Source organism: Papaver somniferum, chromosome 1, assembly GCF_003573695.1.
Source record: "Papaver somniferum cultivar HN1 chromosome 1, ASM357369v1, whole genome shotgun sequence".
NCBI classification, from domain to species: Eukaryota; Viridiplantae; Streptophyta; class Magnoliopsida; order Ranunculales; family Papaveraceae; genus Papaver; species Papaver somniferum.
Genome location: NC_039358.1, coordinates 242,254,800 through 242,326,888, shown reverse-complemented (window position 1 = coordinate 242,326,888; position 72,089 = coordinate 242,254,800). Strand labels below are relative to the sequence as shown.

At 37.1% G+C, this 72,089-nt stretch overlaps 4 protein-coding genes and 1 long non-coding RNA gene across 6 annotated transcripts; 4 read left to right on the top strand and 1 right to left on the bottom strand.

Annotated features, from left to right (window-relative positions):
• Window positions 1-5,334: 5,334 nt before the first annotated feature.
• Window positions 5,335-8,260, bottom strand: LOC113322013 (putative pentatricopeptide repeat-containing protein At1g12700, mitochondrial). 2 transcript variants are annotated; one of them, XM_026570021.1, is made up of 3 exons: window positions 6,395-8,260; window positions 6,053-6,247; window positions 5,335-5,884 (listed from the first exon to the last, which is right to left on the bottom strand). In XM_026570021.1, the coding sequence occupies exon 1, from the start codon at window positions 8,243-8,245 to the stop codon at window positions 6,473-6,475; it is 1,773 nt and encodes a 590-aa protein (XP_026425806.1). In that variant the 5' UTR covers window positions 8,246-8,260; the 3' UTR covers window positions 5,335-5,884; window positions 6,053-6,247; window positions 6,395-6,472. The 2 variants fall into 2 exon arrangements, with proteins under 2 accessions (XP_026425806.1, XP_026425798.1); XM_026570013.1 differs by having other exon boundaries at window positions 6,444-8,260.
• A 13,269-nt stretch (window positions 8,261-21,529) lies between these two features.
• LOC113339551 lies at window positions 21,530-22,217 on the top strand. Its single transcript, XR_003355093.1, has 2 exons — window positions 21,530-21,645; window positions 21,795-22,217. It is a non-coding gene; the product is annotated as an uncharacterized LOC113339551 (long non-coding RNA).
• A 13,263-nt stretch (window positions 22,218-35,480) lies between these two features.
• Window positions 35,481-38,337, top strand: LOC113274849 (WAT1-related protein At5g45370-like). The gene is made up of 8 exons (XM_026524257.1): window positions 35,481-35,528; window positions 35,827-35,959; window positions 36,071-36,451; window positions 36,726-36,954; window positions 37,061-37,177; window positions 37,269-37,566; window positions 38,088-38,204; window positions 38,302-38,337. The coding sequence occupies exons 1-8, from the start codon at window positions 35,481-35,483 to the stop codon at window positions 38,335-38,337; spliced, it is 1,359 nt and encodes a 452-aa protein (XP_026380042.1).
• An 8,995-nt stretch (window positions 38,338-47,332) lies between these two features.
• On the top strand, window positions 47,333-50,147 carry LOC113274843. Its single transcript, XM_026524244.1, has 3 exons — window positions 47,333-47,810; window positions 47,904-48,935; window positions 49,309-50,147. Exons 1-3 carry the CDS (start codon window positions 47,333-47,335, stop codon window positions 50,145-50,147), a joined length of 2,349 nt encoding a protein of 782 aa, XP_026380029.1.
• A 14,277-nt stretch (window positions 50,148-64,424) lies between these two features.
• LOC113274832 (F-box protein At3g07870-like) lies at window positions 64,425-65,627 on the top strand. Its single transcript, XM_026524235.1, has one exon. It carries the CDS (start codon window positions 64,425-64,427, stop codon window positions 65,625-65,627), a length of 1,203 nt encoding a protein of 400 aa, XP_026380020.1.
• Window positions 65,628-72,089: the final 6,462 nt, after the last annotated feature.

The window sequence follows — 72,089 nt, the reverse complement described above, 5'->3', positions numbered from 1 at the left end:
CCCTGTGATCCTCGGTCCCTGGCCGTCAGATCTGCTGACCGTTGACATTTTCTGATGAGATGCTCCTCTAGGTTATGACTGCTTGTTATCATGTTTTGATATCTCGCTTTGCATGCCTTCCACGTGTCTCTTACTGTACACGTGGTGGATGATGAAATGTGTACATACAATTTGCCCCTCTTCTTCTGACTTGGGTGAATTTTCCAATTTAGGAGAAGAAAGGTCGCCATACACGTTTTATCTCTCCTGATATAACTTCCCCTATAAATACGGGCACGTTTCCCACTTTTGCATTAACTTTCCCCATAACTGCTCCTTGGTACGAGGGACATTTATTGTCTTCTCTAGCTTTATAAATATGAAAGAGAATGTAAAAAAAATATTTTATCCTCTTCTTGTCAGTGTTCATCCTCTTCTTTGTTTTCTATTCTTGTTCTTTAGTCATTTATTATCGTCGTTCTTGTGAGGAAGATAATAGCATTCAATTTTATGACTCTTTCGCTCTCGACTGCTGCTGCCCCTGTATCAAAGATAACTTGCTTTTGATATCTCTGATCCTTCTATCTTCGACTGTGGCTGGTGCTTGTCGTCCTCTTTTATACAGGTATGGGGTTTTTATTAGCTTCTCATTATTGATCTATCTATTTTCTGTTGTTATATCTACCCGTTTTGTCTTCTGCTGCTGTATTTTTGGCTTTGTGATGAAGAACAAATATGTCGAAGCATATATGCTTGCCCCTGTTCTTTGTTACAAAGTTTGTGAGTCTGTATCTAAGTATTATCTTTGGAGTCTAATGGGGTATTTCTGGTTGTTTTCAGTTTTTAGGGTTTTTGATGTTAATCCGAATGAACCATCAGTTATGGGTTTTTTGATCTTTAGTGATCTCCTCGTATTCTTCTCTAAACTGTTTTTTTGTGTTCCCTTGTAGATATGTCTGATCGTCCGCGGATTCCTTACCAAACCCCGTCGTCTAGTCCGCCAAGATCCTCTCCGCGTAGAGATTCTGACAGATCTCCACTTGGGGAAGGTTCTTATAAATCTTCGCAATCAGATCCTCGGGGTCATAGGGTTTCATCTTCCTCTGGTGCGAAGGCTTTTCCTACTAAGAAAGGGGATTTGTCGAAGGGTCCTTCTGGGTCTAGGTATGCTGTTAACCGTGCCACTTCTCGTCCTCGTGAAGATTCTAGGAGTACGCAGGCTCCTCCTCGTGATGAGTCTAGGAGTACGCGGGCTCCTCCTCCTCGTAATGAAACATTGGATGTTCCGCCCCTTCGTTCAATGGATCCTCCTTCAGTGCCTCTGCTGAAATCTTTGTCGCCTTCTCCAACGGTTTATTTCAAAGGGAAGTACTCCAAGGGTACTATGTCGAGAGCTGATCCGTCTAAAAATCTTTCTAAAAGGAAAGCTTCGGAATTGAGTCCTACTTCAGATTCCGCAGACGAAGAAGAAACTGCCCCCGTGATACGCAGCGTTTCGGTTGGTAAGAAGAAGGTCACTTTCAAGCATATTGATCTTGAGATGTTCAAGGAAAAACATGAGCTTCAATCTTTTGAGGTTCGCTTCTATACCCCTGACGATGATATCACTTACGAGCTCCTTGTTAAGTATCAGTTTGATGAGTTCCATCTGTTGACTACGGTTGGAGCCTTCGAGGCGGGTCTCATGTTGCCCCTGTCTAAGTCGGGTGATTTCTTATATTATGACGTGCTGGCTAGTCGTGAAGGCTCTTCCACAAACGCTCATAATCGTTCTGTGTCACAACTGTCTAGGAATTATCTTCCTGCACTGAAGGAATGTTACCTGCGAAGCAAGGGGGAGACTATGTTAACCTGCTACATTCCAAATCCTGCTGAGAGAGAGTGGTACACTCCTCAGAATTTTAACAATTCCTTTGGGTATTATGTCAACAGTAGGAACCGTAAGCCGTGGAATGTTAGTCTTCGTAACATTGCTGCTCCTCGTGGTGAAATTCGTCTTTTGAGTGAGGTGAATGATGCCAAGCTGAAGTATGTTCCTGGTACTGAGGGATCTGCTAAATGGAAACTCTTTTCTTCTCGTGAAAGGATTAAGCGTGATCATGATTATGAATGGCATGCTACTTTCATTGAAATAGTTGGTCCTTGGGCTTATGGTTGGATTCCTGGTCCGCGCAGTTGGCGTCCTTCTGAAAACAGCAAGCCTCGTGAAACTCCTCCTGCTCGTTATGGAGATTTCTGTCCTTGGCGTCCGAATTTCGCGGGCATGAATTTTCCTTACGCTCTTGATGTCGTTGATGGAGATGAGGAGGAGGGTTCTGGTGCTACCCATCCACCGAAGAGTGCTGCTGCTGCCAAGTTATAGTTTATTCTTATATTCTCTATTCTATTTGCCCCTTTTTCCTTGCTTGAAATAATTTTCATTTTTGAAGTGAGGGAAAAAATGAGCCTTTGTTGGGATGTGTACTGGTTTGTAGGTGTCGAAGAAGAAGAAACTTGGACCCAAACAATCTTCTACTGTGGTGACCGGTGAGGCTGAGGTTTATGAGGAGGTTACGAGTCCTGTAAACGAAGGGTATGCTGAGGATGAAGAAATGTCCGATGGAGAAGCGTACTGATACTTCTCATCCTGATGACGAAGGTGGTAATGGTGAAGAAGAAGTTGTGCGGGTGGTGATGGTGAAGAAAATTGCCGCGGGTGGTGATGGTGAGTCTGAGGGTAATATTACCGTTGTGGTGGTGGGGGGGTGGATCTGCCCCTGTTGGCGATAATATTGTGGTGTGGGTACTCTGCCCGTTATTTCCCCTGAATTTTCTTTTGGTAGGATATATTCCGCGGGGGAATCCTTTGATGTGAACGCTGCCATGGGTCTTGCCGAAGACTTCTCATTGCTTTCCCCAAATGATGATTGGGATGTGCTTGGGAATCTGGTAAAGAAGGTGCTACTGGTCAGCAGGCTGAAAACGCAGGTGGTCATGCTGAGGCTGGTGATGTCGAGACTTGCGCGGTGAGAAACAGCCAAGGGAAGTCTGCGGTTGAATCTCCTTCAGAGGATTTCCCTTACTCGCTAATGCCTGAAGGCGAAGATGCCATTTTGGCTTGGCTTAAGAAGAAAATCTGATGTTCGTCCCAACCCTGCCCCAGTGGTCCCTGGTGAGAAGAATTACGACGCTTATACTCTTCAGATGATGCAATTGTCTTCTGAAGCCCGCGTTGCTGAGATGTGGGAGAAGAATCTGAGAGCTTCGGAAGCTAACCTAGTGGTTGACCCTCCTTCCTATGTTGCTGATATGATGGCCATAGATGATGGGTACCAATACGGTTTTCCCCAGCAGCGTGTCTTAGAGGTAAATCCTTGTATTTATTCCTTCATGATATCTGAACATTGTATTCTTCGTGATATCCGATCCCTTGGGTAAAATAATGTTTGTTGTTTGTGACATAGATGATGAGGAGAGAACATTGTAACCATGTTCTATACCAATTCTTTAAAGCAAAGTCTTTAAAGTTTGAGGCTAAGCTTCGTCATAGAGAAGAGGAACTATCTGCGGCTGAAATGGAAATAAGTGAACTGAGGGGCCGCCTGAAGGAAAAGGAACGACTGGTAACGCTGAGGAGAGTCTCCGTTCGGAACTTGCTATGGTCCGCAACAAATTGGACCAGACTCGTAGAAATGTATCGTCCCTCACAGGTTCGTATTTTACCGATCTTTCATTCCTCGTGATTCCCTATTTGTACTTTGGTGTTCTATCTGAGTCTCCCCACCCTATCTTCAGTGGGTGGAGTCCCCTAGCTGATATGGCTTCGGAAAGAAAGGGAACGACAGAAATCCCGCATTGCAGAGTTGGTGGGTAAGTTGAAAAGCGAAGCCGTAAAGTGGAACGCTCGTGCTGATGAGCACAACGCCTTAGCAGATGAGTGGCGTGAAAAGCGAGCACTGATGGTTGATATGCAAAATAAGTACAATCATGACCGTCATCTGTTTAATGGTACGCTGCTATGGACACGTGATAACCTGCGTGAAGCTCGAGGACATGCTTCGGACTTAGAGGCTAGAGTGCGCCTTTTGGAAATAGAATTACAACAGGCTCGTTCTTTCTTAGGCCCGGGGGTTAGGGATAGTATGCTGCATCTTACCGAGGAAAGAGATAATGCTAGGGATGAGGTTAGCGCTCTTAGTAAAGCCCTAGCAGCGTCTCGAGCTGATGTTGCCCGCCAAGTGGAGTCTTAGAGAGATCTTGAAGTGAATGTGTATCGATTCCATAAAAGGATGGGGGAGATGAATGATGAAGTCAACCATCTTCGTCACTTGGATTCAATGAAGCAGGTAGACTTAGACGCGAGTCAATTTGCTCTTACGAACCTTCATACGGATTATAAGAAACTACCCGATGAATATGACTTTCTTGATGAGGCACGGGACGCAGTTGTTAATGAGTATGAAGAGGCTTCGGCTAATGTCGAAGGTATAACCTCGTTTTATCGAGTGTGATTCTATTATTTCTTTTTTTTAACCCCTTGGTATTTCTTGTTTTCAGCACTCGAGGGACAGCTTCAGGCAGCAAATGATGAGCTTAAAAAAGCTCAATCTGCCTTAGTGCAGCAGGAAGGACAAACCAACTATTTCAAAGGGTTGGCCACGTCTCGTGAGGAAGCAGCAGATATCGCCTCCAAAGAGGCGGAACGCCTATCTGCATTGTTGTCTCAGGCCCACCAGCGGACCGCTGTTATCACATATAAAGATCGATGTCAGTTGGCTGAGGAAACTAACAAAGTACTAGACACGATTGAACTTGATCTTAAAGTCGAACATGGTCTTGTCAAAAATTATCCGCGTCGTCCCCTATCCGCGCCCTTGCCTGGTTCTTCTGGGCCTTCTTCAGGTGGTAGCGTACCTTCATCTCACAAAGCCAACCCTGCTGATGGAGCTGTCGTCCAAGTAGATTCAAATCCTTACATGTCGATACCGTACACGTGTACTCTAATATCTTTCTTAGTAAGTCTTCTATTGCTAGCCGTACACATGTACCTTACAGTTGTGATTATTTAGGCACCCACTACTTTGTTGCCTTCAGGGCAATCCGATTGTATCGCGTCATGTTGTATGGTGATCCCGACGTTCCTGATGGCGTCATGTTGTATGGTGACCCCGACGTTCCTGATGGCGGCTTCGGCTCGCGTCCGCGGCTCCCGTTACCGCCTTTGGGTCTTGACCAAAATCGTGTATTTACAATGTTATTTTTTTTCTTGTATTAGTTCTTGAGCAAACTTTATCTGCCACTGTTATCTTTGTATCTGTAAGTTGCTACATATGTAGCAGTAGTGCACCCACTTCAAAATTCAAAACTCAAGTATACAGATGCAAAAGGCCATGCTTTGATAGTTTGATTAAACCAATTTGTAAGTTTTTCACGGGTACAAATTGCTTAAAAGATCAAGCTATTGAATATCACAGTAATTAAGACGGTATTGATGCCGGAGACAGCTCCTGTTCCATGAATGGGAGCAGGTGACTTTCTGTGTGTCACAACCCTTCCTTTGAGCAAAGCTGTTAGGATTCTCTGTGCTTGATCTACCAGAAGATTAACCTCATGTTCCATGAATGCCTTGTACTCTGAAAATCAGCGGATATTGTCCACTAGGAAAAAAAAATTACTGGAACAATTGGGATATGAGTTTACTAGTGGGATGAGAAAGGGGTGACTGTATGAAAAGCAAAAGCATGGCAAGTCTTCGGTTGTTCCCACCACACCCTTCTTCTATGCATCGCAGAAACAAGGGGCACTTTAGAGATCAAATCTAGGAGGCATAGGAAGTAAAGTTTCAACTTCCAAGGTGTGCTGTTATTATAACTTTACCATCAGAGCTGTTAGTGTTGCTAGCCCAAGTGCATACAGGCTATATGACCTGAAAAAAAAAAAAAAGGGAATTATGTGTCAGCTGGAACCTAAGAAACTAGGGAAGTATTTAAGAGCATATTCCATTTTAAAAAAATGTTTTTAAAATTTATAATAATTTGAAAATTAATTGTTCATAAGAATATCAAAATGTATAGGCATAAGCCTATATGAGTACCTTTTCAAGCATCTCTTGCTGCATGAAAACCCAATCTGTTATATGTACATATCAAATCGCTACAACAGCCTGGAACCTTGCAGTTGTCACCTTAAACAATATTTACATGAATGCGAAAGGGAAGCATATGACCCCAAGAGAACAGAATATAAAACCGATGCTATGTTGCTTTTTCACAAAGGTACACCTGCAATGCTAGTTTTGTGATAGGAAATCAGTCAGGGATGATGTCTTCTACTTACGAACTAAACAACAGCAGCATAGGAATAAAGAGAATATTTAATTGTGCTCTACTGATTTTTGAATCAGAAGGTAAAAAAGAGGCAGGTAAAGAAACCATACTTTCATTGAAATGTATAAACTTGATAGAGATTTAAATTTGCATTGATACCTCATCGATTATGAGGTTTCGCAATGAAACTATAGATCCTTAAGCTCATCTGCCGGAAGAGTGCTCATTAGCAAAGAAACAACAGAATCACTCGGTACAAAATGTCTTGCGCGCATCTTCTGAAGAAATTCCAATGCCTTGTCATTCTCCTGTCCTTCAAGAAAACCCGTTATGATGGTATCATATGTTCTCGCGTTTGGTAAGCAACCATTCTCTTCCATTTCAACGATTAACTTGTTGGCCTCCAATGACATCCTGTTATGAAAGAGCCCTTCCAACATTGTGGTATATGTTAGTGCATCAGGTATTAATCCTTTGTTTGGGATTTCACTAAACATTTTCCTTGCATCTTCCAATTTCCCAGTAAGACACAAACCTCGAATTAGCATAGTGTACATGTCAATGTTGGCTTTCAAACCAGTGCTCTCCATGGATTCAAATACTTCAATTGCTTTTTCAAGATGCCCATTCTTGCAGAGGCCATCCAAGATTGTTCCGTATGTAATTTCGTCCGGATTATGGCCAAAGGATTTCATCTCATTAAACAGGTTTTGTGCAGCCCTAACTCTTCCATCTCGGTATAATCCCGCTAATAGTGCACTGTAAGTAACTAATGTTGGTTGCAATCCATTCTCTTTCATCTTCTTGAAGAGCGCCATAGCATTATCCAATTTGTAATTCTTGCAATACCCATGGATGAGCATATTGCAAGTGATAACATTCGGTTGAAGGTCCCTATCCACCATCGAATCAAACAGCTTCACGGCCTCTTGCAGTTGCCCTGTCAAACACAGACCATCAATCATTGAATTATAAGTAATCCGATCAGGCTTTATGTCAAACTTTTTCATTTTTGCAAATAACCCCCAAGCATTTAGCGTCATCCCTTCTTTACACAGAGAATCTATCAATATATTGAAAGTTACTGTATCAGGCAAAACCCCTCGATTCACCATTTCATCAAAATACCTCTTCACTTCTTTCCATTCGCTACGCAGACAATTCCCATGAATGATACAATTATAGGTCCCCACATCCCCAAACACTCCTTTCCTATTCATCTCATCAAACACTCTCTTTGCGTCACTTAACCGCCCCGCATTACAAAGACCATTAATCAGCGTACTATAAACCACAACATTCGGAGTAACATTTTTATCCTTCATCATCTCACCAAACACAACCAAAGCTTCATCAACCAAACCCCCTTTGCAAAGACTATCAATAATAACTGAATACGAAACAATATTAGGCTGAATACCCAAGTCAGTCATTTTATCAAACACCTCAAAGGCTTCATGGATCTCACCCTTCCCGCACAACCCTTTAACCAATGTACCATAAGTAACTGCATCAGGCACATTACCCTTCTTAATCATCACACCAAGCAAACAAAACCCATAATCTACTCTTCCCAATAGACAACAGCAATTAATCAAAATGTTATAAGTATAAACATCTGGTTTCACTCTGTGTAAATTCATCTTCTTATACACGTTCATAACATCTGAATAACATCTGATTTTTGATAAAGAACCTAATACATGATTAAATGCAATGATAGATGGTAATGGGTTTGCTGAAATCAATTGATTAAAGAATCCTAAACCATCATCAAGCTTTTTTATCTTACCCGATTTGCACTCATCTTTCACAAAGTCCTCAAGCTGTGATTTTCTATGGTAATAACCATAGTTTCTCACAAAGATATCACTTTTATGGAGAAGACATAATGAATGATTACCATGGGAATAACTGGAAATTAGTCTAGGATTAACTAGTAACCTTTGACACAAATTCATTGTTTGTTTGGAAAGAGGCTGATGGTTGGGTCTCTTGGTCAAAACTCTGCTTCTATATGCATCTTTAAATTGACTATAATGCCCTTATTCTTGTAATTAATATTTTGGTCCACGACTTGACTCAATTGAGAGTTTCAAACCCTTCCGGACTCGGGTTAGGCAAATCAACCGTGAAAATCTTTTTTTTCTCTAAAAGACGAGTGAAAATTGAAAGAAACTCACTAATTATCCTGTTATGATCACCCATATGACCGGGGTGGAGCCAGAAATTTTCTTACTGGGAGGCAATTCAGAAGAAACCTATTTTGAGGCATACTCATTTTTTTTGAGGCATACTCATTCATTATATTATCTAGGGTGGGTTCATAAGGGGTGTCTAAAGATAATGTAATTACCTATATATCCCTAAATAATTTCAGTTTGTCATAGTTCCCTTATCCTCAAAAACTTAAAATTAAAAATCAAAATAAACTTTAAACTTAAACATCTAGGACTCCAATTCAATAAAGAAATTAATCAAACAAATGAAACAAGAATCGAAGTGAGCGATGTTGGAATGCGAAATCCAAATCTCAATTGCTCTTAAATGTATTTTAGAATGTATGCGTAACAAACCCATCTTGTTTTTGATTGATTTTATTTTGTTTGATCGGTAGAATATGATTTCAAAGATGAAATTAGGGTTTCCAGAAGATCAGTTCGGCTGATCTTGCAGTATCAATTTTGAGCCGAACTTAGTGTATGATTTAGAGAAACACTATGTTCGGCTAATGCGACTTTACAATATTTTCAGCCGAACCTCAGTTTTCCAGCCGAACCTCAATTTTCCAGCCGAACTTCAATTTTTCAAGCCGAACCTAGTGGATGGTTCAGTTTCTGAGTGAAGTTCGGCTGATAACTTTTGAGCCGAACCTCTATTTTTTGAAATTATGCCTAGGTTCGGCTGACAAGTTATCAGTCGAACCTAGGTATAATTTCAAACAAACAGAGGTTCGGCTCAAAAGTCATCAGCCGAACTGTTCATCTGGTCAGCAAATCTGGGTTTCAAAAATTGAATTTTTTGGCAGATTCAACTTATAAAAGGAAATTAAACCTCGATAAAAGTTTACCTCTGATTTGAATCACACATTTTGGTCACTTCTAATCACTAAAATCTCAAAAGTCAAAACCCAAGCTTTTTTTCTTCACTTCTTCTTCTTCCGCTCAAAAATCCCAACTCTCTCATATAAATTTGATTTTTCTACTAATTCACCACTAATAAGTTAATGTTTAATCAAGCCTTAAAATTCATAATTAATCAATTCTAATCATAATCATTTACACTAATTATATAAGAGTAGTTATGCCATTATCAAAAATGATGGATGAGGGGTGATGTTTTTTATTTAGTGACCCTATTTTGGCATTATCTAGTATGCCTCAAAAAAATCTTGTATGCCTCAAAATAGGTTTCTTTTCGAAATATGATAGCAAAAAAGAGTCTCTAGATAGAAAAAATGGGCCTTAGAACAGCCCAACGGAGTAAGCAACTGCCTACCATTGCCACCTACCGCCGCCTACTTGGTAGGGATGTGCAACGGACGGACGGTTGCGGATTAGGAGTCACCCGTATCCAATCCGTCAAAGTTGCGGATTTGGAAAATCCAACCGTATCCGTTCCAATCACCCGTGGGATGGATTTCACATCTGCGAATAATACGGGACGGATGTGGATTAACCGCGGATTTAATTTAAAAAAAAAAAAAAAAAAGGTATACTGTATGGGAATTATGGTAAGTTGCTGGTGATGTCTAAGTGAATGTATGCCTTGACAACATAGCAAGGTTGAAATTTTCACTCGGCTGCGAAATCTTCCAATTACTGAAAATACAGAATATGACAACTACAATTAAAAAGATAACATACAGAAGTCTTGAACCAGGATTTACCCTAAAACCAAAGCACAGTTCATCTAACCTCTATTTCCCTTAAACAGCTCAATGGTCTATCAGTTGCAGTTTGGTTACAAAATAACTACACAAACTCTCCCTTCGGAACCTTTGAAATTTGACCCTTACATGTAAAAAAAAATGAACCATCAATGGCATCAAAGCATATTGCCCTCAACCTGAGTCAGCAACGGTATCCCTTACTACTCCTAAACCATGTCAACCACCTCTCCATCTCCTTCATCTACCAGATGAAGTAAAACCAAGGAACGACCCCAACTAAATCAATTTTTCTTTTCCAACCATGCCAGGAAGTGCGTGTCTATTTGATAAAGCTAAACAGCCTATACTACGTCCTTACTGAATGGACCAAAAAAATGAATCCTATGTGAAGGGAAGTGATAATTGAGTGCACCTTCTAGAAAAACAAATGATACTGATATTCAAACTCGCACATCACTTCTAATTTGTTTCTCTAGTGGATGCAACTAGAAGGTACGCTGAAAGTACCAGTGAGATAGCAAGTGGCCTTATTAGCACTAATAATTCACTACTTCTTAACTAGACTCTAACAACTTATGCAAGATATGTCAAGGTAACATTTGCAAACAATAACGAGTTAGCCGTTCATTATAAAACCTTACTGCCCTACGGTGCGGGTAAATCCGCGGATTGCAAAGTCCAACCGCAACCAAAACGTATAACCGACCCATAACTCTTACGGATTGGGTTTCACCCGCAATTTTACGGACGAATACGGGTGAAATCCGCGGTTCCGATTTTTTTTGCACATCCCTACTATTTTTTTTCTGATCTGTCAAATATAAATTTCATTGAAGAAAGGCACTTAAGGGGGTACCTTAACCCAAAGAATACAACCTAACAAAAAAAGGGGAACCGAAAGAGGATTCGGCTACCCAAGTAAAAAAAACAAAAAATTATGGAGATTGGTATAATGAATCCCATAGAGAAATCACCGTATTTGCTGTAAGTCCTAACATTCTTGTATTCGATTCCGCCCAAAAGAACGCTTGTAATTTGATATCTCTAATGAGGCTTGCCAAAGTTTTCTTTTTGTTATCGAAGGTTCTTGCATTTCGCTCTTTCCATATACACCACCATATAGCAACCGGGATATTATTCCATATTCGACTAAGTCTTTCATCTCCCCAATTAAACTTCCAATCCTTGATAGATTTAATGATATTAGGGTCGTATGACCATCCAAAGCGGCACCCTTCAACAAAGTAATCCCATATTCTCCGGATTCTCCAACAACCATAAAACAAGTGCGAACTCGATTCATCATCTTCCTCACAAAAATGACATGCACTAGAAACATCCATACCTCTTCTTAAAATTTTATCCGCCGTCATTATCTGATCATGAGAAAGGAGCCAAAGAAAGAAATTGATTTTGTGAGGGTGCTCATTACTCCAAACAACATCGATTAGATAATCTGTCTCACCTTGATCGCGGTTGTCTTTAATTCTATCCTTAACCGTATATTGATCATGATCACTACCAATCCAAACTCGAGTATCCATAACCCCTTCTTGTATAAAGAAGGTTTGATATAGATAACACTTCACTTGTAATGGTTTTAGAGTATCTTTTCCTAGACATAAATGCCCACCTTACACCACCTTCCCTAACTTCATACATACTAGAACTCCTCGGTCCTTGAAGCTTCATAAGCCAAAGGAAACATATCACATAATCTTCCTTCACCAAGCCAAGAATCTTCCCAAAATCTAGTTTCCTTACCCTCTCCAATCTTGAATCTAATATTCTTGTTGAAGTCTTCAAGCTCTTTATAGATATTAAACCACAAGCTACCACCTTTCGATCCTTTGGGTTGGAGAGTTTCCCAACCGGTAAATGTTACGCCAAATTTTTCAACTACGATTTTCCTCCACAACGCATTTTTCTCTACACCAAAGCGCCACCACCATTTTTTTTAGCAAAACCAAGTTCACTTGCTTAGTTCTTCTGATACCAAGACCACCTTTTTCTTTTGGTTTTGAAGATAATTTCCAACCAATATTGTGAATTCATTTCATATTTTCATCATTCCATAAGAAATTTCTCACAACTCTATCAATTTTCTTAATTGGTATCAAGGTTTTTCGGTTACTGCGAATTTAGTTTGTTCTTTTCTTTCAGCCCATTTTACTATGGCTGTCAATGGGTCCGGGTCCTTCCGGGTATCACCAGATCCAGACCCTACTTAAAAAGGTTGGGTATGGTTCCTAGCGGTTCCCGGCCCGGTTCCTAAATTTGTGGATCTATAACTAGACCCGTTTATAATTCCGGGTACCCAAGTAAACTATAAAAAAAAACCTCAAAAATATAATATCTTTCTCTCTTTGGCTTGGATCTAAATTATTTTTATAATAATTTGTTATTATTTCCTTATTAATGTACTAAATAAAGATTAAATGTAAGAAAAAAATGAAAAAGAAATCAAAGCGGAAACTAGCAAAATACTTGTAATTTTGTTAAATACATGAATAAAAGAGTGAATAACCGGGTACCCGATACCCGCCGGGTTTTAAGTTGTTAACGGGTGCAAATTTAGGATCCGGAACCGAACTCGAATCTACCAGTTCCGGGTAATGGATATCCATTGACAACCACACCTTTTACTATATATGTATATATCAATTTTCTTCGACTATATATCTAGATTTTAGAGTCGAATTTCCCTACAGTAAATTTAGTTTTCCTAGTAGAGATTATTATAAAATGCTCGCAAAGTCGTTCTGAGATATTACCGATATAAAATTATCGCAAGGTTCAAAAATGCTTACATTGTTTGAGCTATAAAAAAAACAATAAAAATATGAACAGTAAAACCTTTATATATTGATACTCCATATATTAATAACCTCTATATATTAATAGAAAAACATGTTCCCAAGTTAAGCCAGTTATAAATAGTAATAACCTAGAAACGCAAGACTTCGTTTTTCTTTATCTATGCTCGACAGCTATCGTGTCCCCAGTACTCCTTTCAAAAGCATGTACAATTACGTGCACATTGACGAAAGGTGGTTTTATCTAGCAAGGGAGTCGGAGAGTAAGCGTTTCGCCACCAAAGTGATGTTTTTATATGTTGTTGTCCGTCATAGGTTGGATGAAGGGTTTTCAGGAAAAATAGGAATTTTTCCTTTCATTGTCGAAGAGATGGAAAAAGGCGATGCCAAAGCAATTTTACATGTTAATGAGGTTGTCATCCGGTCATGTCTGATAAACAAAGTTTTGCCAGCAATCCGGAGCGCCTGGCCACGTAGTAGGAAGACATAGACTATATTCATTCAACAGGATAATGCGAGACCACATATTTGCCCGAATGACCAAGATTTTCTTGAAGCTGCTTCGAAAGATGGAGTCGATATTCACCTATCTTTCCAACAATCGAACAATCCAGATTTTAATGTTTTTAATCTTGGTTATTTCCGAGCTGTTCAATCTCTACAATATCAATATGATATTCTTTCTCATATTCATACAATGATATTCGTTTAGTATAAAAAGACATGCGATGTATTACTACTATATTATGGTACTACAAAAATTGGGTAAACATTTTCTGATGTCTCGTTGGCGCCTTAATTGCAGAACCACATTTGAGCTAAATGATGGCAATTACGATTTCACGTCAATGAACTTATGTGGAAGACCATTAAGTAATGATATAAAATTTTATGTCGCTAAAATCGGAGGAATTCTTAAAGAGGAACTTAAGATGGAGATTGTGTTTTATGAAAATGCCTGAGCTAATCGTCCAATACGGATGTAGTTAACCTGCTCAGGATGATTGTTTTTGTATATGGAGTGGCGGGATCATCCATCTTCTGGTTTAATACTTCGTTGAATCCGTGTATAGAGTATCAAATTTTCACCTTTATGTCCATGAGGTATGTTTGTTCTCTGAATTAATACATTGTCTTGGAGGTTTTGAGTATACCCTTTGTAAAGACCCTCAAGCTCGTCAACGCTATTAAATCGGTCAAGTGTCGATTAGCCGATAATAACTCGATTAATTTAACGCGAACTATAACTATTAGGAATTAATCTAACAACGATTTAAATACGAAACTAGTACCACCGTTTAAATCTCGAAAAGTTATGTGAAATGGGCTACTCAATCGATGTTGGGATTTCTGAGATGGAACCGAAGATTAGGGTTCATGAAACCAATCGATGTTGATGTAATCAAGAAGTTAGAAGATGAGTTTTTTCTTAATTGACGTTTGTTTGAAGCTGCAGTGTTGTTTGAGGATTGAATCAGAAAGATAGGGTTTGAGTTGGGTTTCATGCATGGAAGAATTGAGCTGTATATTGATGATTAAAAGTGGGTTTAGTCTCAATTAGGTTATGAGAGTGGTGGACTGTTGTTAGTCTGAGGACGGGTTGATGAATTGAGTCAGGTGAAGAAGAACTTGAATTCGATTGCCTGAGTGTTACTAAATTGAGGTAATTGTTCTACTCTTTAATTTAATAAGTAAATTATTAAAATGGTTATGGGAATATGTAATGGAATTGCAAATTGTAGGTTTAGTTTATGTATTGAATTTTAGTCAAGAATGAATATTGAAGTGTTGTTGATTGAATTAAGTTTTTGCTGAGCCAGGGATGAATGTGATATTATGGTGGTGATGAGATTGATGTTACAGGGGAGGAGTTGCGTATTGGTGGAGGAGTTTTGTATTGGTGGTGGTTCTGTAATTGTTATCTTAATTCTGTATTGAAGGATGGTCTTGTGGATGTTGATAATTCTAGGATGTTTAGATGATAAATGAACTGAGTTTGGTTGTGGTCAAGAGTGGTGGTGGAGATGTTGGAAATACAGGGAAGTGTAACTAAAGATTATTGGTGGTATGTTGGTTTGTATCTAACCATTGCAGGTGGAGATGTCATGGCTGAGATGAGGATGCGTATGAATCTGGATTTTTGTTATGTGTAGAGGTGGTGATGGAACTGTTGGTTATGGAGTCACAGAGGTATCAATAGTGTTGTGATGAAGTATAATGGAATATAATTGTAGTGTATGAGCTAAACTTTAAGTGGATATTGCAAGTGGTTTGGTGTACTGAATGATAAGAGTTGCTTGAATTGGAGTTGTTGGTGTTGTGTTTACAAGGAAGATATGAACTGAAAATGAAGTAGAGGTTGAGAAGAGAATGTTGTTGATCTGTGATAGGTGAGAGATTAGTGGTAATGTTTATGCAATGAGTTGATATAAGGGAGATATGTCAGAGTGATGATTGTATATTGTAGGTAGTGACCTGTATGGAAGATTTCAACTGCTACCTAAAGGTAAGCTTTGTTGTTTTTGTAATTCAATTTTGAGTTTATAATTTGAAATGAATGTTTTGTTGTAATGAAGTAGAGTGAGGTTGAACTAATGTTAGAATTCTACATGAGCAAGAACTGTCTGACTGAAATTAGTCAGTCTGACTCGTTTTCTTTTAGCTGACTTAGTTATCTGACTGAGTCGGGTTAACCCTGTTTACCTGAGTCAATCAGTTTGACTCAGTGACCAGACCAGACTACTAGACCGTTGACTTTGACCTGGACTTAGACGTTGACTGTTAGATTGACCGTCATTGACCGCTGGTTGACTCAGATGGACCCAGGCCTTAGATTAATGGGCTGGAGTAGTAGATTTGGGCTTAGGGCCAGTTTTCTTAATTAGACTTTTTGGACCTCTTGTGGTCTGAATTAGCCTTAGGTTCCTTCTACAAAGTTGTAGATATTCAGACTTATCTAATGGACTATCGAACCAACCCAATTCAATTAGTAAACCTTAGCTATGCTAAAGATAGATAAATAAAAGGTGTAGAACCTTAAATGGGCCTAGAATCATTAGAAAGACGTGTATGATTCTTGTGTGAGCCTTTTGGCTATATCCTTAGACTTCTTGTGTGATTAACAGTTAGTCTATATTAACAACAATCGATTCAAAGGATGAACCAGCGGATCGTGGATCTCGAGGTAGGCGTGGCTTGTCATCAAAAGAGGTGAGAATACATTTGACTCTTTTGTAACTATTATTGTTGATTTTACAAAAGTTTATGCTTAACAAACTTATGCATTGTCTGTCCGTGCATCCCATGCTTTCTTTAAATTGCATTATGATAATTTTGTTGATTTTGTGAATCTTTCCACGATTTGGAAATGACTTGTAATGTTTTGTTTGTCATTATGAATTGTTATGGGAAATGAGAATTTCCACTTGTGGTATATAGGATACGCTCCTTCACTATTATATCTACATGAATTCTGTTTTTATGCTTAGAGTGGGTCATCATGGTCTTGGTGAGATCAATAGATAATGAGTGTGGTTAGCACGAATATTATACATTGTTTGAAGAAGGAGTTTGTCCATATACATATTGTTTATTTTAGTGACTTGGTCACTATTTATTGTTTGGGAAAAACATTATTGTTTTCCAACTCTTATTATGATTACTTGAAAGTTAAATGTTATTCCTGTTGGGCACCCCTTTTAGGGATGATGTGCTCACCCATTCCCACTTTCAATTTCAGAGACAGGTCAGAGTTGCGCAGCGAAAGCTTCAAACGTCTAGTTCGTTAGTTAGTTTACTTCTGTTATGTTTATTATGTTATATATTCTTTTGTAAACCGAATGACTATTTTAAACGTATCATTCGAGAGGAGTTTTTGTATATATGTATATTTTAGATCGGGGATAGTTTTTGGGTTAAGTTTTGTAGTAGATTTCTTAATTGAATGCTTAAGTAAATGATTTAGATTGTCAATGCCTCTTTATTTAGTTAATTTTTTGGATTAGTCACCTGCTAGATTTGGAGGCGCTACACCCTTCATGGTTATGTTGAGAATGGCATGTCGTGTAAGCTTAACCAGAAAATTTGTGTTATGTTGAGAATGGCATGTCGTGTAAGGTTAACCAGAAAATTGGTGTGCAAGTTGGATGGAACGTAGACGAAAGAACCTACTCTGGCATCTACGTATTTTTTGGTTCTATAAACACTGTATCTCTCGTTCTTCCATAAGAAATTCCAAACAAGTTAATATGCCCACAAACCAACGGACCATATTTATTTTATACATTCATTTTATTGTTTCCTAATTTATTATATACGAGACTTTTACAGTTTACCTAATTTATTTTATCGGATAGTACTGGAAATTACACAGTTTATTAGGTACTAGGAGTATATGTTTCATCCCATACTTGGACATCATGTTTGAAAAAATATTATGTTATCACCAATATTGTGTTATCTGGACAGATGAATGTACAAATGTAACAGCTTATCAGCAAATTTGGCGGTTCTTGTAAAAGTATAATTATTAAAGCAGTACGATATTCCAAGGTTGTGTGTCTAAATATGTGAAGCATCACACAACTAATTCTTGAGGTTTTCTTTTGACTTCTACAAGAAAGTTAAGAAACTTTGTCAGTAGGTATCGACTTTCCTCAGTGTGACCAATTTATTGTCAGTATTGACCAATTTAGTGTCAGTATTGATACCCGTTCAAACTAGGGCTGTCAATGAGTACCCATTATCCGGAACCGGATTCGGTAGACTTGGGTCCGGTTCCGGGTCCTAAAGTTGGACCCATTAGCAACTTAGGACCCGACGGGTAATTACCCGATTTGACCCGAATCTAAACGGGTCCAAACGGGTAATACCCGTTGTGTACCCGCGGATATCGGGTACCCGTTTATTCATACTTTTATTTATGTTTTTGCTAGTTTTAGCTTTGATATTTTACTCGTTTTAAATTTTTCTCTTAAATTTAATCTTTATTTAGTATATTAATAAGAAATAATAATAAATTTTATAAAAGTTATTTAAATCCAAGCCAAAAAGAGACAAATATTAAGTTTTTGAGGTTTTTTTAATAGTTTTCTTAAGATCCAATGGGTATCCGGGACCGGCGGGTACCCGGGTATTTAAACGGGTCCGGTTCTAGGTCCACAAGTGTAGACCGGACCCGAAACCGTTAGGAACCGGATCCGACCTTTATAAGTAGGGTCCGGGTCTAGTGATATCCGGAAGGACCCGGACCCGTTGACACCCCTAGTTTAAACTGTAATCTTTACTATGAAGATGCCATCTTTTCCTTTTCATCGCAATATCAGGATTAAAGAGCTTTATGTACATACATATTACTGATTTAGGCACGCGTACTGCAAACACAATTTCATCACCTCCTAAGTCTATTAAGTTGGAGTACATATACACCCGAAGTGCAAACCTATTCCACTTGAACTTAAAGCAATTTACCAAAAAAAATTTATATTACAGAATGGTTTGGGTACCTGGTCAAATTTATAATACCCTAAAAGTGAGTTACCCATCAGAATATATAGTACATTGAAAAATAAGGTACTCATTGAAATTTATACGACCATGTTATCAAGGTACCCAATTTATTTTATTGGACCATCTGAAAGATGAGCAACACAAAGAGAACAAACGGGATTAGACATGTTACCAAACTGAATGCTTTCTGTAATTTGGAATCCGGGTTTGAGTACAGACAGGATCATACATGTTAATAGTTTGAATATTTTATGTAATTTGGAATCCTCTTTGGAGTAGTAAGGGCCTCACGTCATTAAGAGAAAATAGCAACACAAAGAGAACAAACGGGATTAGACATGTTAGCAAATTGAATGTTTTCTGTAATTTGGAATCCTGGTTTGAGTACAGGATCATACATGTTAATAGATTGAATATTTTATGTAATTTGGAATCCTCTTTGGAGTTGTAAGCGCCTCACGTCATTAAGAGAAAATAACAGAGGGATCTTTGGAGTCCAGCGCAAAGGAGCCTCTGTAACAATCAAAAGAACAAAAGTCAATCATAAATTCCTTGAGAAACATATCAAAACAAAACAAAACAAAAAACATTAGATTACGTTACAAAGAAGAATTAATCATTGATTTTCTTGATGAATAAGAAGAGATCATTATGGCTGTAAAGTTTTTTTTTTTTTTTGGCTGCATATTTTCTACCAAAAATCTAAAGCTGGATTCCATGCTAAGTGAGTAAATATCTTTGTATTACGATACATAAGACATGGTTGACGGAAGATGCAATTTCCAAGGAAGTATAAAAAGCATGCATAACCACACAACTGAAATTAAAATTTCAAGTATTTTGTATAGTCTATTCTAAAGCATCTCAAATGTAAAATCTGAACCGATAGATAACAGAATCGCCACTATTATAGAGTTCTAAATTCCTAATGACTACTTAACAAAGGAAGGTTAGCATGTATGTAAAATCTTCCAGGTAATGTCTAGCAGTTGCATATTGAAAACGTTAAGAAAAAAATAGCAGATTGTACCTCATTCTGTGCTAAGAAATTGAACCACTTCAAGAACGTAAAAATGATTCTTAACTGTTCCATATAGTCTACATTATAGCTGAAATTTCAGAATTGCATAGACTCCCAAGAATTCCACATAACCAAGTGTGTTTACACTCTTGCTTGGCCAAGTCATAATTGGAGGTTTATCATCGAACTCTTCATTCTCCTGCATCCAATTGCTTGGCATCGTCGTTGAATGTTAGAATTTACACCTACACGATTAGTAATAACATAATATTTTTTCAAACATGATGTTCAAGTATGGCATGAAACATACACTCCCGTACCTAATAAAATAATTAAACTACGTAGTTTCCGGTGCCATCCGATAAAATAAAATAGGTAAACTGTAAAAGTCTCGTATATAATAAATTGGGTAACTATAAAATGAATGCATGAAATAAATATAGTCTTTTGGTTCGTGAGCATATTAACTTGTTTGGATTTTCTTATGGCAGATGAGAGATACATTGTTTATAAAACCAAAAAAGTACATAGATGCCAGAGTAAGTTCTTTCGTCTACATTCCATCCAACTTGCACACCAATTTTCTTGTTAACCTTACACGACATGCAATTTTCAATATAACCATGAAGGGTATGCTCAAAACCTCCAAGATACTATAGTAAGTTAGAAAAAAAAACATACCTCATGGACATAAAGGTGAAAATACGAAACTCTATACACAGATTCATCGAAGTATTAGAACAGAAAGTTGGATGATCCCGCCACTCCATATACAAAAACAATCATCGTGACCAGGTTCACTGCATCCGTATTGGACTATTGGCTCAGGCATATTCATAAAACACTATCTCTATCGTAAGTTTCCCTTTAAGAATTCCTCCAATTTTAGCGACATCAAAATTCACATCATTACTCTATGGTCTCCCACATAAGTTCATTGACGTGAGACCGTAATTGCCATCATTTATCTCAAAAAAGGTTTTGCAATTAAGGCGCCGACGAGACATCAGAAAATGTCTACCCAGTTCTTGATGTACCGTAATATAGCAGTAGTACTTCGCATGCTTTTATATACTAAACGAATATCATTGTATGAATATGAGAAAGAGTAAATCCTAGAACTAACATAACATAATTCTCTTATGACTAAATGTGAATTCTCAACATAATGGATCAATTTCTCTTTCAGTCTCCAAAATATACATAAAAAACACCGATAAACCCAATAAAGAAGGAAAAATTAATTCCGTTGGATTCCCTCAACATCAACTATTATGAGGATACTGAAATCTAAAGAAGAAGCATGTGTATTAGGGATTTAAACAGTAACAAGAGGATTAGGGTTTCAAACAGGAAAGAATTGCTATTACAATCACCTTTCTATGAAAAATTAAATATAAGTACATACCTGTATCATTTGGATTTGATGAATTCATATTCACTGGTCTCTGACTCTGAAAACTTTCATATGAAGATGAAAATGGTGAAACAGAAAATCAAGATGATAGACACACTGAAACTAAAATTGGAATTTGAGAATAGAGATACGACATATAACCTAACCTATTTTTATTCTCTCAAAACCTGACCAGTATAACCTAACCTAACCAGAGTATATCAATTCACTCGACCAGGGGGTAGGTTAGAGATTAACTGGCTTTGGCAACTCACTGAATCAAGATGAGTCGATCTCGCATATGGTTGTTACCTTGTTGAAGAGTTCGACTGTGACCGCACCTTTTCAAGGAATAATAAATTTCCTTGCGCTTTCCTCTTAATAGAGTATGTAAGAGAATCCGGTTATTTTTTAGAGGATAGTTAGGAAAAATAAAATAAACAATTAATTGGGACAATAATTCTTATTGTGAAAAAAATTTAAAATATTTTTTCGCCAATTAGTCGTAGGGTCAAACAAAAGAGAAATAATAAAAAATGAAAAATGTAGGTGCTAGGAAAATTTCATCGAGCCAGAGGCTTATAAATTAAAACTATGAATCTATAAAATGTACAAGAAAAAACTCATCCAATCAATTGAAATTAACAAATTATGGCCAAAGTTCATCATCTAAGTCTGTCTACTTTTCTCCTCGGATTTCTCTTGGTTATGATTGTTTCCGACTTCGGGTAAGTAGTTAGCCTTAATATTTCGTTTGTTCTTGGTTTAGCTGTTAAACAAGATTTGAAAAAGCTTCGATTATAATCTCTTTTAAAGAGACATCTACTTTTATAATTTTATTACGAATGTAAATGCTAATATCTTTCATTACATGCAGATAAGTCCATGGACAATCATGTTATGCAGTGGATGTCTTTGAACTTAATATCGACTACTGTGAAAAAAATTACTGTGAATGGGGATGTATGCACAAACAGTTAGATCAACTAACTGGAAGATTTGATTCCGTGGCGAACTAATTTAATCACAGGTGTTCCCCTTTGCTACTGTTGCATCAATGGATAATCCAACAGCTCTGGTTCCATCGACCACTGTCTTTCCTTTTTCCTTATCAATTGGAATAAGTTTCATATGATGAAACAAGTTCTTGGCAGATTGTCATCAGTTTGATCATATCCTTAATTTCCTGATCAATTAATTGTTTGATCACTATGTTCTTTTGTTTTCTTTGCACGTACCAGTTCTTGTATCAACCAGTGTTGCTTGTTTGTATTGAAAAATGTTTTCGTTATCGTCAAAATAGGATGAGATTGTTGCGTTGAATTACGTGTTGTTAACTACTTAACTCGAATACTCGAATGGGACTCCGATTTCACTACCCTGTATGTCGATAACCAATTAATGGGAAATTGCTGCATAATGTACTAGTGGTTAACCCATTTCAAAAGTCAAAAACTGAACAATACACCGCTAACATCTGGTCAAATTCACCCTGTTTTGATTAAACCTATAGCTACCACAACCTTTGCACTGGTAATGATTACCCAGACACACCTAACATCTTGTCATAATTTTGGGAGTAATGCTACTTTGACCGCAGTTATCACCGTGACAAATTCCGTGATGGGAGCAGGGGGTGGGGGCCATTCTTTTCTCTCTCTCACTCGGTGATAGCTACGGTATCCCCTCACGGTACACCAAGCATTGTCGTAATGTTAGTGCCAAATTTAGGCCAATTTATCAACGGTACACTAACATAATTCTGTTTGTCTCTACCTTCTCATCACAATCGTATATTCAAACAAAAAATGTCAGAAAAAGAAAGTAGGTGTTATTTATTCTACTAATTTCTTTTATTATTAACTTTTAAATTATTAAATGTTTAATGTATTTTAACTTTCATAAAAAATATTTTTTTTTTTTAATTATCTTTTCTCTTTTACTTTTTATTTTTTTGAGTTGAACTTTTTTTTTTTAACTAGGACGCTTTTGTAAATATAAAAGTTTTAGCAATACTAAACTTTTTAAAGAAAGAATCAATTGAAATATTCTAAAAAATTCTAGTTTTCTTTTTTAATATAAAATAATAAAATGATAAGAGCGTTTCTGTAATTATAAACAATATAACGAATAAGGCTTGTTGGTTTTACTCCCAATTGCATCTATTTTGTCTTTATTAAGTATGAGGGAGGATCCATGAACACTCTTGGATGGATTAAATCGGACGTCTTGCGATTGGGATCCTCCCTCATACTTAACGAATAAGGCTTGTTGGTTTTACTCCCAATTGCATCTATTTTATTTTGCCGTTAATTTTGAACGGCTGATATTCAAAGGGGTAGATGGTGGTTTTATACATCTCGAATTGTGCTCATTTTTTGTAGGAATGTACAGTATTATAAGAAGAATATACCATCAAAATAGTAGATATAAATTCATCATCGTTTGGGTTTTGATGACAAAATGGCGCAAATCTTGTCCGACCTTGTCCATCTAAGAGTGTCCATGGATCCTCCCTCGTTAAGTATACCTTAAATTTTTTGAGTATGCCTGGAAACAGTCTTTATGTTCATGATCTTGCTTTTCCTAATGTTCAAAGAACCTGCATCCTTAGATTTTGTTATAGTGTCCCATCTTATCAGATTTACATCTATACCATTACAGAGGGCCGAAACTACACTATGACTAAGCTACCCCCAACATGACAAAAAGCCATTTTTCATAGCATATATTGAGTAGAGCCACAATATATGTGTGAATTTTATATATGAACCAGCTTTTCAAGCCCACCTCGTAACCAATGTCTAGTTCCACCGTTGTATTTTTTTTTTAATTATTTTTTACAAAACCTTCTCATTCATAGCATCTAAACTGGAGAAATCGTAAATTTTTTCTGAAAACCTTCCTAAAGTTTATGGCTGATCTAGATTGGGAATACCCAACCTTCAGAAACAAGGATGAGATTTGTCCACAACATTCCCTTCACAAATATCCCAAGTCTCAATTTGATCTAGAATTATTGGTGCAATAATCCGATAGAATTTGGAGATCTGACATATCATTTCACTGTTGAGGAGTTGAGGTGTATTTATGCATCGACCCCACTCTTTGGTATCCCATCCCACAGGTAAGCATCCTCACATTATTGACATCCTGTAGTTTGTTACATATCACTCTTAATAATTTTGTGCAATTGTTGATCCAATTACACTATGATAGTATAACTAGAAGACTCACTTCAAAATACCCTGCTGTTTCCTACTTTTGGAAATTCTTCACCTCCTTGGCTTGGAATTGCCAAGAATTAGGCACAAGAAATGCTAAGAGATACCTTAATGACATGCTTAATAAGATAAATCCTGACATCATATTTCTGTCTGAAACTAGACAAAAGTATGATAAACTTAAGAAAACTATGCATGATTTTGGAGTCAATAATTTTTGGTATGTTAATCCAGGAGGGGCAAGTGGCATAGCTGGTGGGCTAGCATTGATATGGAAAAGCAATCTAAAACTGGAAATATTAGATTGGTCCAAAAACCATATAATGCTGCTATCAGCAGTGCCAATAATCCTACTTGGCTATTCACATGCTATTATGGCAATCCCTATGAAACTAAAGCCAAGTTAAATTCTTGGACCTCTATTGAGAATACTGCTACTTCTCATAAGCTTCCCTGGTTGGTCATTGGGGACTTGAACTTCATCCTGCATAACTCTGAAAAGTTCAGTTCAGTTCCCATTGATACTAATGAAGCTTCTTTATTCAATGCAAAGATACAATCTTTAGACCTCATTGATCTTGGCTTCACTGGTTACCCTTTCACTTAGTCAAACAAGAGAAAAGGTCATGCCCTTACTGAGCAAAGACTGGATAGGGGTATAGCTAATGACAGTTGGCTGGACATCTACCCAAACACCACTATCACAAATATGCTAGAAATTGGTTCTGATCACCACCCTATTCTATTAAATTCTAATCCCCACTGGAAGAATGGTAACATCCCCTTCAAATTTTTTGGTCCTTGGTTAGATCATGCTGACTGCAGGAAAATCATAGCTGAATGCGGGAAAAAGTCTATCCCAGGTTCAAGTGCATTCTCAATTGCCAGAAAGCTCAAAGATATCAAGCTGAAAATCAGAGTCTGGAACAAGGAGGTGCATGGAAACATCAAAACCAAAATTGAAGAGTGCAAGCAACATTTAACTTGGTTACACACTCATTATTTCATAGCTGACAGAGGACAAGCTCTTTTTGATGCCAGAAAACAGCTTAAAAAATTGTATGACATAGAAGAGAAATTCTGGAAAACTAAGAGCAGGGATCAACTCATTAAGCTGGGAGATCAAAACAAAAGTTATTTCCACAGAGCCACAAAGAGCAGAACAAGAAGGAACAAGATAGAAACTATTCAAACTGAAGAAGGAAGTTGGATTACTGAACAACAAGAGATTAAAGACTCCTTCACCAACCATTTCTCTCATATGGCTACAGCTCAAACAACACAACCCTCTACTAAAATCATCAATCTCATACCCTAAACCATAACTAGTGAAGACAATCTCAACCTCAACAGAAAACCTAAGCTTGCTGAAATCAAAGCCATCTTATTCAGTATGGTAAATGACAAAGCACCAGGACCAGATGGTTTCCCACCAAATTTTTTCAAACTCAACTGGGATATAATTGGAAAGGACATTGTCTCCCTGGTCCAACATTTCTTCTTATCTGGTCATCTGTTAAAAGATATGAATGCCACATTCATAGCACTCATACCCAAAATTGATAACCTTACTTCCCCAAGCCATCTCTGACCTATCAGCCTTTGTAACTGTAGGATCAGAATCTCGTAACGATAATGTCTCAGCGAAATTATCAACAACACAACACAACATCGTCGCAGAATAATTTCAAAAATGATACGATAAACAACGTCAACTAGAATCACGAGAAAGATGTGATAGTCATGCGAAAATTAGAGAGCTTGCGAGATTGACATTTGTAAGGCTGTGAGAATGTCGCAGACCATATCCTAAAATAAAGGACAGATTAGCTGTCATCCACTATGTATTTCCCTATAAATAGTCGTTCAAGTTGTAAAGAAAAGGAGGAGATCTTTTTTGAGTAAGAAAGAAGTAAATAGGAGAGAGAAAGTCTAGAGCAGAAGTCATTCTTGATTCTTTTATCTTTTCTTGTAAGAACATTCAAAGATTGATAAATAAAATTAAGAGTGTAAATCTAAAAATGAGTTGAGTAATAATGAAATCATATGAGGGGTGTGGTGGAGGATTTCATGCAACTACATAATGGCGCTAAAAACAGGGACGTATTGAAGATTATTCTAGAAAAAATTGAAGATTAGATTTGTGAAGATTTAGAGTGATTGATTAAGAATTATACATAATTTCTTGCAATTTGTTAACATTAAAGAAACGGATAGAAGAAAAAATACATCCGAACAACCGATTACAATTAGAAGAAGCAAGAGAATTGCTGGAAGAGAAAGAAGTGAAATGGGAGAATCTACTAGAATGAGAAGTAATAGAGAAAATAAAATTCAACCACCAATTCAACAAACACTAGTACAAGGGAGGAATACATATTATGATAGGGTGAGTATACATACTTGGCGATCAAATTCGGCAGAAGAAGTAGAAGAAGAACAACAAATCAGAAACCATAGACAGGTAGAGAGAAATCAAGAAGCAGTTGAAGAAATAATTCATGGAGATGAGGAAATTTGAGCATTAGAAACCATGAGACAAAGAATACATGAAGAAAGAAGAGCTGAGGCAGAAGAACGTGCGAATCTAACAAGGCAAAATCACGAATTGAGGATGGAAAATATAAGACTACATAGTAGAAGATCGAGAAGTATTACAAAATAATATTCAAGATCGACTAGAAGAGAAATGAGGCGAAACTCACTCACAATTAATGCTGGAAACAATATTCAAGAAGAAATATCAAATCCTAATGAAGAATATCGTGAAAATAAAGAAAGAATTGATGATCGTTACGTTCCACAGAATGAAACTTTTGATGATGGGAAAATGGTAGAAATCAATAGAACGGACAACGTCAGGGACTAAATGACCAAGATGGCGAAGGAAATCGAGAGGAAGGAAGAAGAATTTTACATGAAAGAGAAACTCAAAGAAATCAACAGACAATTGAAGAAGAAATTGAAAGACATTATGCTGAACAAGCACGTTTAATTTGCGAACGTAAAAGATTGAGAACGGAAATGGAAGAACAAGAGCTTCAGTAGACAATTCGCCAGAACAATCATGACAATCGAGAAAGAAGGCGTACACAAAACCGGAATAACGGTAATCTCAATGAAGAGTATGATAGAGTACAGAGAATCGCTGAAAGACAGCGAATGAAATTGATAAGAAATGAACAAAATCATGGGGGGGGGGGGGAAATGAAAGGCATCATCATATGCAAATTCAAGATAGAGATGAGGAAGAGAATCGCAGAAGAAGACGAGATGAGGATAAGGAAGAAGAATACAAAATTTCACGAGAGAAGAAAGACATGAACGCAGAAGAAGAGAGGCGAAATTAAAATGACCAATGGATCAAAATTCAGGTGTAAATAAACAAATATTGAAAGAATTAGAAGAAATGAGAGGAATGCTAAATAATAGAGGATAAGTAGGCAGAAGACAATTGGATGAAGCAATAGAAGAAGCTGCGAAAACTCCATTTACAAGGGAAGTACAATTAGGAGGAATACCACCGAAATGCAATTTTCCCGCATTAACCAGCATTTTTGATGGAACAACTTGTGCAATTCAACACATTAAAGCCTACGTGAGGTGCGTGGTGCAATGGGAAAATCATGATGCCGTATTGTGCAAATATTTCGCATCCATCTTAACAGGAGAGGCGTTAAAATGGTTTGAAGGTCTATCAAAGAATACAATAACATCCTTCAATCATTTGCATACTACATTCTTAGGGGCATATATAAGTAATAATTCTTCGCGACCTGGTATAGAAGATGTGTTTGGATTAAAACAGAGGATTGGAGAAAGCTTGAAGCACCTTACTAAAAGATGGAGAACTATGTGTAGCGAAATGGCTGGCCGTGTAGATGAGAGATATCTTATATTATCATTTATCAATGCTATGTTTTCAACAAACCTGTTGTATGTCCAAATTTTCAGAGTCAAGAATACGATCACAATGACTGAATTGCGAGAACTTCAAGAAGAATACATTTCTCTAGAGGAAAGGCAAAATGAAATGGAATCATATACAGTTGCGAACACAGCTCACAAACAGCGAATGCAAGCTTATTACCCAAGCTAATAAACACAGTAGCGAATACTTCGCAAGTACAACAAGGGAAGGTGACGGGTAACAATCAACAGAAACTGGTGGCTATGGGAGCCGAGATCAAGAGGAGTATGAAAGAGAAAGAAATTTCTACAATCGTGGCGGAAATAAAAAAATTCAAAGACTCGATCAACCACAAGAAACTTATGGAGGTCAAAGACAAAACTATAATAGAGGACAAGGAGGTCACAAGGTAGTATGGGAAAAAATCAAGATGCCACCTCTAAACGCAAGTATGGAGAAAATATGGGAAGCTATAATTTTGATGGAGAATATACCAACACCATGGAATATGGGAACGGAACCACCTCCAAACCACAGAAGCCACGAGTTTTGTTCTTATCATCATTTTCATGGACATACAACAAATGATTGCAGAAATGTAAAAAGAATTATTTTGAGAATCATAGATCAAGGAAAATTAAACCACTTTTTGGTAGGGCATCCACAATCTCAACCATTGCCACCACCACCAGAGCATCACAAAGCAAACGCCATGAAAAAGAAGGAAACATTCTTCATAGAAGTTGGTGCAAAAGCAAAGAATCTATTATGTCACTCTATCGTACATTCATATAAGACAATCGAAGATTTTCATGAAAATGTTTTGAGTAGAGTGTTCGCAAGAGATAATGATGGAAGAGAAATTATGAATATTGCGAACATCTCGCCACTGGAGGAATGGCAGAAACAGATCATTTCTTTTACCGCAGAAGAAATTCCCGAAGGAGAAGAGGTGCATGATAATCCATTGGTGGTAAAATTATAAATTAATCCAAAACCGAAAGAAGATGAGGATGATGAAGCTGGAGATTCATGGGCAATTAATAGAATTCTAATCGATACTGGAAGCTCTGTGAACATCTTATTTTATCATACTTATAAAACTATGGGAGGAAGAGATGATGATCTTATACCATCAACATATAATATATATGGTTTTAATGGTACTGCTAACAAGCCTAAAGTGGAGGTTACTATGTGAATTCCATTGAAGGGAATATCTTCCGAAATCTTATTTTGTGTCGTTGATATAGAATCACCCTACAATGCGTTAATTTGTCGACCTTGGATACATGGGATTCTAGGTGTAGCTTCAACTTTCCACCAGTGCATCAAATTCCCTCGCCCCAGTGGTGTAGGAATCATAAAGGGAGATTGGGTTGAAGGAAAGAGGTGTTACGAAACTGAGATAGAATCTTGCGAAGGAAGAGCAAACAAGAAGAAAAATTGGCGACACAAAATCAAAGATACACAGAGAAGTGAGAGGTTGATGGTGGATGCAATCGAAAGAAAAGGAGAAAAGATGTTGTGAAACTAATGCTAGCTCAGAATAAAAATGATGAACATACTGCTACCAAGGAAGCAATAGCAGAAAATAATAAAGAAGCATAGGATGGCAAAGGTAATAAAAACAAGAAATGTATGAATGATTAAGTTGTTGCGACACTCTCGCAATAAGTAAAATTCTCAAAAATACATTTGATTGAATGAGAAAATTGAGATTGCGAAATCCAAATACAATATGATGATGTGCGAGAATCTCGCAGAGATAATGAATTTTACAGAAAATAATCAGAGAAAAATGACAAAAGAGAAAGAGGCGAACCTTTATGGCGTACACCCTAGTTCGTGAATACAATTTCACAAGAGGAAAATGTAAGACCTAAAGTACATCATATAAGGGGGTACCTGTTGCATGGCTCAGGGAAAGGCTACACCGCCACCGGAGCCTGAGTCATGGAGATTTAGAGTCAATAAACCCCATCCGCGAGAGGCACCTTGGATTCTTAGCTTAAGCATATGACTTAGGTTGGGCGACTAAGTTAATAAGGACTCTCCCAAGGAGTGCAGATCTGATCAAGGCGCAGAGGTACACGGTTGAGTCAAGAGTGCCAGGGACGTTTGAAGCGTACTTTTCCATTTTTGACAAGTCTTGGCTTATACTGCACTCGACCTGAAGAAAACCCCACTTAGGGTGCAGTCCCGTAACCATAAGCCCTATAGGTAAAAGGGATAAGAGGCTGCGAAAAAAACTGGTTATTGTTAAGACAGGATGGGAGGAGCTAACCTTTTATGGTAGAAGTACGCCTCCTTGAAGGGGCAACCAGGGGGGAGATAAGGGAGGCACCCTCCATTAGGGAGTTGATAAGTTTCTTAAGACGCAAATGTCATGAGGCTTTTTATTCGCAAGGGTATTAAGGATTGTCATACTTGTGCAACAATCCTGAAGAGACAATAATACAAAAGAAAAAGATAAGACGCGATCAATGGGTTTTCGCATGAAAGTGCGAAGACGTCTTGCGATTTCGTCGTAAGACGACAATGTCATGGGGCTTTATTTTCGCAAGAATATTTAGACCTGTCATATTGTCGCAACATTCCTGAAGAGGCCATAATACAATAGAAAAAGTTAAGGCAAGATCAATGGGTTTTTGCATGAAAGTGCAAGGACGTCCTGCGATTTTGTCGCAATGACAAGAGGTGGCATAATAAGACCTTTAATTAAGAAGGAAATATAAGACCACACAGGAATGATATTTTGGAAAGAATCAAAATTCACTTCGCATAAGATTGCGAAATTATACATAAATAACTGCGAAATTGAGGCACAAAATAAGAAAAATCTGCAAAATCTCTCATTTTGATACAAATAACAGAGGCAGGTATGGGAATGAATGAAATTAGAAAATGTTATTTGTCTCCATATGATAGATTTACACAAAAATTCAAAAATTAATGATTATATTGATTAACTGTATTGCAAGGAAGAATTGTTTTAATGAATGCGGGTCAAAATGAAATAAACTCATATATTAAGGAATATGGAGAACCAAAAGAATTCACAAATATACAGAAAGAAGGAATAAATGTACAAGTATTACAGAAGATCAAAGAAAGAAACAAAGACTACTTCTTAGTTGATCCTTCATCATCTTCATCAGACTTGTTCCCTTCTTCGTCTGCGTCAGAACTTTCACCTCCATCAGAATCTTCATCACCATCAGATTCTTCATCATCAGCTTCGCTATCAGAAATAATCAGACTGGGAATATTCTTTGGGATCTCCTCCAAGAGACAAGGATAATCAGAATGAGGAATACTATGGTCATCACAAACTATTTGGATAGTTTGATTGCGAAAATGCATAGCATCATTCTTAAAGTTCGCAACAGTGATCTTGATTTGATTCTTTAATGTAGAATACTTGTCGTTGCGAGAAGAAAGATTCTTTGCGAGTTCCTCTTTTTCAGCTTCAAGTTCCTCAATCTTTTCGCGATATCTACTTTCAGAATCTGCGAGCAAAAGGCAATCAATTAATAACTTGATGAAAATACATAAGAAATAAAAATATTAGTAAAGAAGAACAGTTAATAACCTTCTCTGTCAGAAATCATATCTCTAATCAAGGCTGCATGCTCAACTTGGAGACTAACATTTACACCTAAATCTTTTCTGGCATCGTCTAATATTTTCGCAGCCCAAGCAAATTCATCCTCATTACTTATAAGAAGACGAGAACGAAGAAGAATTAATTAGCTTGCTGAAGACTAGAGATTTTGTTCTTATACGAAGAAGAATCAATTTCTAGTTGTTTGTTCTTCTCGCGAATACATTTGACTTCAGCTTCCAGTTCCTCAGTCTTTGTACGAAATTGAAGATTCTTCTTTTCCAGAATTTCGCGTCTCCTCTCCAGATCTGAGGTAACAGCAAAAGAAGCTTTTCCAGCCTGCGAGAAAATATAAAAAGTATTAAAATAAAAAAAGATTTTGAGTTACAATAATGAAGAAATAACAGGACGAAAGCATACCAGGCTATTGAGAGAATGCAAAAAATCGGGAGTCACTGATCTAGAAACTCCACGAAGAGAACTATCACCATCCAGTAAAGGGACATCGCAAATTGTAGCGAGAGATTTGCAGGTATTAGCGAATTGGCTATCTCCCATTCCTTGCAAAGAATCAGAAAAGAGGCCAGAGAGCTTAGCCATAGAAGATTCAGGTGGAGAATCTTCACTTGCGGAAAGGTCATCATTATCCTCATCATCCTTGTCACTCTCAGAATTTTCATGAGAAGGAATAGTTGAAGGAGAAGAAGAACGGATTTTTCTCTTCTTTGAAAGAGGAGAAGTTGGTTTTTCCCTGCGAAGAGCACCTTTGCCTTTATCACCAGTCTTCGCAACATTGGCAGGCTCTTCTATTTCAGCAATAATCTTCACACAAAAATAGAAGTAAGAAATAGAGGCAACCGTATATTGTTTAAAATCATAAAAGAATATTTCTTACCTCATCTGTGTATGAGTGAAGAGTTAATAAGGTACTAGCCTTACCAGTCCTGTGATAGTTATCTTTCAGTTTCTGGATATGTAGAATTTCGCAAGAGTTAGCGAATAAAAGAATAAAAATAAATAAAGAGATGGACATGAGGGAACCTGGAAGAAACATACCTCTTTCTCCTTCTCGGGCCAAGAGAATACCCAAGGTTGATAAGTAGCGAGATTCTCAGGAAGAACATTTTACCCAGCAATGTAAGGTCCTTTCAGCATCAAGGGAAAAACACACCATTTATCATCTTTGGATTGACGAGGAGTTGTGTTCTTACCAGAATGCCGATCAATGTCTTGCATGAGTATTTTATCTTCATCAATGTTATCTTTCCTTTTCAAACGAATACCCCAGCGAGTATTCTCTTTCTTCATGAAGATCAATTCATAATTTTCAAAGAAACTCACCACTGTGTATTTCTCCGCAATTATCTCCAAGTCTGCGAATTTAGGATCCCTAAGTTCTTTGGAGTACATAGATCCTTTACCAGCACCACGGTTAGCGAACTCTAGCATCAGACGGATGCAATCCCCACTCAACTGGAAGATAGCTCGCGAAAATCCCGAGTGAGCGAGAATTTCATAGAACAGAGGAATATATGGGTCGTAAAGAGGAATGGGGAGACCTGCGAGAATTTGACCTAGCGAAATTATGATTGATTGATCATCACAATATTGATCAGAGAAAAGTTTGATAGAAAGAATTGACTTGGCACTTTCACCAGAAATGGTAGAAAGTGTGAAACATTTCTCAGCAAGATCTTGTTGGACGTATTTTAAATTTTTCTCATGTTTGTGGCCCCTTGGATGCATATCTGAATATAGAGTATGGGAATGAATATGAATGAATTAAAGAAGAAAGAATTACAGTAGCAGAACTTACGGAAGAACAAAAGAGTTGCAGAGATGAGAAAGTAAAAAGAGAAGAGAAAGTAAAAAGAAAATGGAAAGAAGAACAAGAAGAATATATAAAGGAGATTTTCTTACTCGAAGAAATAAACACTATTAATGCGAAAATACCGCGGTTGAAAAGCAGCGGTTACAGAAGACGTGTCAAGAAATAAATGCAAGAAAGGATACAGTGGTAAATGCAGAACAAGAAGAGATGGACAGTTGCGGCAGTTCTCACACCATTCTCTACTTCGCAGAGAAGATATGAGAAGAGGCAAGATGTAGGATCAGAATCTCGCAACAATAATGCCTCAGCGAAATTATCAACAACACAACACAATAGCGTCACAGAACAATTTCAGAAATGACATAATAAACGACTTCAGCTAAAATCATGAGAAAAATGTGATGGTCCTGCGAAAATTAGAAAGTTTGCGAGATTAACATTTATAAGGTTGCGAGAATGTCGCAAGCCATATCCGAAAATAAAGGACAGGTTAGCTGTCATCCACTATGTACTTCCCTATAAATAGTCGTTCAGTTGTAAAGGAAAGGGAGAGATCTTTTTCGGAGTGAGAAGCAAGTAAATAGGAGAGAGAAAATCGAGAGCAGTGGTTATTCTTGATTCTTTTATCTTTTCTTGTAAGATTGTTTAAAGATTGATCAATAAAATTAAGATTCTTAATATAAAATGAGTTGAATACTAATGAAATCTTGTGAGGGGTGTAGTGTAGGATTTCCTGCAACTACAATTCTTCAAACCTTCAAGAGGTCTTAGGAAAGGTGACCCCCTTTCACCTTATTTGTTTTTATTCTGCATGGAATCTCTCTCAAGGACTCTTCTGCATGCTGAAGAAATGGGCATCATCAATGGAATAAAAATCTGCAAAGCTGCTCCTCCTATCAGTCATCTACTCTTTGCTGATCACTGTATGATATTCTGCAAAGCTAATCCAACATAAGCTCACAATATTATGCAACTCCTTTAGATCTTTGGCAGTACTTATGAGAAACTAATCAATTTCCACAAGTCTGGAGTTTTCTTCAGCAAAAATACTAATCCTGAACTCATTCCTCAAATCAGTAATAATATGGGAGTTCAAGTTCTTCAACTAGATGATAAATACTTGGGTTCATCTATATTTACCCATAGAAGAAAAATCAACTCCTTCAAACCTGGAGTTGACAAATTGAAGCTAAGACTCACTGGATGGAAACACCCCCCCTAAATCCTGCAGGCAGAAAGGTAATCATCAAGTCTGTCACCTCATCTGCTTGTATCTACCAAATGAACTGTTTTAAGGTTCCAAAGAAAACTTGCAAGGATATCAACAACCTACAAAGAGATTTCTTCTAGGAAAAAATATAGAAAACCCCTCTGGGTATTATCCTAAGGTCTGGACAGCAGTTTTCAAGCCAAAAGATCAAGGAGGCCTAGGATTTATGAATACAAAACTATTTCACAGCTCTATGATCACCAAGATAGGTTGGAGACTTGAGCAAGATAAAGACTCTCTATGGTGCAAGCTTATGGATGCTAGATACCTTCTAGGCAGAAATGTTCTTAGTATGGATACAAAATCAAAAGATGGAGATTCTTGGATATGGAAAGGAATACTAGAAGGAATAAGCAACATTCAGCAACACTGCTACTGGAAAATTGGTAATGGAAGAAGAATTCAGATCTGGGAAGACATTTAGATACCAAACACCAATACTAGACTTCAAAAACCTCAACACTTCCCACATCACATCAACAAGCTAGATTTATTAATTCTACCAGATGGAAACTGGGATGAAACTCAAGTATCAAATCTATTTAGTATTGAGGAAGCATCTATGATTATCATTCTAAAGACTCATCCAAATGAAGAGGATACAATTGGTTGGAATTTCAATGACACATGAGTTTTTTCTGTCAAGGAGTTGTACAAGGAAAAAACTGACTATCTCTACAGAAATGATCCTCCAACTAGCAATTGGGATGCACTCTGGAACATGGATGTAGCTCCAGTTATAAAATCTTCATCTGGAAATGTGCTCATGGTATTCTCCCCACAAATGCAAAAACAACCAGCATACTTCACTACATTAATCCAATATGCACTGTCTGCAATAGTGGGAAGAAGAAACCATGTCCCACATGTTCCTTAATTGCACCACTGCTACTCTAGTATGGCAGGAAATTCTTGGCAATTCTCACACTCTATTTGATAACAACACTATCTTTATAGATTGGCTGAATTCCTAGTTCCAACTGGGAAATATTGATTGCAGCAATTATGCCACTACTTGTTGGTATATCTTGAAAGCCACATACGACTTTATATTTAAACAAACTCAGCTTAATGTGGGAGCTATTGTTCTCAGAATTAAGCAACATCTGTGCACCCACAACATAATACATGATATTCCTGATCACATTCTTAACAACTTCCCTCTATTACCAGAGGAAGCTGCTATTGAACTACAAGCTGGCAATTCTAGGAATGTTGAAACAAGATTTCGAAAACATATATGTATATGCAGAATATATGACTCTCAAAACTCTATTTATCACACTGCACTAACTATGATAGATTTTGCAGGAAACACCATTGGCTCTAAAGGATATACAGGATACTATGGAGAAAGGGGCATCACAGGAGGAGCAGATCTAGCTTTACAGTGGGCCAAAGAGATGCAGCAAACTAACATAGCCATATCAGCTGAATCAATGAACATCTTAGATAGATTCAAGTTCCTCTACAATGAAGCTGCTCAAGGAAGATTTCACCTATCTTACTATGAAAGAAGCAACACCAAAGAAGACAAGAATGGAAAGATGGATATCAATCCCATATCTTTTGTTTTACTGAACCTTAGGATTATTAACCGTTCTCAAAACATGGAAACTTTCGATTTAGCTATTTTATGTAAGAACAAAATTAGCAGGCTCAGTGGTGCCTCCATTGCCAACAAAACTCTGTGTACTTCACTTAGTGCCTTTCTAGGCCTTAGTTTTTCCTATATAAAAAAAAGTATCCCATCCGAAGACAAATCAACTAACAACATTACTTGAACAATAAAGCAACTAGACTTTATCCAATCTAACAACAACAACAACAACACTATTCCTTCATCTTCCTTCAACACTGATCCAGAAACTCCACCCCCCAGAAATTAATTCCTTATCAGTCGAGGAAGAAATTCAGAATTCAATATCAATGGCGACTGGGGTTGCAGTAATAGAGAGGTAAACAATATGGAAATCTCATTCCACATTAGCAATGGTACAGATTTTATATGGAGGTTATCATATCATATCGAGTGTTGCTCTTAATGATGGTATCAATGAAATCGTATTCTGTGTTTATCGTGATCTTATTTCTCTTTCATTACTCGCACCTGTTGCTTGCTTTCGTGATAAAAGGATTCGTCTTCCTATCAATTTCAGTCTCCTCGTATCTTTCTTCTTCCTTGGATTAACTGGGTATGTAAATCAGTCAAAACCCCCTTTCTTCAAATTTGTCAAATTTCATGAATTGATTGTGATTTCAGCAAAACCCATTATTCAATTTTGTTAATTTCATGACCAGGGTATTTGGGAACCAGCTGTTGTTCTTAATGGGGCTTGGATATACAAATCCAACATATGTTGTTGTTGTTCAGCCTGCAATCCCTGTGTTTACTTTTGTTTTAGCAGCTTTCATGGGGTACTCTCAAATTTCATCCTCCATTTGTTCATTTCAACTTTTTTCCTCTTTTCCTTGCATTTGGGTGACTGGGGAGATTGAATTTTTGCAGCACCGAAAAAGTGAATTTGATGAAAATTGGAGGTCAACTCAAGGTTGGGGGCACAATAGTATGTGTTTCTGGAGATATACTAATGGTTTTGTTCAAGAGATCATCTATATTTGGAGAGGATGTCACTGAATTGTTGCACGGAGCAGCGGCGACGAATGATTTAATTGTCGGGGCACAACCAGAACCTGCTGGAGGGTTGATTTCGGGTTTGTTGGGTATTGGTCTTACCAAGTTTCACATTGGGATGCTCTGCTTGATTGGGAACTGCTTTTGTATGGATGTTTATCTATCCTTCCAGGTATTTAGATGTTTCACAATGGGATGTTCTGCTTGATTGTGGTAATGGTTTGCTTAGATGAACTAGTAGCATTATAAATGAAAGAAACATGTAAAAATTTTCCTCCACCAGCTAGTGACCATTTAGAGGATAGACCAATTTATAGCAGTTTCTGTTGATATTAGTTCAGCGGTTTAGAATACACTTCTTGGAAAAGTAAATGCACCACACTCGTATTTTAGACAATGAACTGAATTCCATCTTTCTAAGTACTTCACAAATGATTTTGGTGTGAACTTAGATAGTTCATGTACACTATCGGTCACACCTTTATGTGGATTAATATAAACCTTGCAAGGCGTTTCTTTAACAGGATTATGCCGGTACCTCTATCCATCTGATGACAGTTATTGGCTAGTTGATAACTTACTAAGTAAAATCTATGTTGAAGATATTCAGAGTTACTATTCGGTACTTCTAACTTGAGCACAAAAATAAATTTAAATTGTATATACTGATTTGTGTATGGCATACATATTCAGGCTCCGCTGCTACTGAAGTATCCGGCCAGTCTTTCAGTGACTGCATACTCATACTTTTTTGGTGCAATGTTTATGGTTATTGCTGGAATATCTGCCACCGATGGAAATACTGTCTGGGTTAGTTGCAGTTTTCTATGCTGTAAGTATTTCTAATCAGGATTTACTATTTTAGTTATATCATGTACTGAAATTATGGCTAAGTTAAGTGTTCCAGTTTACCCCTGGTTATGACCTTAAGAAGCATGATTAAGTGCCTTAAAATGTACATCGTGCTTTGTTTGCAATATTAAGTTTTGAAGCAAAAACAAGTTTGTCTTATCTATTTGGTTATCGAATATTATGGCTGTAACTATCATTATTCCCAAGTTGATGTATTGATGACTATGACTAGGGCGAGCTTCTGTAAGTATGCTATAGAAACGAGTACTTAATCTGAAGCTAATTTTTGCAGGGTGTTTTTGGACTAAAATTTGAAACATTATGTAAACCACGCTCAATGAAAAATGAACTGAAGATTACAGTTTTTTTTATTGTTTTTCATTCTTCTTCTTTTGTTTCTACTAGGAAATTGTTGCATCTGCTATTAATTATGGAGCCACGACATGGTCCAATAAGATTTTGGGACCAGCACTGGTGGCTCTCTATATGCCACTTCAACCTTTTGCATCTGCTTTTTTGTCAAAGATTTTCCTCGGAGATGCCATTTATCTTGGAAGGTCCTACTCAAACTTATGTTTTATTTGAAATACAACCACAGTTGTAGGCGTATATAGGCTTAACCCATGAGAACCTGAGGCTGAAGCTAGCTTGTCCGATTTCCGTGTGCAGCATCATAGGTGGATCTCTCATCATTGCAGGGCTTTATACAGTAACTTGGGCATCTTACAGAGAGAGACAAGAAGCAATTGCGATGATCAGTCATATCGATCAGGACGTGGAACCTCTTCTCCACGGAGATTTACCACTGAACAAGGGTTCATAACTGTAAAGACATGCGTTTCGGGGCCCTCTTCCAGATCACCAGAAGCCTTGGACTGAGAAACAATAAGCAGTGATAGATTCTTCTGGTTGTTTGCTTTCATCTGTCATGTTTTGCACGCCTGACAGCTATTGTATATTGGCTTTTGATCTATACCACAGAAGGTGCCCCAGTTTGTTTTGCATTCTTCTTCTCGTCGTGTGTCAGCTGAAGACCGAGCTGAAGATAAAATTGCTTAATGCCAACCAAAGCGTACGTCAGCAGTTCTAGGTTGTTAAAATTGAAGGGCTTTCTGAGTGAAGAAGGTTAAAAGAAGCCTTGAGTATCCCCCACGCTTATTCTTCTGATTGTACCTATTTGTACCTATATTCACAGAAAATGAGATGCTAGTAATTTAAAATTCATTACAGGACAATGGCTTCCGATGTGTTTTGCCGATCATTCTTGTAGCTCATACAAGTTGTAAACAACAGATAAAACTTCTTATATAATCAATGTGTATAACGTATTCGTGTACTTAAATATGCTTCTCTGAATGAGCCTAGCTGACCAATTTAATGCTCAAGCTAGAACTACGCATGATGTCTGTAATCTAAATTTAGCCATGAACTGGGTTTCAACTGGGTTCAAATTCATTAAACCCCGCAAGACCAGCTGCAGATAGCTATGAAAGCTTGTTGTCAGGTGTTATACGAAGCCTAGTTTTGCAAGCTGAATGCCACACCCGTGTTCAACTGGGATTGCTAGAAATTATTATATGAACCATTTAAGGATGAATACAAAATGGGAAATTAGATGAATCAACGGCTCTTATTTTTTATTGAGAGGAAAAATCATTATACAATTTAGGAATCACTACAAGAAAATCTAGCTATTGATACACCGTATATTGCCACACCTTCAATATAGGTGTTGCAAAAGCAAATTTCTAGTCACGGTACTTTTCAGTTGCAGCTAAAAGCTATAATTTACTTCTGCAAAATGAAACTTTTACCACACAATTGTAGCAACAATATGAAAAGAGTGTGGCAAAAAAGTATAATCTCTTGCTACAGCAATAAAGATTGAGTGCTACATAGGTTATCGCAACACTAGTAGGGGTTTATGCCATTACTATTGGGTGCTGCAGTATATTAAGTTTCTTGTAGTGAATGTAAATTTTTTTCTTGCTCACTTGAAGACCTCTTCTGAGTGAAGCACCATCCATCTCCCAAACCTTCAGAAAGGAGTAAGTACAAATACAAAAACTATTCCTTGTGCGACAAGTAGGATTCTGATGTTGACCGAGTGAAGCACCATCAATCTCCCAATCCATCTCCCAAACATTCATAAAAGAGTCGACACAAAGACAAGAACTAGTCCTTGTGAAAAAACTACAACTGAAGCATTAGTACACAGATGGATCATAGAAGATACTACTTCTTTGTGTTGCAAGGTCATCTACCCCTTCCTTACAAATCCGACTGTCTGCAAATTTTACCATTATAATTTGTTATCAACCCAAATTCATGAAAAGAATTATCAATGCTAGTAACGGAAATTGAAATCCAATAACTAAGAGAAAAAAACACACCCGATCTTAAGAAAATAAAAAAGCTAAAAACAATTCTTAACTTCTAAATTTTGATACGAATTATCACAATGCTATCTAATATCACCGGATCTATCTCCAGGATACATGTAGTCACACACTCACGGTTCAACCTTGAATCTACCAAAGCTTGATTATAGCCTAGTTTCTACACGGTACAAAACTAGCACAAATTCATAAAATCGCAGTCCAACTTTTTACACAACTCTAATCATACGCATAATGTACAAAAATATATAATGTTGTAACTCATAACCCCTCATATAGTGTTCATTTTTGTTGCTAAACTTACTATACTTCACAGTATCAAGTTAAACGCAGCAGCGCTATGTTATAGTTACCGTATCAAAAAAGCAACCTTCTCATTTATCTGCTTCTGAATAATCTTTTGGATCTTCATAACTGGACTACATTATTGAGACCAAGCTTAAAAGAAATTTTTAAGGCTTCGTTTTCCAAGCCTAACACATTAGGACAGATATCTAAGTCCTCCTATTCATCCCACAAACAGAGTACTTCTTTACAGAGATTTCCTTGTTCCTAAAGCCTGACATGGACACTTTCAACTGTTAACAAATTTCATCTAAAGAAACGAACCGCTACAATTAAAGAAAGTTGGAATTCAAACAAACATCAACCTAAAAGAACAAACCGCCACAACTAAAGAAAGTTTGCTTAAGAGCAACACCAACATAAATAGGTTATTAAAACAGCTCTTAGTTACTTTCCAGAGGAAAAATCATTATGCAATTTAGGCTTTACTGACGTGTTAAACACAATCCACTTTGAAATTATGAAACCCATGGGTAATGTCAAGTTAAAAGCTCAAAACTAACTTAGCTAAAGCTTAAATTGCTAAAGCTTGGGATGTCCCCAACTCTTGGAAGATCGTCTTCATGGTGACTTCACCCAAAATTTACTTTGATTATCAAGAACCCTCATTCACGAATCCGTTATATGTACTAATCCTAAGTTTAATTGTGCACTCCTTAATTGGAGAAGTATTTATAATATATTATGCAGGGGGGATTTAATTGACTTTTGGCCTAATCAACGACAGCCCAATCAAATAGGAATGTGAATCTTCTGTATCAATGTGGGCAATCAAATAAGAGAAATGTGAATCTTCTGTATCAATGTGGGCAATCAAATAAGAACTCAATGTAATCAAATACAAGGTCAAACAAACCTTAACACCGAGAGTAGAATTTGTTACTAATCGAATTCATCATAATACAAGGATAATACTACAAGGATCAGTAAATCTCTATCCAGGGTATATTGAACGATTCCCATACATAATCAAAGTTCACTTCAAAACCATGTTCCTTCTGGATTATCTACCAAGATCTGAGACCGGATCAGGGTGAGAGAGTGATACAGAAATAAGACGGCAGAGAAATCAGAGTCAAAGTCTTTAGTCTTGAGACTATGAGTGCTCCCTTGCTTAAGTAAGTAAACCCTAAAGGGAATTTATGTCAAAAACTCAATTTGGTCTGCCCTGTTTTGTATGAAGCCCAGATTCAAGCCTAAGGAGTAGCAATGCAAAAACCAAACTTTTACTTTTATTTTCATGTGAAAAATCCAATTTTCAGCTTATTTAAGATATGAAATCCATTTTTTCACATTTACTCACGATGAGTACGAATTGATAAGGACGTTATACGGTAGTCGGCATTCCTATGATCGGTTCAATAGATGTTTTCTTTTACGGTTCATCTTCCGGGTTGAGTTCATCCCTATAATAACAGTATGAACTGAGTTGTAGACAGGAAAAAGTAAGAGAGCTCAACGGGACCTTACCCGTTTTGTTTAATTCGAGGGAGAAAACCGTAAAATCGATATTACAACTCCAACATTCAAAATATTATATTTTGATGTGTCTAAGAAATTATGATGTGTATATAAAGTATCTACTGTATCCACTGAGTAATTCAGTAGTATACATATGTAAAATTATCATAACAATATTGGTGCATGTTTTAATAATTCCAGGTGTTCAAATATTTTATCATGAAAATTTAAGCTCCTAGATGAATTGCTCACTAGTATAGAGCCAATAAACGATTTTTTTTTATTAAGGTAAACAAAAATAAGTCCTTACATAGCAGGCAAATGAGCAATAAGCTGCGCCGCAAGCTCTTTTTTAATTGAAAAGCCTATCCTTTTAAAAATAAACTCTCTCGAACCCGGGTTCATGACATTACTGTGCATGACTTTCTGGACTCTCTTGAGGAGCCCAACCGCCTCTGAAGCCGAGAAACAAAAAGTATCGAAAGCAAAGGGGATAAAAGCATGTCCATTATCGAGACATGCTTTCGCATGCTTCGCTATCTTACCTGAGGCAACCCTCAACGCTGCTTGGCCAACTGTAAAAGTGCCATGTCCAAAGCCTGCGAACGGATAAACCCTAACGAGGTCAACACATGCGTGTTTTCCATTGGCCCATCAAAAAATAAGAACGTCTGCTGGCCTGAGTGTGGATGTCCCCTCCATTGGGTTTGTCAAAAAGTTTACAGTCGCTTCTTTCTTTGCTGAAATACCCGCTAACATAATACATCATATAAAGTATCTCTCACATGATCACATCTATATTTAAAACAAGCATAGCAGTGTGAATCTGAAGGATATAAAGGGATCATTAACCAGTACTTAAGTATGGATCGGTACTCCGTAGGTGACATCTTCTGTCTAAGGCCCTCAATCGGAATAACTAGGAGAAAGTCCTGGGCATGCGCTGCTTGCAAAAAACCAAAAACAACTTTCTGCATATGTCTGATAACTCGTAAACTCGATCCATTTATTTAACCACTTTACCAAAAAGAGCATTCGTCAAGTTACTTTGTTCTTTAACCATTGGTGAAGATGCTAAATTCATAATCAGGAAGAGTTGCTTGCAATGCCTCCAAGGCCTTATGAAAATTGTCATCCATGCCTTCTATTCCACCATCCCTTAATATGTGATCTTGTAAACCCCTGGGTTGCACACGTGATGCTAGAAAGGCATAACATGACGCCTCCTTAGCGGTATATTTATTTAATGCTATGTTCTTATAGTATTTATTTAATCTTAGTTGTTGAATTGAGCTTTCAATGGCTCAATATTACATATGGAACAAGATCTTTCTCAATGTTTTTTGACATCTTTTTTTCTGGTACACTTCCAAGAATAGGTTTCACACATATCACAACTTGAATGATCCGGTTCAACAGTTAGATCTATTCAAGTGTGAATAGGATTATAAGTGTGACGAGAAACCTTTTGAGTCATGAGTTGAGCAGAACTCTTAGTTCGACCATAAATTCCTTGGAATATGACAACATCTTTTGATGAGATTGTTTCTTTAATTCCGATTTGGACAGTCGATCAATAACAAACTACATGATCTGAAATCATTAAGTTTGTGTGCATTTAAGTTGATATTTGTCATTTTCAGAGAGATAATTCTTGTCACTATAATAGAAAGTTTTTCTTGATCAAATATTAGTCATAGGATTATGCTTTGAAACACATCTTTTTTGATTCTTGTAGGTGTGTAGACTGTTCGAATCAAGATATTTTTTATTAGTTAAGAGATTCTGAAAGATAGAATCGCACATCCTTGTCTTAACTAACAAATCTTTTCTGACTTTGGAATGTTTGTCAGAATTTTCATATTTAGTTTCAAGAGGAAACAAGACTGCATTTTCATCTTGACATATACTAGATGTGATTCTCATCATGTCAGGAGGTTCATGAATTCCAAGAGTTTCTTGAAGCACAATATCTTCGTGAGACCTGGTCTTTATCAAAGAATCTTTGATAATCCTTTTGACAGATTGGTGGCTCCGCGACTCTTTATTGGGTGGCTCCGTGACTTTTGACAAATGAATAATATATATTATCTTTTAGATTATATTCTTCAGCAAGCTTTAAGAAAAATTTAATCTCGTCACATTCGTTTGAATCTGAATCATGTTTCACAGGCATTTGTTTTGTTATTAACTTATTGTGGTTAATATTCCATGAGTTGTGTTCAGCAAATGAACTAAAGTGATTAGTTGTTTCTCATGATCTGAAAACGAATCGTTTTTTTCAAGAGTGTGTTGTAAATACAATATATCATCTTGCTCTACGTTAACTGAATCATCCATTAGATTCAAATCTTATAGGTTGGATCACACCAAACATAGATTGTTAGATATTTTTGTGTTTGTCTGCTTTGATACCACCTGAAAAGACAAGTGTACCCAAATGCACCACAATCTTTTATTTATCAACCTATAAGTCGTCTTCCGAATGTGATCGTCTATGGACTAAGTCGAGACAATACAACAACAAGATCATTTGTGTGATAGACTATGGATACAAGATCGATACAATACGACAACGAAGTGTGTACCTGATAATAGGTTCGGTAATAACCGAAACTCTATAGGATCACTGTCAAGTATTGGAGTTGACGTACAAGTGCAATTTACTTTAAATTATATAAAAAAATATAATTGAGGAATAGTAAAGTAAATGACATAGTAAGATTTTGTTAACGAGGAAATCACAAATGCAGAAAAACGCCGGGACCTAATCCAGTTTTGAATACTCTCAGAATTAAGCCGCTATACAAATATAATACGAACTTCGTATAGTCGAGACCAAACATACTACCCCTAGATACTTAGTTCCCTCAGTATCACTGCTCCTTCGACTTCTAGAGTCACGCACGTGAATAGTAAGTCCTTTGGATTGTATTCCAAACAAAAAATGAACAATCTGTTAGGTTACCACTCTAATCAATCATGCTACAAGTTGACAAAGGCTCTTATGTTTAATCTAATAAACTCGTTTGTATGGTTGGATCAATCTATATTGTAACTACCAAAATATAATAAACTCGTTTGTATGGTTGGATCAGTTTACACTGTAACTACCAAAATAGTCAAGTTTAGATTCACACTCAATCAATATAAATCGAAAACTTAACCGGCTGAGAATTTTTCCGATTCGTTAGCTTCTGTCGACAACCCTACCTACTGATTCATGAGTGAAATCATCCGTGACGAAAATTGATGAGTTCATTTGAATGCTTGCTTGCATAAAAATGCATATTACAATTTTAAAAACCGTGGCCTATGACTAAAATTTCAAAGGGGTATTAAGTTGCATGAGCTTAGAAAAAAGCATTACAAGAACTGTGACTTTTGTCGAAAATGACAACTTATTTTTCTTGTCGCATGCGAGTAGACCGCCGTTAGGGTCTTCACTACCATTTTAGAGGCTTGGGGCGCACTTTCGAAGATTGGCTTTTTATTTTAAAAATACATGGACATAAATGATAAATAAAGAATTAATGAGTAAATATATGGGCTCAATTCTTAAAAATGCCACTCTTGGAAATGTGTTTCCAAAAGTGCCACCCTAAACCCAAATCTACCAAAAGTGTCACTATATGACATTTCTGCCCCTGATATTAGAGGATCCTTAATTGTTTAATATTATTTCCAACTTTCAAAACTTAAAGTAAGTGTTTTTTCGTGTGGTTTTCAGTGCAAAGGTCCTGATGGAAAGGTCAGGACACTCTACTGGACTCTAACATATTTTTAAAAAATATTATTTTTTGAAATGAAAATTTGGAAATCACATTTTTTTTAATGGTATTTAAGTGTTTAGGGTCCCTAGGAGGGTCTGGACTCCGGACAGGACCTTTTTGGACCCACTCTAGTTTTCTAATAGAAAAGAATATTAAAATAAGATAATTTATGTTAATATTTTGTTGTCAAGTTCCAGGACCCTTTAACTGAACCCTATACTGGATTCTTGGATTATTAATAAAATAATCTTGTTAATGGATATAAATAAGATTTGAAAGTTCTGGACCCTTGGAAGTAGGTCAGGACCTTAGTTTAAGGACCTTTTAACTTGACCATCTAGGCGCCATGTAGGCGCCATGTAGATGACAAGTAGAACGAACCAGGTGAGGACCTTTTCTACCAGGGTCAGGACCTTATAATTATAAGTCGGGACCCTACGCTGAAGACCTTTCTCAACTCGACCACGTAGGTGCCATGTAGGTGACAACGGGGACGAACGAAGTGATAACATTTTTACTAGGGTCAAGACCATCTAAGCCGGGACCCTACCGTGTGACGGGACCCTAACACTTCACCTTCCTTACACCCCCGTTACACCCCTCTTTTCCTTACATAACCCACCCAAGTTCATTCTTTTTTTTTAGCGGTTCATCTTCTTCTTCTTCCTTCTTTCATCTTTTTTTTCTTTTTCATGGAAGCTGCTACACGATGAAAGAAAATCATCCAACTGAGATAGAGAAGGAATGATCTATAGGTGTGCTTAACTTTTAGCTATTTCAAATTCGATATTAAATTTGGGTTAATTTCAATTTCAAACTCAAAGTTAGGGTTCTTAAATATGTATTGGGGATTCGAATCCATGCTTATTTATATAGTTTACAGTGAAATGAGGTATGGGTTATCTTTAATTTTGTGGTTTGGTTACTTAATTTATGTAGGGTTCATGATACAGGATGATCTTATAACTGATAGTATGTTATGTTTTATGAAATGCAATTGCTAATTTGTCGTCGCCATAATGATAAGCAAAGCTGTTCTCATCCACTAACTGATAGTATGTTTTGTGAAATGCAGTTGCTTTTAGAACCTTAAATTGTCGTCGCCATAATGATAAGAAAAGTTGTTCTCATCCACTGCAATGGTGAATGGGTGCACAAAAAAGGTAATGATGACTACAAAGGTATGACACATCTTGCGGGGGTACCTGATAAGTACACTTTTGAGGATGTGAAGAAGAGAGCAATGGATGTTTTAGGTTTCGTGCACAAACCTTGTTTTGATGTGTATGTCCTCATAGATGTCCCGGGAACCTCATTTAAGCAAAGGATTAAGATTGTTAGTGAAGAAATGTTGATTTTTTATGTTGGCCAGACATGTGGAGTCCCAAGCTTTTACACAATCAAATATGGAGAAGAAGTAAAAGTAGATATTCCTCCCGTGACTCTCAAAACAACTACTGGAGATTACAGCGGATCCAAGATGCTTCCCCACACTCCCTTGACCCCTCTTAACAATCTCACGTCGTGTTCCAGTGAGGATTATCAGTCCAAGAATGAAACCATCAAGGGAGATGGTGGTGTTAAAGGTACGTTTATTTGTCCCTCTTGTTATTGTACTTTTGTATTATGTTTTTCCTGACCAAATAGTCACACTAATGTTGAATGTTTTATTTTTTCAGCGAGTACTAGTGGTCCAAAGGCTAGGAGATGTCTTGAACCAGTAATGACTCCATCAGCCAAGAAAATCCGATGTCTTCATGATGCGACAACAACTCCAGCGCCGGTTCTGGATATTCCTAAACCCCCGAAGGATATGAAGTACAATGATCTATGTGTGGGTAACACTTTCAAAAGCAAGGGGGAGCTGAAACTTATACTTGCAATAGCCAAAGTAGAAAGAAATTTTGAATACAAAGCTTTTAAATCCGAAAGCCAGAGGTTTATTGCCAAATTCAAAGACAAGACATGCGAGTGGCGTCTGCGAGCAGTTCCCTTAGATTCCTGTGGGTGGTGGAAACTCACAGTTGCAAACGATGTGCATACTTGTGAAAGCAACAAAAGGATTGACCCTGAATTAAGAACCAAAGCGGCCGCTACTGGAATTGCAGAGCTTTTCAAGCACAAATTCAAAGAACTAGATGCGACATTTACGCCCAAACAACTGGTTAAGGACATAAAAAGGGATTATGGAGTGGTTATCAATTACCGGCAGGGATACAGCGCTTACAAGCGTGGTATTGAGCTGATCAAAGGTAGCCCTGATGAATCGTACCAACACCTCGTTGGTTATAGTCACATGCTTGGTGCTCGTAACAAGGGTACTGTTACCGAGATTGTAACTGATTCGGATGATTCTTTTCTATATTATTTCTTTGCTTTTGGAGTATGTATTGAAGGATTCAAAAACTGTTTCAGACCCGCATTTGCGGTTGATGGTACACATCTTACAGGGCCACGCCAAGGAGTTCTACTGTCAGCCGTTGGAATGGATCCCGACGAGTCGATATATCCTATTGCTTTTGCTGTTGTTGATTCAGAGAATAATGAATCTTGGGAATGGTTTATGATAAAGTTAGTCGGAGTACTTGGCGATAAGTATGCTATGAATGAAGATGTTGTTGTGGCAACAGACAGGCACCCATCGATCGGTAGAGCCATAAGGTTGGAATTTCCTTGTGATAATCAAGTATACTGCATCCACCATCTTTCAGGTATTTAACAAGACTTTATATACTATAAACACACGAGTTTTGTGTTTAAATAGATTTGATGTTAGTTATCTGAATGGATACAACGTTAACCTTGATTTGTGTTTAGTATAACTTATCAGACTGTAGGTCTTTATGTGTGCGTATATAGATAGAGTTATGAAGTCAATGACAATAGAATCATATTGCATATAATGTCCCAGCGGAGGTGGCAGAACAAGTTTTGTAGCATCAATAGCATCATATTGCATATATGTACAGTCCAAACAAGTTTTGTTGTCCACCCTGTTGTATGATACATTTCAGACATACATATATATATATGCATGCTTCATGTTGTACTTATAGGTCAATCCTGTAATGTTTGACATTGCAGAGAATATCAAACAGACCTACCACAACGCCACGGCTTCGGTGGCATTTACAAGAGCTGCAAAAGCGTTTAGCAATGATGAGTATGAACTTGCTATGAGAGACCTAGGTTTAGTGAGCCACGCTGCTTTAAAATATGTAGTGGATCTTGGACCAGAAATGTGGGCCAGGATGAAGGCTAGAACAGGTCGTTTTACTCTCATGACTACAAACGCCTGTGAAACTTTCAATTCAAGAATAACTGATGTTAAAGGTCTTCCAATCTGTCATTTAGTCGATTACATTCGCAGCTTCCTTATGGAATGGTTCTGCGAACGTAGACAACTAGCTCGTGATCGGCAAGATCCTTTGAGTCAACATGAACGGGATATAATCAAAGAACGGTGGGCTGTGGCAAAAAGGTTTGTGGATTTCCATGTCGATGGGGACGAATATGAAGTGGACGAGGGTGACTATGAAGAGCAGCACACCGTCTATCTTGACCGAAGGTCTTGCACGTGCAAAGTGTTTGACTATCAGCATCTTCCGTGTCCCCACGTACTTGTAGTGTGTGAGACATATAAGATAAAAGAAGAAGGCCTTTGTGGGGAATATTATAAAACATCGGTTTGGAGATCTATGTATGAACCTAAAATCTATGGTGTGCTGAGCCCAGAAACTTGGGATGTCCCAGCGGAGGTGGCAGAAAGGGTGGTGCTTCCTCCAAAAACTACACCGGAAGTTGGTCGTCGGAGCATCAAGAGGAAAAGGTCTGCCATTGAAAAACCTAGAAAGAAAAGAGCTTGTTCAAGGTGTCACCAGACAGGGAATTATGCTAACAGCAAACGTTGTCCCAAGGCTTAGAACTGGAGTGATTTTGGTTGCTGACATTGATTACCTTGTTATGTTTGTTTGAAATAGTTTAGGCGGCATCATTAGTAGAGTGGATTTAGTCATATTTTCATCCTCAGGGTAAATTAGTTTTTCTCAGACTTGATATTAAACCTTAAATTTCAGAAAGTAGGTCTTTTGTAATTGAATTTGGGAATTACCCTTTGAAAAGGAATTCCTTAGTTATCTTATGTTATTAATTGTAAGTTCTACTGGCATGTTTCATGTGAACTGATTACAAGAATCAAAAATCATTTACTACCATGTTGTTTTAGTGATTGGTAGCTAGGTGATGCACTCTTTTAAACGTGCTAATGTTCATTTACTTTTCTTATTGAAACAACGAAAATTATATAGCCATAACTAGGACAACCTAGAAGTAAAAACAGTTCCATCGTACCTAATAAAAAGGACTTCAAATATAAAATAAACTAATCAGACATTATCTTAAACCATTCTTCATCACTTTTCTTTTCAAGTTCTGTGTTCTTGTGCCTTCGGATATCGCTCTTCATTGCACCATTCATCAGCTCAACAAGGGCAAGATCTTGAAACAAACTCTGTCCAAAATTCTCTTCCTTGATCCATACGCCGCTTCCATGATAAGGAATGATACATGACTCCGGGACTGAGATCCTTAACCTGTTGCATTCTTCACGTAACTGACGATCCTCCTTTACTAACTCAAACCACTCCTTACAGAATTGGCTACCGTTTTTTGTTGTGTACAAATTAGTTACTACACGCTTAGCAATAGGTTTTTTAGAGTCAACAAACTCATCACCATCCAACGCAACACCATTCCTCCCATATATGGTAGTATATTGATTTCTTCTTCGGGCAGTTGAATTAAGTGAGGTTACGTCAGACTGTTGAGAGGATCCTGCCATTGTTTTCAGATGATTTGACATAAAACCTTGTAAACAAATGTACCTAATAACAGTGATTTTCTTTACCCTAGAGATTATTAAGCACAAACGAATCTGAATGATGTCCATTTATACTTATGTTGGCAAACATGTGGAATTTAATGCCAACTAAATATAGCTGGCGCCTCTCATGTTCACCTCTCATGTGTAACTGAAAAGAAAAAAGAAAGCTGTTTTTGACTAATTACAATAGTCAAAAAGTTTTTTTTTTGTTTCTTTTTTTCACGTTTCCCAATTAGTCTTCTGCTGGCAGCTTACGAGTTGTGTTACCTTTCAAAAACAAAAGAGATAAGAAAGAAAAAAAAAAACAAATTTAAAGCTTGTCCCATTCTTGGGTAATGTTTACACACATTGACAACATTCCCTTCAAATCCTCTCATCTGTACCTGAAAAGTGAAAACCAATTTCTTTTCATCACATTAGCCACAGCACCTCCATGACATAAGGGGACAAACCGTTACCTCTATCACTATTAAAAATTGTGCATAAAAATGGTCCAATAAGGGACAAATTATTGTGGCGGCATGTAGTTTATTTTAAGTCAAAGCAGGTGGGGGTGTGGGAGTTGGGAAGTAAATGATTATTCAAATTTCAAAGCAAATAGGTGAGTCATTTAACATAACAAAGAAAAAGAAATTATAAACAAAAGGAAAATCAAACAGCTTATATATGAGTGAGGTAGGAAGATGCTTTCTCAGTCTACAATTCTATACATATATATATATATGACATCCAACCCTTAGGAATGATTCCTTACAATTTAAACTACCCACTTCGATCACATGGGTTCAAGATCAGAGACCAAATCATGTTTGCAAAATGTTTTTCTAAAATTCCTTCAAAAAGAAGACGTCAAAGCAACCAACAAACCAACAACCTACCAAAACCAGCGGATGAGGGTTCTTCAAGTATGTCTTTAACAAATCTGGATACTTCTTCTAATGGAGTTATGTCCTGTGAGGAATCGTATGACGCGATTGAAGAAGGTCGTAGATTAAGAAAGGAAACAGCTGAGTTGGGTCTTCCAGTTACGCCGTTGCCACCTCTTGGAGATCTATTACACCATACATACAATGATCTGGTCAAATGTTTTAATTCTATAAGAGCTGAGAATAACGTACTTAATAGGAGATTGATTAATCGGAAGAAGTATTCTGCTCTACAGGGGACTAATATGTAACTGGAGTGGTAGTAAAATCAATCATTTTCTCTTGAAGTATTATGGTAAAAAAAAGTTTATGTAGAGCAATGTGTATGAGTGGTAATTTAGTATACCTTTTATCTTCTGTTCAGTTTACTTGGTAGTAACTGAAGTTGTTGTGCAAGTGCAATGCAGCAGGATAGTACTTCAGAGTATAAATTTACGAACAATATCGCAGTTCTCCATTGCTACTTTGTTGCTCTCCCTTTGTATTCAGCGAGCTTCATACTGCACAACTGACGACAAACAAAACCATCAGCTTAGGTTTGATCCAGAACAAAACTATCAAAATACATCCCGAATCAGATGAACATACATTTTCATAAAATATAGAAAGGTATTTATCTACCATAATTCAACTTCTTCAACATAGTTTTCTAAGAAAACTAATGCATACATAATGTTCAAAATGTTACCATCTCAAAGGGGGTCAAACACCCATCAAAATTATATTTAGATATCCCTTTGTTAGCAGAAAAACCATAGTATCTTTTCTATAATTCATATATTGGTCAACGCGTAACTATATGCTGGGAACTCAACAATCATCACACAATAAGTATATATAGCAATAAGGTATATATACTTCCAATAAGGAAGTATATACATATGCAGGTCTAACAGGAAACTGGCCACTAGTTAGTAATTACAAAGTTCCTTCCAATAAGGTAACAACTTCCATATCAATTTCTCAAAAACAACAAACAAACAAAAAATATATATCATCAACACCAATCCACAACTTCCATATCAATTTCTCAGCTTCAGTTGAAGTCCTTACATTCACTAGCTTCAAATTGGAGTCCTTCAATTTCTTCTCAGCTTCAGTTGGGCGTGTTTCCATGTTCCTAACTTAGTTTTCTATTCATCTTAACATTCATTTTCTTTTTCATTTTCTTTCTTTAGGTTCTCAACCTGCAAAATCAACAACAAAAAAAAAAAAATCACACCAATACATAACTTTCATATCAAATTAAAGTTCAAGTCATTCAATTTAAGTAACTAACCTAAAAACAAACCGATAAATCCCATATTAAAACCTAACTCCATGCATCTGCATAAAAATACCAAAAACAAAAAAATTTGGTAAAATCAACAAGTCAAACCTAACATCAGTATTATACAAAAGGTTAAAATCACCTAAATCGAATAAAATCAAGTATACCCGATATGAACTGCGACTAAAGATGTTGAGATCTACCTGTAGAAGATCTGAACTGCAACTTAAGTTGTTCGATCTACCGGAAACCAACCAGAAAAAATAATTGTTAAACCCCCGTTAAGAAAATCGACCAGTAAAAATCAAGAAGAGAAATTTTTTTTTGATAAAAACCCTAACTGTACCTGCTGATTTTGTAAAATCAAACATAACTGCTGCACAATTGAGAGATGTTGAAGGTTAATAATCATAATGAATTTTAATGAGGTTTTGTCATATAGGGCTTAAATGGTTGGTAATGGTGGAGTTCAAAGAGAGGAGGAGATATTTTGGCTGGTCTGGTTCTCGTTTGCAAATGAACTGATGAAGAGAGAGGGGATACATCAGGTAAAAGTGATAATTAGGGTTATGGTTTGCTTATATTGGTGGCAACGGTTGTAATTACTGTGAATCTTTAAGGCAAATTCGCGATATTTAGGGTTTCTCCCTAAATCGATGGACAATAACCATCTATTGTGTCTCACACGGATTAAGAATCCAATGGTTCACATAAACCTATTTTGTTCATACAGATCATGAAGTTTGTGTTTCTTTGCAAAATTGTGTTTCTTTGCTAAACTCAATTCGTGTTTTCGGGGTATTAACAACCTTCATTATGACCAAGTATATTAATAAATGTCGTGTATATTTTAGTCCGCGTCTAGATATGGATCATATTTCATATTGTCAGATTTCGAATTAATAGAGATGAAATATATCATATTTCAACATCTCGGGTTCAAAGTTTACTAGAGTTAAAATAGAGGTTCTCATTTCGATGAACTGAATATGAAATCTATCGGATTTCGACATCTCGGGTTCAAAGATTACTAGAGTTAGACACGAGGTTCTCGTTCGGATGAACTGAGGATGGATTATATGAGTTCTTATCATCCCAGTTTCGTATATTACACGAGTGAGACTGGAGTCTATCACTCGGATGAACTGAGGATGGATCATATGAGTTCTGATCATCCCGCTTTTGTATATTACATGAGTTAGACCCGAGTCTCTCACTCGGATGAACTGAGGATGGATTATACGTATCTACGGACCTTATCATTTGTGCTTGAGTGTTAGCAATCTGCCCTAACGTCGCAGCACTCTCCCAAACATCTCTAGTCGAGCGGTTGCCACCATCTCCATGATTGTTAGAAGCCATGAAACAAGGATCAAACCTTTCTCTGAATCCAATTGACGCAGCGGTAACGATAAGAAATAGCCTTGAATCCACAAGGTGTGTTTTGAATCCACAAAACACTGTTCTGAATCCTGCACACAAGGTATAATCTCAAGAGATTTGTGTTTTGAATCCACAAGAACAACAAATAGAACACTTGAAAATACACAAACAGAAAACTAGTTCCTTTTAAAATAACAATCAGCAATAACGTTTTACAAATCAGGATCCTAAGATTAAATACTAGTAGGTAGTTATAGGAAGTTAACACACACATTAGATACACAAGATAAGAAACTGAATCTAGAAACTGAAAATAACTATTAGATATTTTCTGAAAGTTGTAACTGTCAGGTGTGACTATCCTTGCTCTGCATCAGTCTCTCACTCGGATGAACTGAGGATGGATTATACGATTTCTTATCGTCCCGGGTTCTTATATTCTTGAAAATACACAAACAGAAATCCATTTATCCTCCCATATATTGACTTTCATTCCATCACCCATTTCCTAAATACTGTTTTGTTCAAATAAAATTATTCCTTTGTAGATACATTTCCACATCCAAGAGCTAGAGGAAGGGATTTTATCTCTAAAAGCAGAGTTTCTCTGTGTTCCATTTTTTTCTACTATGCTTTCAAACAGTTTTATTTTGGTTTTATCTATAAATAGAGGTGTTCCTAGATAAGAATCTTTCAGGGCTCACTAGAACAGAAGGTGAAATTAGGGATTCAAGAGAATCCCCCCAAAAAGGCGAAGAGAAAGATAGTCTTCTTGCAATAGAGATATTATTATCAGATAAAGATGGGAAATCAGTATTTGGTACCGGGTTTGGAGAGTCCGACCCGGATCCGACTTCAAGAGTAGTCATGGGACCCGCATAAGCTTGGTTTTGTGTTTTTTTTTTTTTTTGAAAAGACCACCAGGGAAGGGATAGAAAGCCACAATTAATTTTGACAAATCAAGACAGAACTAGGTTGCATGCAAAACATATCATTCTGCCGCACGTCCTAGGTTAATTAAGACTGAGAGACTAGGAAGAGGTAGAGGAAACTCAGACAGCAAAAGAAGGAGACAAATCAGCAAAAAAATATTATAGGATCCTGAGATGATCTCTCTCAGGATAGAGATAGAGACGAACTAAGCATGTTGAAAAGAAAAAGAGATTATAGGATATGCATGATGAAAATATGATTTACTATTCGGGAATGATTCGCAGAATTAATAACTAGTTTCTGTTGTATATTTTTACTACCTATGTATTCTATATTGTTTTTAAACTTTAGTGGATTTTTTATACACATTTTTGCCACATGTGTATTCTTAGTTTTTAAATTCCAAGTCACCCAAACCAGTGATCTTTAGCTGACACTAAGCTGCTAACTCCGTTCAAAGAACATGGAGTAGATAAAATATCTAAGCATCAATCATTAAAAGCAGAGACAAGCCGCTATACATACATAACTGAAGGATCATAACATGATCAACAAAATATAAACAAATATATCCAGGGTATAAGAGTCCATCGCCACTAACTTAGATTTAGAACTACAACTGACATCTTTTTCCTAGATAAGAATCTTTCAGGGCTCACTAGAATAGAAGGTGAAATTAGGGATTCAAGAGAATCCCCCCAAAAAGGCGAAGAGAAAGATAGTCTTCTTGCAATAGAGATATTATTATCAGATAAAGATGGGGAATCAGTATTTGGTACTGGGTCTGGAGAGTCCGACCCGGATCCGATTTCAAGAGTAGTCATGGGACCTGCATAAGCTTGGTTTTGTGTTTTTTTTTTTTTTTTTTTTTTTTTTTTTTTTTTTTTTGAAAAGACCACCAGGGAAGGGATAGAAAGCCACAATTAATTTTGACAAATCAAGACAGAACTAGGTTGCATGCAAAACATATCATTCTGCCGCACGTCCTAGGTTAATTAAGACTGAGAGACTAGGAAGAGGTAGAGGAAACTCAGACAGCAAAAGAAGGAGACAAATCAGCAAAAAAAGATTATAGGATCCTGAGATGATCTCTCTCAGGATAGAGATAGAGACGAACTAAGCATGTTGAAAAGAAAAAGAGATTATAGGATATGCATGATGAAAATATGATTTACTATTCGGGAATGATTCGCAGAATTACTAACTAGTTTTGTTGTATTTTTACTACTATGTATTCTATAGTTTTTAAACTTTAGTGGATTTTTATACACATTTTTGCTACATGTGTATTAGTTTTTAATTCCAAGTCACCCAAACCAGTGATCTTTAGCTGACACTAAGCTGCTAACTCCCTTCAAAGAACATGGAGTAGATAAAATATCTAAGCATCAATTTTAGAAGAAGAGACAAGCGCTATACATACATAACTGAAGGATTAACATGATCAACAAAATATAAAGATATCCAGGGTATAAGAGTCCATTGCCACTAACTTAGATTTAGAACTACAGTGACATTTTTTCAAACTATATACAATCAAAAAAACAGGGACCAACATGCTGGCCAGGAATTATACTACAAGATCGTATGATTACAGGTTACTATTCACCACTTGTGCATTCACCTCTATAAATTGTTTCTTGAATAGTTGCAGCACCGCAAGTTCGCATCGCTAACGAGTAGCGAAAGCAGGTTCGACTTCAAAAACAGGAATCTTCCTGACCATATGCTCGATAAACTTGAAAGCAAACACCCCACAAGAGTTACTTCATAAATAGTATATGGATCAATTCTCCAAATATAAGGTTAAAAATTCAAGGTTAAAAATAGATTTCAAGTAAGACTCACGTATCATTTTTTCTTAGGGTTTTTAAGTCATATCTACACCCCATGGACCGCGGTTGTGTATGCTTTTCTCCAAATAATCACGAATTTGACCGACTTCCGGGTGAATTTTTGCTTGAGCGATTATACGATTCGGTCTAAAAGAATCATAAATTATAATTGTCTTTCCCTTTACTTGAATGGAGACTACGACCCGTGAATATTTTCAATACAAACTACACCATATACGACATCAACCTTATCCCAAGAGGGTAAATGCTCACTAGGTGGTGAACCACGGCGTCCTGCTAACCCTAGTCTGAATCTGTCAACTTGGGGAAAAATCACCATTCGCAAAATGTTGCGTTTCACGAGCAAGGCAGCTCAGTCACAATGTATCATGCAATAATATAATAATTAGAAAATATCCAATCTATTCTGCACAAAAACTTACCGGTACTGACTTTCAAAGTATGACCAGGTACCAATGGATTTGTTAGAAGGATAAGACTTGTGCAAAAGCACCAATGCACTGTCAATAATCTGCAAGAAGACCAATAAACATAAAACTTCTCACAACCCAAATGATGTTCTCATTATTAGATTTAATCGTCAATATCAAATGATGCATATGACTCACATTACCGCATAACCAACCAGTTGAACGTAGTAGTAGTTTATACTCAGAGCAAGACAATAATGATGTACCATCACCATTATAGTTATCGCCATGTTCCTTGATACTGTGGTAAATTAAGATCCATTATAAGGCAACACCATGATTGTTAGTTTTCACATATACAACAACACAGAGAAAAAAAAGGTATACTAGGGAGGAGAAACAACAAGACACAGAAACAAAAGGGTATACTAGGGATGAGGCTAACCCGAGGTTTATGAATCTGTTCACATCATCTATATCCTGCTTCGTTATTTGCTGATCCAATGTGTCTTCTTCAAAATAATTCATGATAATAGGCTCTTCTCTTGTCGGAACCTTTTTTGCGTTCTTTTTCGCCACTTTCCCTGTAGGAGTATACGGGGGCAACAGGGAAGGTGCAGGGTTTATTTTCCTCCTAGCCCTTCCCTGACCTTTTGTAACATCATCAGAAAGAACGATAATGGGTGCAGAAGGGCCAGCGCAGGGTTTATTTTTCTGACGCTTTCTTTTTTTCCCCGTTGAGCTGTTACAAATGTTTTTTACCTACATATCCGACACAGTCAAAAAGTCATACCACGATAGTTTTGTGAAAAAAATACAAAATATATACGTGCTAATGTAGCAACAAAACTAGAGATGCAACAAATACTTACAACAGCTCGACTCACATCAACTTCCTTACTTGGAGGATTGTACGGATATGGTGGATTTAATTCAATACTGTTGGATCCATTGCCAGGAGTCACATCTGACTTCTGCATTGCCGCACCAATCACAATCTCCTTCTTCGTTATGTCCTCCAGGTGGAGTCCCCTGTTCAAACAACATAAATATCAGTTCAATAAAACTTCAATATCAGAATAGATGTGACATTCTATCTATATTAATACAATGAATTTCCAATTAACTCACCGTTTTTGTCTTTGACAATGCATTGTACGTCTTGGTTCCACCAATCTTATCCTTTATTGATTTGATCTCGGCAGTTAAACACTCCACATGATTCAACATTGTTTTATGGCTATTACTTACCTGGACACTTAACTCCTCCAACTGACCCTTCACTGCACTTTTAAATACCTCCATTTCACCAATCACCGTCATTTTCAAATCCTCCGTATGACCGATCATTGCATTTTTCACAAAAGACTCGAAAGAAGCAATGACTGAAGTTGATGTCCTAGAACAAAGAACATCAAGTTGGGAGCGAGGATGTGCCACACGTGCTTCTTCCTCATCCTTCTCAAACTGATCTTTTTCCTCCACCACATTTTCATTCCCTAACAGATCTTCTTCGTCCTCTTCATCATCCATGCTGCTCTCCTCTGGAACCTGTTCATCCACAAATTTTTTTTCAGACTCTAACATATTTTCTTCCTCACCCTTCTCAAACAGATCTTCGTTCTCCACCACATTTTCATTCTTTAAAGAAACTTCTTCTTCGTCATCTACCAAGGGACCTTCACATAACCCCAACATTAACAAACGCTTTGCATCTTCTTTATGCCACATAATGTCATCACACACTTCACCCTGTAATTTTATGAAGTCACTCGACCAAATTAACAATGTAGCAAACAAAAAATTAAAGTAACTAGTTATTACTTCATACCTTTGACTCCTCCAAAATCGTAAGTAGAGGCTCATGGTGTATTACTAAATCGCATGTAACACTATGAATATGGGGGCGCCAATTTGCAAAAATAGTCTTTCTTCCAAACTTATCAAGCACTTTCGGCAACACTTCCAGACCCCAAACCTTGGTGAAAAAAGGAAAACCTTTAAAACAACAATCACAAAAAATTGGATAACTAGAAAATATCAACCCAACTGATTCTTACCACCAGGACATGGGCCATTCCTTGACTCTTGTAAGTCACCTCACTTCCAACAGGCTTGTTAACGTTAATCTGATAATCTAAGGCAGAATTGCTATTATCAATAGTTCTGCTGAACGCTATTTCAGCCCAAGGATAAGAGTTGAAGTCGACGAGGTTATCCACCAGGTACCAGTGATCATGCTAAACTACTTTGTCATCTCCGTTTCCCAGGACATACCTGTGGACAACATATAGTAACGACAATTTCACCTTGTCATCAGATTCCAGTGGGACTTTGACAATTTCACATCAACATTAGAGTTGCTTGATTGGTGACATTCACGCGATATTTTTTCCTCCTCCTCCTTTTTGCTTGATCGGTGACATTTCCTCGATTTTTTTTTGTCCTCCTTTTTGCTACATTTCTTCGATTTTTTTTCGTCGTCGTCCTCCTCCTCCTCCACTTTGCCAAAAAGTAATAATTTCAAACGTTTTCCAGTTACTGGTTTTCCTTCATCGGGGAAATGCTTCATCTTAAGGCAGGGCTTCGTGGCGGGACGAGAAAAATTATGGTCCGACTTCCTAAAACTAAGCCCCGAAATCAATGCGAACTCTTTCTTTCCGAAGGTGAGTTCCTTTCCACAAACCATTACGCGCATTTCTTCACGGTGACCCATATCACCTTCATCACCCGTGGAGATGTGACTAGCTAATAAAAAATGAAACAAGGCACTAGACCACGTTTGCATTGGCAGGTGCAGTAAGGGGCCAATTGTAGTTGACATAAATTTTTCTTGCTCGGCAGGAGACAGCAGGTTACGCACCCACTTCAAAACCTTCGGGCTCGAGTATGTTGTTACCTTGCACGTATAAGCCCGGTACCTGGCAGGGTGAACAAACATCCTACAACATAGAAATAAATAGTTACACCAATTACAACATACAAGTTCTTAGAATTAAGTATTTGAGAGCGGAAAGCAGCAACATTGAAAAAAGATAAATAGTCGTACATTCCAACTAATCCAATAACCACATGTATTCAAGTTGTAAAAGTGACTCAAAGAATGACCGGTCTAGTTTCCGTTTACAAGTGGCTTATACCAAATACACCTAAAAAGAACAATGCAGCAACATGGAAAAAATAGGATTTGCATAGAGGCATCTAACTTTCTTTTATATATAAATAACTAAACTATTGTTATTGTTCAAATTTAACTTCTTAAAATAGTGAGCAGATAGGCAGTAGCTTGGGTTTTAGGCTATTAATGCATACATTTCAGCATTTGACAGGGAATGCTCAACGGTGGCACGATTACACTATACCATACAATCATCTATTAGAAGAAGTAGATTCAAAACTATATCTAAAAGTAAGTATTCAGCTCTTCGATCTTTACTGATTATTATACTCAGGAAATATCTTATGTGAATCTCCAGCAATAAAAAAGAAGTGACCAGACACAACACATAAAATGAATGGTTAGCCTTAACAGGCTAAATGTCACCTATCTACCTTTCAACGCCATCTGTAGATACCACTCTTTTGTCCTCAACAGTGGCATCCAATACTGTTTCATCCACATGAATCGCAGATTTCACTTTTTGAGAACACTTCTTCTTCTTCTTCCCTCCTACACCCATAACTTGGAACCTACAAAAATAATATAGTCAGGATTAGTAATAACATAGTAGTAATTCATATTCTTTAGTTACTCAAAGTACACTCCGCCCACAAAGTTATAGTGATTAAGAAAAACTAAGTTTTATCTACCTAAAACTACATGCTCATCATGACATTATTATGACATTATAAACAATTCGCAAGTGAGGTTATTAGATTAGTTTAAAACTACAACTTGTGGAAAAAACAAGATTCCAAAACTTCCATCATACATTGAATGAATATCATCCATTGGCAGTGTACAATAATACGTATGAGAGTTTTTTTGAAACAATATATCAAGTACCATATGATAGCAAAACCTAAAATGGTACACCCATGAATGAAGTTGTATCAAACAAACACCATCATACCATCCGTGTAAAGGCCACCATTATGCTAAGAAACCCAATCGATTCGATGAAGTTGGAATCATACAGCAAATCGAATTTACAAAATAATGGGAACAAAGTCGATCTCTTGTTAGCAGGTAAAAGGAATACACTACTCAGTAGTCTAGTGTAACTTAATTGGGATTTTTGGTTCTATCTTAATTATATGCTGATTGGGTTAATATATTTTGTAATTTAAGCCGAGAAATGTCCATATTTAGAGCTAGCAGTGGTTAAATAGTTATTCATACAACATGTTACAACCATCCACAAATTCATGATTTAGAGCTATTGTTGAATCTAAAACAATGAAGCTTTTGGTGGCCATGACAAAGCATAGGAAAACAAGGAAGAGTACTAATTATGTAATGAATGACAAGAGTTTTTTACCTGCACTTAAACTTAGGTGGACCACGTCAATGCTCTGAACTAGGATTCAAGTAACAACTCCAACTATCTCTGAGCACAGGATCCACAAGTATTACAAAATCTTTAGTATCCGATAAACAAGAATTAAAGAGAAACCCAACATAATACACCCAATTTTAAAACAAATAAATAAAAATTTCTCATTCACAACAAGCTACAGCGATGAAAGTATGAACCCTAATTTAACAAAAAAAAAACAAAAAAAAAACAAAATCTATTCTGAAAAACCTAAGAAATCAAAATCAAAACTGAAGCAAAATACTAATTTCCACGGATTAAATCGCAAAATTTTCATTTGTCTCAGTTCCAAATACTCTAACGACATGAACAGAAAAAAAGAGATTTTAAAACCTAAATCATACCTTATGTTTTTGTGCTCAGTTACCCTAAATCGTAAGTGAAGTTGATGAAAATACCTGTTTCATAATCTGGAAAACATCAAAATTTCCCAATCCATTGCTCTGCTCTTCTTTTTTCTTCTACAAACCGCACTAAGTTCCTATCTACCTAAAATAACGAAATCGATTAAACTTTCATTTCATACATACCCAAAATTGAATCCTCAATTCAAATTGATGACAGATAATTCTAAACCCTAAATCATACCTCTTTTTTTCTTCTTTTTTCAATCCATATTCAGATATATATATATTAGTTCTTCACGAAATGGGTATGCAGCGGATTGAATCTGAGACGAAATTGAAAAACTGAAAAATCTCTGAAGATGTTGATGGAAGGAAGAAGTTGATGGAATTTTGAAAATTGAGAAAGAAGGAAATAAGAGAGACGGAGATCACGAAGTGAAAAAAATTTGATGGAAAAAACAAGAAGACGGGGATAAATATCTCTGCTGAGTTGGTAGCTGACTCTGCCAGATTTAATTGCTGAGGTGGTAGCTGACTCAATCAATAGGGTCTGGACCTTTTCTAAATAAGAGTATAAATATCTATAAAACCCCAAAAGGATGTTATCTGTATATTTCAATTAAGGGTGGCAATTTTGGAAGCCTGTTTCCAGAGGGGACTTTTTTTACACATTAAAGTTAAATATATGGAACATTCATGTTTTATGTCACTTTCTGTTGAAAATATATCACCTGGATACTACACATGTTGCAAACTGTTTAAAAATATGCCACCTAGATATTTTCAATATATGTAAACCAAAAATTTGTAAAAAGTTAGCATTGCTAATAATCAATTGAATGAAATCTCCACTTTCAAAGTTTTGTTCACTACCCTTTGGCTTATCCGGGATAAAAATTCTTCTGAACAAAAATAGTAATTTAATCAATTACTAAATCCAAATATATTATTTACATCGATGAAGCATGCAAGTACACAATAAGTTGTGCCAAAGAACCTTTTTGAATTGCAGATCTTACCATCTTAAAAACAAACTCTTACGAATCGGAATAAAAATTTATCTTTTTTAATTTAAGTCCCCATTTTCTCGTGTCTTATAAATTTTGGGCGTAGGGTGGTCGATCATCCCGTCCTAGGCGTAGACGACCCTGACCACCATTTATTCGCTGAATTTGCATTTACGCCAACGGCTTGTGCATGGCGTGCACTATAAGTTCTCAACTCGTGGTCACTTGTAAATATATTCCTTATCTTCAACAACATAAAAAATTGATGAATTCTACTAATGACTAATCATTAAATTTAGATACACACGGATTAATTTCCAAGCAGAGGGTCATGGGTCCAAGGCCTGCTACAAAAAAATACACGGTGTTTTACAGGCTGGCAATGGTAGATTGATTGAGCCAACGCATTTCTTTACCGTTATTTTTTATGTTTTCTTCTCGTGATTGCTGGGGTGGTGGACTAGTCCCTCTTGTTGTTGTTCTTTGGCTTTTTAATAAACTCTCCCTAAGGGTTCGCCTAAAATAGTACTATTTAAACAAAAGGGTAAAAGTGTATTTGCGAGGCTTTCCTAAAATTAAGTTTGCAAATGCCTATATAGAATCGAATCGAGGACGGACGTTCTGCACAAAGGTTAGGGTTTCAGTGTGATGGGAGAAACGACGCTGCATGATCTTCCTCGTGAAAAAATTACAGAGATACTTACTCGTTTACCTTCTGAATATGCGATAGAGGGCAAAGAAGTGTGCAAAACGTGGAAAAACATCTTGCACCATATTAAACGCGAGAAAAAAATAAATCTTCTTTTTGAGGGTGAATATGTTCTTCCAGGACGTACACAACTATACTATGGAGAATATGATGAGAAGAGTAGCAAAACAATCCAAGAGCAACTCTCTTATGATGCACTTACACCGCTCGGTTATCCTGATTTCCATTACACTAATCGTCTCATAGTTGGCTCACATAGGGGTTTGGTTTGTTTTGTCATGAATAACAAAGACCTCGGCGAACAATTCGATTACGATGATCCTATCTTTATTTGTAATCCTTTCACCAAAGAAACCGTTCGTCTTCCTCCTCCTCCTCGGAAATTAGTTAGTTTACCTAAAGATGAAAAGAAGGTCTGGGATGATGATTTCTCGGTGATTGGATTTGGCTATCTTTATTCAACTAATGAGTACAAGATCGTCAGAATTTATTACGATGAAAACAGCAGAAAATATTACAAAAAAAACAGCAGTAAGTTCTGCAAAGGACAAATCCAGGTATACACTCTAGGTGGCAAGAGGGGAGGATGGAGAAACATAGGTATAACAAATCACTATTTTTTTAAGTATGATTTTGCAAACGGGATTCTTTTCGATGGAGCTCTTCATTGGGTAACATACTTCGGCTCAGAGATCGTAGCTTTTCATTTAGCAGATGAGAAGTTCCGTTCTGTGAGAATACCACCTCGTGTGGGGAAAGGTGGTTACCAATCCGCCAGGTTACTGCTGTTAGGAGGGAATTTATCGATTGCTCTTATGAAACATCCACCTCGAAATGCCACCAGTGTTGATCGCACCAGTACTGACATATGGTCATTCAAACCAATGAAGGATCATAAACTTGAAGGTAGTTACGAATTTACTATACATGCGAAAGAATGCCACCCATCAATATGTTATCCATTTGCCCTTAAAGAAGTAAATACTAATAAAGTTCTATTGTGGCATATGGGAAGGGGACCAACCCTTGGTCATTATGACACTGAAACTGGATCTTTAGATGAATTTGCGGATGAGAGACTCAGTATTTCGAGTGATTCCGTACATGAGGAGCGATGTTTCATTAAGAGCACTGGGGCCTGATCTGCCGGTAGTTACATGGGACAGCTAGCTGTTTCTTCGACTCGGTTATACTTCTTTTTCCTTTGGTGATTAGTTATTCAGTGTGTGATAAGTAACTAGTTAAATTCTTTATTGGCCTTAATTACGACCACACGGTTACAAATTATATACTAATCAGAAATGTTATTGATAGTTTACCACTAAAAGCCTTCAACTGAGAAAAAATAGATGCTTCTTCATGTTTACTTCATTTATGCTTTGCACGTCTGACGGCTATTGTAATATTGGCTTCTGATTTAAAGCAGAAGCAGCCCCAGTTTCCTATTGGTTCTTCACCCTGTAGATTCTTTATAACGTATATTCTTCAGTTCTCACCGGAGATCGGATGCTAGTAATTTGAAACTGGGGTAGTTGTTTCCAATGTGTTCTTCCGACCATTCGTATAGTATCATACAAGTTGTAAACAACAGAGATCTCTCATGTTTGAATCTGTTCCCAAGAAGATTTAGCGTAGAGACCAATTTGTGTTGTCAACAAGATTTAGCATAGAGACGACTTTTTTTTTCTTTTTTTTTTTCTACAAATAATTTATCGGCAACCTGGAAACAAGGGGGACATCAACACCTTTTTGAACAACAATGGACGAGTGAAGTCGATTTCTTTCTTTTCCCTTTAAATATAAAAGACCCTAATTATGTGATGGAACGCATTGAAAAATAGGATCAAAAGAAATTAATCTTTAAACGAAGAGTTTCAGAACTAAACATAGAAAATAACAGCCGTGGATCTGGGAGAACAAATCTGGACCGCCACTTACACAGGTTAACTTAGCCAAACTGTGCTTTATACTCTTGATTTATTTTTTAAGAAAGTTTTATAATTCCAACCAACAAAATGTTAAGCGATAACTTCCAAACTCATACAAAAATTTTTTGATGAGAAAACTTAAATTTCATTCATCGTGGAAGAATCTGAAACAAGTCTAAGCTCTTTGCCCTCTCCATAGGATTCTGTTTACTAGAACTCCCATTTTTCCCATTCTAATTGAGCCTATTGAGATATCAATCTTTTTTCCTCGTGTGACAAGTGTAGGAGTTAAATATCGCACATGTTAGTAATCAAGCAAAGTAAAGAATACAACCTAAGCGAACAACATCGCACGCAACAAAGTTGAGATGACGCACCAGATGATGTCAGCAAAGTCACGAGTAAAGTGTGTAAAATTATGCGAAGAAGTATGCTATGCGAAGATGAGCGATTGTATATGAGCGAATGTGTTGCATAGTGATCCCGAAAATAATGGGTTTCTTAGTTGTCATCCACTATGTAAAATTCTATATAACGGGGGGAGGTCATTGTTTTCTAGGAGGATTTTAGGACAAGTCTTGGAAAAGAAATAGGAAGAGAGAGAAAGTGAGCTTAGGTTTCAAGTAGAATTGTTGTAATACTTGAATCATTCTTGTAAACATTCTTGATATTTGGTTAATAAAACAAGAGTTCATAATGATCACCTAGAGATTGAATCAGTTATTTTGGAGTGTAGTTGTAAGATTTCTTACAACTACAACAAGTATTTGAGGCCTCTCTCAAATTCAGCGTCTTCCTCAATTTCTTCATTAGTTACTTTATCAACATGAACCCTTGGAGACCCTTCACTTTCGGTTCTACTGACAAGAAATCTGCTCCTTCGTGAAAGTCAGTAAGTATCAAGAAAGGGTTCTTTCTTTTTTTGGAGAGTTAACCAGTAAGTATCTGAAATGTTTAACTTCCCATCACCACTGTGTCTTCTAGATTGCTACATGTGATTTCATTAACTTGTAGACTACCTACAGCTTGCCATAAGCTGTGGTACTCTTGTCAAACTAGTCTCAATCTCTGTATTAGAGGAACCTAGGTTTTTCTTTTCTGCGTTTCTTACAAGTTATACGTAACTCGTGGATAACTCGTCCCCGCCCCAATTCTTATGGGTTACGGTGGTATTTTTTATTTTTATTTTCCAGGGAAAGGGAGGGGATGAGATTTAAGGTCCCCGGCTCATGATCATCCCTATTCGGCAGCCACACCGGCGCACACGGAGGTCTTTGCAATACTGGAAATTTGGGCTAAAAACAGAGGATGAAGAAAACAGAGAACCGAAAAAGAATGTTGTATCACTGGAGCTTCAAGGCCTTGCGATTCTTTTCAACAATTATTTCGACCATTCCCAAACAATTGGCGAGTACAATCGGTCAACGAAATATTGTTTTCAGGATAAAATAAAGCCCTAACAATGTTGTTGGGTTCAAGAGTTGTACTCCCTTAACCCAACCAAGAACACACAATATTTAGATTCTGATGATTCTTAGAGAGAAAAGAAATCAGAGATTTTATTATGCTTTCCATGTGTGAATGAAAACAAACCATCACTACTTATAGGGAACTCATGCCCTATTGGAGATGTCTGTTCACTTCAAAAAGACACATAAGTTGTCTATTGGGAATGGTTGTGTATTTTGTGAACCATCACACCTATTTTAAGTGTCTCTTCATCCCCGACTAACATTCATTGTGTTTATTCAACACAGGACACTACCCCTCGTAACGGCAAACAAAAAACGAGAACAATTTTATTTTCTATGTTATTGAAAATATCCAACAGAACCGCATAGCAGTTGGAATGAAAATAGAGGCTCAGTGGTCTGTCAGTAATTCAGGGGATGCAAAGCCGCCTTCTAATGTGAACCCTGTCATTGGGGCGGGTGGCAGTTTGTGTTTTGAATCACCAAGAACTATCTTGCGATAATAATATGTCATGCACAATTCATAAAAACCTTGCTTTGGAAAAAATCAATTGCAAAAAACTGATACAAAAACATAGACTAGAAAATAAAAATGAACTACTCCTACTCAAATACACACTATAGAATGCCACTTAAGTACAGCAGATACCAAGTCAGACATGGGCAAGTGACTCAATGAATTGAAGCACATTAGCCCCATCGTAACGGCGCTTATGAATTTCCTTGAAGTTCATTTCCCTGGTATTGTAGGACACCACCTTACCAAGGCGTAACTTACCACTTGGTATTTGTAAAATTAACTTCAGAGTGATCTTCTTCTTCCTGAACAAACAATATACCAAAATCCATAGAGTAAGTCCGCGTTAAGGCTAGATAAGTCCGCAGCCTTACCCGGGAATGCAATGGGAAACAATTCTAGATTCAAAAAATATTTTATATTCCACGCACTAAAATCGGTCTCCATTTCTAAGATATGAATGGGACGAGTAACCAACCGTTCATCAGAACTCACAATGAAATACAAATGCCACGAGCACTGACCAAAATACATATTCTTCTTCCCATTGCGTCCGCCAGGAATCGAAGGCAACAAAACTCTCGTTACTAACTCTTGATTGATAATGTAACAACAGAAATAGTTAGCAATACAAAGGTCGGTGATCCAATTCAACGATCCATTCCAAAATACTCCAGATTTTTGATAGATGTACTGAGGTGCAACGATTTTATTATGAGGGAGCTTTTCTCTCTCTTAAATATTTTCGTAAGTAATAGAGAGTAGAAATGAACTTACAAAAATGTCCTTTACATATAAATTAAAGAAACTAAACTAAGATACTATTTGTCTAATTCTAGAGATGCTAAGTTACTCCTTCTTCCATATGGCGCCACGCGTCGAGTGTGGTTTTTGGTATCCACAATGAGAGAGCCTCCAAGTGTCCATTTCGGAAAAATAGATATGAATTTTCCCGCCTTTCCAAATCCAAACAAGTTTGTGATGAGGCGATTTCAGTGGATCAAAAGCTAAGCTAACAGAGAGAAGGTTTATAGGAGTAGATAAATTGAATGGACTTCGAGGCAGAGACGAAAGAGTCTTGCATTGACTTGTGCATGGGTTAAAGATGTGATAGTTGACATTGTGCATGGTGTAACCCTTGTAATAATCTTCCACTCTGGCAGAGAAAAATACCATTGTAAGATTGCAAGATCTTGATTTGTGGCACAAGGCTATTTAAGTAATTAAGGCTCCCAAAGGGGCTGTTAGCACCACTACGTACGTTTTCTTCCGTCTAGGAAGAAAAACTCACCAACAAAATATGGCCAATGCTCTAATACGAATAGACCAGCTACAGAAAGATGGGGATTCTGAATGAAATGCTTATAAACGAAATGTGAATCAGATATGAGAAAGAGCCATTGTTTTGAAACGGATTTAAACGCAAGAAGAGATTTCACGGGTAGACGAGTCAAAATCTCGATTAAAAGATCGATATTGCTTGCTACTTGAGATGCCCATGACAAACATAAGGATAAATGCACAGACTTGTCGGCATCACCTTCACTAGTAGATTTAGAAATTTATAAGGATTGCTCCATGGTTACTAAAGATGGTAAATCACGCAAATTAGAAGAAGAAGTTCAAGCGAATAGCAGCAGATGAAGCCAAACCAATGGTTTATTTGTAGGGAAACTTTGAGAATGTCATTCAAAGATGCATGAATGCATTTGGCACTATCAAGAACCCTATTAATGCAGTTTTGCATGTGTTTCAAAGTCGCTCTGAGTCATCGTCGGACTGTTCAACGAATGAAACAACCTTGGAACGAGTTGACCTCGAGTTCTCCCCTCGTCTTGGGTTTGTGGCTGCGAGATTCTCGGTCTCGCCGTTAACTTCGTCGATTTGATTTTTCTCCCTTTTGTGTTTGGGATCAATATCTGATGACCCCTCGGATGGACCATCCTCGTGGTCGAACACACCTCTGCTTCCCTTAGGAAACCTATCCGCTGTCCCCTCATTGGAGGTGTCAGGGATGTTAATACGTTCGTCATCATGTAGTTGTCCAAAGGGACTTTACTCCTCTGGGATTTCGTCGATAGTAGTGAGTGTCACCTTCTTCTCGGCTTTCCGTTTTAGCCTCCTGTTACACCTTTCGAGTTTTGCCATTTTCTCACCCTGAGCTCTTTGGGCTTTCAGGATGGCTGATATGGCAGCATTAGCATCGGCGAGATCTGAAGGGTTGTCCTTCTTGACCTTAGTGTTTACTACTTTCCTTGGCAAGCGATTCAACCCTCCTGGTTGAGTAAGATGGATGTCATCATTCTTCTCGAAGGGGTTTCCCTCGCCTTCGGAGCTAGAATTGTCATTTAGTCCTTCCCGATAATGGTCATCGGGTTGTCCCTCGTCTGGGACTAGAGCTTCTCCTGGATCCGTATCGTCGAGTCCTTATGTTTGGGCTCCACCATTTTCACCTTGGCTCACGCGAGCAGATCGTCTTGTAACCATTACTTCCCTGCAACATATGCAATAATACTTAGTTTGTCTTTTCTTCAGAAAAGTGGGACCCTAAGTTTGCAGGTCACGTGCAATTACTAAGCCATAGTTCAGACTGGACAGTTCAGTACAAGAAGACTTTGCAGTATGTTTTGGAGACATTTAAAATGTCAAAACATTCCCTCTTTTCATGAGATGTTGATGATGGAGAAAAAAGTGTTTTTCCAGTCCCCTTTTTTCGAGGTAATATCTCCTTCAACACACCATACCCTTAAAGGGAAAGAATCTAATTATGACGATTGAGTACGTTTTCCCATTCTAAGAAATATACCTCATCATCTTTTAACTTTTGATTTCAAACAAACTTTGAGTTTGATGAATGATTATATACTCATTAATTCCTCCCCTTGACTTAAACGTAGACTTTTAAGAAGGAGATTGGAGATTATGTTGAGTTTGATGATGAACATCATGAAAAATTCGTCTTTTCAACTCCCATAAGGTGATTTCTTCCTTATGTAGCTTACTGACTAGCATATCTTCCCAGCTCTTTCATGGAGGAGATCGTTTGAGCACCGAAGCATTTGAAGCTCCATATTTTCTCAGATCTGCAACTCTCCTGAGCTACTTGTGGAAGGCTTAAAAAACTTGAAAATAACAAGAAATATTAAAGAAAAACGACATAAACTTGTAGATCTGTTGATTTTGAGGTTCTACTAGACTTCTTAGATCGTGAAAATCATTTTTGAGTCCGAGCTCAACTCATTTATCTCGACAGAAATCTACTTTGTAGTGTGAAAACACTTCTCTTACAGAGATTATGAAAGACAATATAGTGTTGTTCTTAGGGAGGTAGATTAGATCTTCATACATCCCTGTTTCTAGCACCAAAATGTAGTTGCATCTTTTCTGACTATTAGACCCAAGTGAAATTAAAGACTACAAACTACTTAAACATACAAGATTCAATATGAACAAGATGTAAAGAGCATGAAGTAAAGATTAACACAAGCATATAACGTGGTTCGACCTTGAAGACCTACGTCCACGGAGAAGAAGATGTTTTCTTATTGACTATAAGGTCTTACCCTTGAAAATATTACAAATATCTTCTAGATTCCTCACTTTATCTCTGTCTGGATCTCTCTCATGAATTCTCTGTAGAAAGGCCATCTAATACTACATAAGTTGTCCATCTCCTTGTACATGGAC

What these genes read in the sequence shown, in the direction of transcription:
- LOC113322013 (XM_026570021.1), bottom strand. Translation starts at nt 8,245, where the DNA reads ATGAATTTGTGTCAAAGGTTACTAGTTAATCCTAGACTAATTTCCAGT.
- LOC113274849 (XM_026524257.1), top strand. Translation starts at nt 35,481, where the DNA reads ATGGATGTAGCTCCAGTTATAAAATCTTCATCTGGAAATGTGCTCATG. An exon ending in TGCTATTGAACTACAAGCTG is followed by an intron (nt 35,960 to 36,070) that starts GCAATTCTAGGA and finishes TAGATTTTGCAG; the next exon opens with GAAACACCATTGGCTCTAAA. An exon ending in GTTTTAGCAGCTTTCATGGG is followed by an intron (nt 37,178 to 37,268) that starts GTACTCTCAAAT and finishes GAATTTTTGCAG; the next exon opens with CACCGAAAAAGTGAATTTGA.
- LOC113274843 (XM_026524244.1), top strand. Translation starts at nt 47,333, where the DNA reads ATGATAAGAAAAGTTGTTCTCATCCACTGCAATGGTGAATGGGTGCAC. An exon ending in GGGAGATGGTGGTGTTAAAG is followed by an intron (nt 47,811 to 47,903) that starts GTACGTTTATTT and finishes TTATTTTTTCAG; the next exon opens with CGAGTACTAGTGGTCCAAAG. An exon ending in CTGCATCCACCATCTTTCAG is followed by an intron (nt 48,936 to 49,308) that starts GTATTTAACAAG and finishes TTGACATTGCAG; the next exon opens with AGAATATCAAACAGACCTAC.
- LOC113274832 (XM_026524235.1), top strand. Translation starts at nt 64,425, where the DNA reads ATGGGAGAAACGACGCTGCATGATCTTCCTCGTGAAAAAATTACAGAG.